We start from the raw sequence: 72,089 nt of genomic DNA on the forward strand, positions 1-72,089 counted from the left end.
AGTATATTGGTGTGAGGATGATGACTCTCACTCCAGGGTAAGTTGCACACTTTTATGTACATAGCCATTGTGTTCAATCCCCAGAATGCAATAAATGAAACATTGTATTATACCCAGGTCACAGGGAATTGCAGAATTTTGTGTTTAACTCTCTCCTTTTTTCCCCCTACCATTAGGCTAGCCAAAGAGCTGAAGACTCGACTCCGCGACTTCCCTGACATCACCTCGGGAGCTTATGTTATGGAGGTCATTGCAAAGACACCAGCTGCAATGTAAGCAATATATTATAAGTTTCCAAATACACTGGCTCTGTAGAAGCTAACTTGATTGTAACTTTATGGATCTCAGTGAAGTGCAAATGGAGGTTCTATCTGACTCTAGCTATGGGATATTGTCTTTGGCTCGTAATACAATACATCTGCACTAAATTCACACAAGACTCTCATCACTCTCCACGCAGCCCTTGCTCGCCTCTCGAAATGCAAATAGATAGTATATTTCATTTCCTTTCTTAATTTTCTTTTCCTAGTTTAACCATCAAGAGGTTGCACACATGCCCAGAGCTTCTTACATAGCTGTCCTACTAGGATGTGAATTAATGGCTCACTCTAGCATGTCTAGAGTGCTTGGCCCTCTAAAATATCCCCCTCCTCCCACAATTGCGGCCCACTCCAATCAGCCACCACCACAACTCCAGCAGAGTAGGGCGCGGGAGACGCTGAGGTCAGCTATTTCCTTCAAACCTCATGCAGGGAGGTTAGTAGCTGAACTGTGGTTTTCCTGCGCCTGCTCACCCATCCCACTATATAGTGGTCTGTCCTACAAGGTTTCATCAGTGTTTACTCATTGCTTAAATAACCCACCCTTTTGCATTATAACATTTCTGTGGTTCCTTTTATATTCTCTGTTTTGTTTTTTCTAGGCTCTGCTTTTTTCACTTTTGATCTCACTCTGTGTTATGTTGGTTTATGGACTGTTGAATCTTGATTCTTCTGTAGGGAAGGGATTGTTTCTGTGGTGACCGAGTGCACTGAAATCCCAGTTTCAGCTCCGTTAATTGATGCTGTTGCAAGTGAAGGTGTGGTGGTCTATGTTTACATGTGGCTATGATTAAGCGGTTGTTTTAAGAGTCTGCTTTTGATATCACTGCTGGTTACTGCCTCAGTCTGTGCGTGATCCCCATTTTACTAGTTTGTTTTTTACAGTGGAAGTGTGCTTTTAGTCAATGTGTTTTTATTTTTTGTTGATTTAGAGGCTCACAGACCTGGAAACAATCCTACCAATAGCTGATTATGGCTATATAAAATGAAGAGTATTTCACCTCTATTATTTCTTTCCACTGAAATCTAAAGAGGGAACTATAGTTAAATTACATAAGAAGATGTATAAATTGTCATAAAACTAAACCACTAATGTGTTAAGGCATCTACACCCATGAACATTTATTTCATTTGATCATTCAGATTACTTTAATAGCTTAATTCATTTAAAAACATCACAGATTTTCTTAAAATGTAACACAATGGAGGATGACCAAATATAAGCTTCAGTTCATATACGTGGAAATAAAGAATAACAATCAGTTCAGTGATTTGTATGGGTTTTATTAACAATAGGATAAAACCAGTGGACTGACATTTTTATTTCCTACGTTCCTATGATTTTACAGTATTTTGTGCTCTGTTAGTCAACATACAAAAAAATAGTGTATACAGTGATAGAAGGTGACATGGAACAGCTGGACTTGATAAACATCTGTACACCTCCTCAGAGGCTAAAACTGTGCCTTGATGTCATAAAACTCAACTAGAATAGCCGGGCTCAGAAAACAAAGATCATCCTATTCGCACATGTTTTTCCATTTATGAACCCCTCAATCATCCTTTCTTCTTCTGTCCTCCAGCGCTGGACTCAAAGAGCATGATGTCATCATCTCAATCAACGGCCACAGGATTTCAACAGCAACTGATGTCAGCGCCGCCATCAAGAGAGATGACACCTTAAAAGTGGTTGTGCGCCGTGGCAATGAAGACGCCATCCTCACTGTTGTTCCCATTGAAATTGACCCTTGACCCTCCAGAAATCACACCACAGTTGCTGGAGCTAGCTTTTACTTATCACCAGTGGACCTTATATCGGAGGGGTTTTTTACTGACGCACCCTCTCCCTGTGGCCAAAGGCCGGTGGTGCCTCACATCCAGGAAAATTCTGGCATTGCCTTGAAAGGAATGACTGTACGGATGCTTTAAAAGCAGTGCTGTACTTTGTTTTCCCTGTGTGTTCTCATGTTTAGACTTTAATGCTTTGATCAAAGCTACTACTGTGTGTTCTTAAACCTTAAAAAAATAGTCATTGGCATAGTGTTTTCACCTGCTTACTCGTTTTGTTGTTGTTGTTGTTTTTTTAATGTACTGTTGCTCAGTCAGGCTGACTGAAATTTGAAGCAATTTTAAGCAACTTGCTGAGCAAATCATATTTGTAAAATTGTTGTTTTCTAAACTCCCCCCCTTTTTTTTAAAGTACTGTAGAAATACTTTGTTGTTTATGTGATGTATACTGGAGAAGAAAATAAAGGTTTTCTACCTCCATTTGGTTTGACACTCTGCTTATTGCCTTTTAAAAAAATGCTCTTTCCAGCTCTCTTTCATTCAGTTTAATACACACATAAACAGTGTTGGCCAAGTTACTTGAAAAAAGTAATCAGTAACTAATTTCTCTCGTGCATATGCACACAGAAAGAGGGACATAGAGCGTGTTGGGATCTGGTTTAAATTTGCTTTTATTGCCTTCATATGGGCTTGATAGTGGTCTGGTGTGATTGTTGGGACAGGGTCTCCACAGACTGACCTCAGAGACAGGAGTGCGAGCCAAACTGAGATCCGACCCATGATGCAGTGGTCACAGATGTGGGGCTCGCATAAATACATTTAATGTTTTGGTGGAGATTTGTTTACCACATATAGTGAAGTAAACCTCATGAGAACTGCAGCTTCAAGCTATACAATACAAAGTCAAACACACCGTCTATTATGCTGCATGTATTAGAAGATAAAATTGCACTTCAACAACTTTACGAGTAAGTCTAAATGACAGTGGAACATATTTTGTCAAGCAGTGGTCGGCTTCCTAGTTTTTACTTTTAAATTGCAGACCATGTGTCCAATAGCTTGTGGAGCTTTATCTCGCCAACTGCCCAATTTTCCATTTACACAAAGCACATGGAAGCTATATTACAAAGTCATCCTTTCAAATGTCAAGTAGCCCAAAGGTGTATAACGTAATTAAACATTATTTAAATGACATAATGGACATTTTAATACATTTGATAATGACATATACTACATTTATAAGCACTAAGCAGTGTTGCTGCCATCTCATGGATTTGTCTCAGTGTTGCAGTCTGTCGTTCTAGTTTAAAAATCCAACTTTGCTGTGAACATTTTGGACAGATGTTACACTCAGCATTGAAATTCAATGTCTGCATTTCACTTGGCGATGCCACAGGTTTGTGACTCACTTGCTCCAAGACTGCAAAACATCCAGAGGTTACAGAATACATACGGTGCATTTGAATGAGCTGTAAAGTTTGCTCGTTAATGAAGTCATGACTGCCAGATTGCCAAGACCTGAGCTCAGAACCATCAGTCAAACATGGTCGTATTACCTCACCACCTCTGGGCTTTTGATGTGGACTGACTGTCTCTTTTCTGGCCCAAATACATACAAATGTTTGTATGTTTAACTGTAATTAGGTTTCATCTATCAGCCTCTTAATGATCAACCATGTTATGTTTGTCCAAATGTTACAAAAATAATCACGGGAAACAAAGTGACTAAACATTTGGCTAATTGTGGTCTATGAATCCTCCGATAAACTAAAAAATATGTCAGTGTATTATGTTGACAGTTTGTAGTTTATATCAGGAGATTAATTAGTGTGACAGCTGTTTCCCAATCACAATATTATATTAACACTATTTGTGTTATTTACTTTTTTCATTAAGTGAAATGGGTGGGATCCATCTGAAATTCAAACATTTCAGGCGGATCCTGTGGGAAATTAGTGTCTTGCTGTTTCTGAACTGAGGCCAGCCATTTCCACAAAAGATTTTCATGCTTTTAAGGAGATGTTGTGAGGTTTGTTCTGGATGAGTAATGCTCAGTTCAGTGTTGATACAGTTGGGACCACTTGGCCCTGAAGACCCAGGCTGTTGGAACGAACTATGTATTCATTTGACACCATCTGTGCCCCAGGCTAGTGCCAGCGTGGGTGATATATACATGATTTCTGTTTACAGTATGTTGGATGTGTTTAAAAATTCACTCCACTGGGTATAGAACAATCAGATTTGGCAGCATACAACAACATTTATATTGATCGTGTAAGATATTATGTTATGCTAAGAAAACAACTAGAAGAATTTAAGTAACATAACACTCTTCCATGTGTCTGATATGAAAATCAAGATAAAAATACTGTGAAAATTGGAATTCTTCCTGTTTGGATGTATTACCTTAAGTATCCTAATTTGAAGTAATTACAGAAGATTGTTTTTCCTGGATTAAAGCATTGGCTCTTTCAAATATATATTTTTTAATTTTCTCACTTAAATCTAAGTGTGTGTGTAGCCATCATGTGCCTTTTTGTTTGAGACATAATTGCAAGTGGCCCCATTAAAACACATCCTCAACACAACGAACTTTTACATTTGGGTCCAAAAAATAAAATTAAAAAGGCTCAGCAGTGCTGTGCAAAAGTCTCAAGCCACTACTCTTTTCTTCATGAGTTCTTCAGGCTATTTGAAGGTCTTTCAAACATAAAAGGGCAGGGAACAGCCAGTGTTTATCTTCATATATTAGACAATTTTGCCAAGACATAATTTTAAACTGTAACTTTGGGCATTTTGTTACGAGCAACGGGTCACAAAAACATCTTTTGTTTCCCTTTTTTTTATAGAACCTTTAAAAATTGTGAAAAATAACACAGTTCAACAGACATAAAACTGTATTTTTGAACCATAACGTTCATTTTCAAAGATCTATTTGCTGAAAACTTTGCATACCTCAACATGGTGTCAAGGGTGTCCTAAAAAATTGATAAAGCTGGATAAGTGGAGGACAAAAGAAATGGCTGGCCTAAAAACTGCCTACATTAAATGAACAGTAACTGAAAGTCATGTCCTTAAGAAATAGGAAACAATATATATGCAAAGACCAGACACAGCAACCCGGCGGTGTTAATGATCTTGTCAAAATATATCACAATATGAATGCAGACCTGCCTTGCAATACTGAAAAGCATCTATTTAATGAAAAATAACTGTTTAATTTTGCAGCATAAAAACAATCCAAACTCACTGCTAATGTAGTAAAACATACTTGCATGGAAAAACACACAAATATAATGAGAGGTGGAATTTACACAGTATTGCATGTGTAAAGGGTTTCAATAGAAGAAGATTAGATTCGGAAATTAGACCCTTTAAGCTGTTCAAAAATGTATAAATTGATTGGACCGATGCAAATATTGAGTGACCATTTTTTAATATTGCGTCTGTTCTTTCCCAAAGAAGGTCTATGGATAGACCTAATGCCGATCACGGCCGTTCATTTAGCTTCTCTTTGGCACGTCTTCAAGTTCAACCCAACTAATGTGGTCCTCTTGCGCCCCCTATTGTTTGTTTTGGTTTAATTTTTAAACCAATCGAAGTCGCGTTTGCTCACAAAGTCTCAACGCACAGGAAACCTTTCCTGTTGCTGGTTGGTCGATTGCCTTCGACCAGCCCTTTACTTGAGGGTCTTGCCAAGCATCGAGGAGGGAGGGGATATTTTAATGGCCGTCCGTAGCACTACAAAATGCAAAAAGTCCGGATTATCTACCATATATAGACTGCTACAGGCACCGATGCGTTAAGTACGCATTTATGTGTTGATAAGCATCGCTGCGTGGACATATTCGGAATAGAGATGTCTTTGTAATGGTGTTTGTACTCTGCTGAGCGGACTTTACCCGCTTGATTTGTGTGCGAGTGGGAAATCAGGCCTAGCCGGCTGGCTAAAAAACAAGCGGACGGTTAGCCTTTCGCTGGAGTTAAAAGGTAACACTGCATTATTACTCATTTGTAATTACGGACGATTTCTGCACCATAGTATTTCCATTCAGACCATTACGTCAAAAGACTAAAACTTGTTTCAAACGCAAGGTTTCTGACATTTGAGGCAGCCAGGTGAGAAATGTAAACAGACTTACGTTAGCATAGTTAGCCATGTTAAGCTAATGGCTAGTGGCTAACTTTATAGTAGTTAACTTTACAAACAGGGGCTGACTGAGCTAGAGTTAACACAGTACTTAGCTGTCCTGTAAGTATGTGCTGATAGGTAAAGAGTTTCAAATTGTATTAAAGTTGCTCTAAATCATTCAAGCTTTCTGTCGTGTTGCTCACATTTACCGATGATGGTTTGGAAAGCTATACCGCTTGAGCTAGCTATGCTAACTTTGTGCGCTACCAGCCAACAGCTGAAACATAACTTAGCCGGATTAATATAAATAACATTCCCCAAACCACTCATGACGATTACAGCCTGTTTTTGTTTTATGTTTTTTTTAAACACTCCTTTGCTAAGTCGTTCGTATCAATTTAAGTGCGCAGATTATAATGTTCTTGATGATATTTTGGTATAGTAAATGTTTTATTGTTTCTGCTGCTGTTCACAGGGAATATGTAACATAGAGCAGCCAACATGACATCCAGATTCGGCAAAACGTACAACCGCAAAGGTGGGGAGGCTAACTCGAAATTTGAGGAGGTCTTTTCCAATAAAAAGCCCACTCTGACCACCAAATGGGGGGAGACCACCTACAAGGCTCAGCTCGGAGCCAAACGGCCTTTGTTAAAACCTGACGTTTCTGAGGTCCCCAAAAGGCCCAGGCTTGAGGACAGTGATAGTGAGGAAGACCCGTTTGGCTTTGACAGTGATGAAGAGTCCAAGACTGTAACCTCCCACAACGTGTCGCAGGCAAAAGTTGCTGAAGGGGAGGTGACGAAGACCACCACAGTGCAAAGCACTGGGACAGCCGCTGTTGTGACTTATGCACAGTCCTCTGCATGTTCAACAGCCACATTCACGAGTAAGTTTTCAGTTTTTCCATGCATTTTTTTTTTAACTCCTTATCCAAATTTATTTTAACCTGCTTATTTAAGTTTTACAGTGATTTCTAACTATTATAGAAGCATAGTAGTTCCTGTCTTTTGTTTAAACAAACCTGCATTTATCTTCTCTTTTGTTCAAAGGCAAACAAAAAACAGAGGAGAAAGTAGGTAAAAATAACCAGCCGTGGTACAAAAGTGAATCGCAGAGCAGCCAGAAACCTGCATGGGGGACCTCTTTGTCAAGCACAGTCCTCTCTGATGATCAGAACTTCTCCCAGAGGTCCACCTCCTCCTCTCCTAATATAGACACATCCGTTAAACTGTTCACTGATGTGCCAGGTGGTAGCAGGGACTTCCAATCCTCATCTTCTTGTGATGGCTTGCTGTCAGATGAAATGAAAGGTGCAGAGGTGGAGCCTTCAGCGGAGGCCCCACCAGAGCCAGTGGACAACATTCCCCCTTCCCCATTTACCCTGAGGGCCTCAAATTGCAAAAAATACCAGCGGCCAGGCCGTCCTGACAAATCATCGTCTGAACTTGCAGAAAGTAACAGCAACAAGTCCACTGATGGTGAAAGTGCCCAAGATAAGCCCAACAGTGCCCTTTCTGCTGGTGCAAGTAGTACTGCTGCCAGTGCTAAAACAGCAGCCAAGCCTGTGGGAAGGGGTGGTGGGAGGGTACGGGACTACACGGTTCTCCACCCTTCCTGCCTGTCAGTGTGCAATGTCACCATCCAGGACTCAATGGAGCGGAGCATTGATGAACTGGTCAGCCTCGCTCCCCCAGCTGACCTTGGAGAAGCAGGGCAGATGAAGAAGAAATCAGATGCACCACCACCCAAACCTACTAGGTAAGGCTGATAGTTCTGTGTCTTAAAAGCCACATTGCAGGGAGAATTCTCAAAATACTATGTTCTGAATTCTTATTTAAACAATTGTAGCCCATCCACCATTGTTAATTACATGGATGGGTGACTTGAGTATATTTTCTTGTGTCATTCAAGATTTTGTTTTTGTGGTAAATATTTTCAGGTTAAATATTTATTACCGTGTATACACGATACCATAAGGCAGCCATCATGTGGTAGGTTAGTAATTTAAATATAATAATACATACTACCTTATATCTTACTTCATTGTGTGCTCATACACACTTTGCTTCATCTCTCACTAGTACTGGGTCTTATAAAAATGTCATTCATTCATATTCTGAGGAACAAAGTGCAGACGCTACTGAAGTTCAGGTTTAATAAGGATTTCATTGGCACTTAGATTATGCTTTCATGTATCGTATTGTTATACAGTATTGGCCAGACTTTTGCTCTGAAAGAATGTGCTTTACCTTGATGTGTCCCTGGCTTTAAAATTCAAAGTTTCGGGTCATACTTTGAAGTTTGATATGTTCTTGCGCTTTCATTTCATTGCTTTTGAGAGGCAGGTCAGATTGAATCACCAGTGGCAAGAGAGGCAGCAGGGAGTGAACCTTTAGTTTGTTAGATTAATGTTAAATCCCCTCTAACAAGTCAAAATGGCAGATGGTGGCAAAAATGTGCTCTGTCTGTGTCATTGTGTGTGTGATCTCATCTCATGTCAGCCATTTATACGGAATTAACTTGATAAGAATTATTTTTAAACTAAACTATTGACATCAACTATTTGGAGAAACGTGCATTAGTGTTTGTTCTATATTGTAAAGTCTACAGTTTTTTAGATGTCTCTAAACAGTAACATTTATTGACAAAAAAGCTTTCTATTCACTCAGCTAAGTAATTTTAGGCACCCACTTTGAAATCCCATTTTCTTTTCTTTGTTTCTACAAAAGAGTTTTTTCTTTGTCCTGCTTCAGTTTCTATCTCCTTTGAAAAATCCCATAAGGCAGAATACTTCAAAACAAAATAATCTAAAAAAAAATATTCTTCTTGTTTGTAGGTTCAGACCCACACAGACAAAGACCAAGAAGACCAAGACCGAGACCAAGCTAGAGTTCTTTGGCTTTGAGGACAAAGAGGACCAGGAGGGGGAGGAGGGTTCAGAAGCTGGCAAGAGTAGCTACAAGATCAAGTACTTTGGCTTTGATGACCTGAGTGAGAGTGACAGTGATGATGAGAGCTCCCAAGCCAAAGAAAAGAAGGCCAGGAAGGCAGCCGCAGCCTTAGCTGCTTTGAGCTCCAGCGTGGATAGCCCTCATACCAGTGACTCTCAAGACAGTCATGCTAGCAGTAATACAGGTAAAAGCAGTCCTTAAAAACAGATCTGGTGTTGGTGTAATTGTCATTTTATTGCATGATCCAATGTAACGACATAAACTTCAAACCTCTCTTTAAATTAGAAGCGCTTGGATGACCCACTTTGGTTAATATTCCACCTATTTACAAACTCATGCTTTTTTTCCTTTTAATCATCAACAATCTGGTTTATCCAGCAGATGCCTTTGACTTTTCCGATGACTCAAGTCCTGGTGGCACCGAGGGCCAGAAAGCACGCTCAGGGAAGCCAAGTGACAAATCCAAGGACGTTGGCAGTGGACTGAAAAAGATTTTCAGTGGACCCAAAAAGGTATTTGAGCATGTTTTAAAATTGGCCGTGTGTTTCTTGGCTCGCTTTCAACCAAATGTTTTCTTTGTCCTGTGCCATCCAGTGTCTTTGAATATTTGCCCATGAGACTTTTTTTTTTTTTAACTGCATAGATGAGGGATAGGCACAAACCTTTTAACTGCAGTCTGATCAATCTAAGTGTCTCAGTACAAGTCATCTAGCACTTTTGATGACCTTACTCCTGACCAGGGTTTAAAGCAGGTCTGACACGTCTTGGCTTATTGATGTTTAGATGACATTTACATAACAGAATGCCCAGCTTGTCTGAAAATAGCCTGAGATAACGAGAGTGAGGAGAGCATCAGAGAAAAATAGAGCAAGTGGGCGGGTAAGAGGCTCGACTGAAAACTAAATTTATATGGTTGTCATTTTATGTAATCCAATTCTGTGATTCAGCAGTGATGCAGGTTAGAACTACAGTCAGAGACTTAAGGCATTGAACTGTGATGCCCAGGGAATAACTTTTGACAGCAGTCTCATTTGAATCCCATAAATGTGCGTTCAGTAGCATGCATGGGTTTCCACTTTGAAGGGGATTTGGATATTACCTCTTCATCAGGCACATATTTTCTCATAACTCTGCTTTGATTTGTAATGCTGTGCTGTTTTGTGTAATGCCCACATTTTCTCTCTTTATCTAGATCATGTTTTGAAGTGGCTTTGGGTTATTTGTAGTCTGTCTTACTAATTCTGTGTAGTTACTCTCTCTACTTCCTCAGCAAAACTTCCTACATTGTCTTTGTACGATATAATTGAGTTTCACAATCTGTCATTTTCAGGAAATGTTTTGTGCTGCTTGGGGACTGTTGTGTTCTACACTGAGGCTGCTGTTGTCTTAGTCTATCAACATGAATTCAGCATGCAGTGTTTATGGGTTCAGTTCTGCTCATTTACAGCTAGAACGTGGTATTCTTTAGAGAATAAAATATTGGCATATAGGTTGTTGTTGTAATTTTTTTAATTTATTTTTTTTAAACTGTCATCACTGAAATGCACCAATCTGAAAGCACCATCAGTATGTTCTTATGCCAGCTGTTAGTAATCACTAAATATGTGTATCCGTTTAGTTAACTGACTAATTTTTAAGTTCTTGCTGTGTTTCAGTCTCCTGCTAAAGCTGTGTACAATGCTCGCCACTGGAACCAGCCCGAACCTGAAGAAATGCCTGTGCCTCCAGTCTCTCGATCTCAGACTGCTCCGGTAAGATACTGTATTTTTCCTGTAGACTGTAGACTGTTAGTAAAAGATGGACAGAATGTGGCATCATCTATTAGCTTCTTAAACCTGCATTTTGAAGCCATAATATTTGTGTTTTAGCTGCTGGTATGTTGACTTTGTTGATGTAGAGACCATATTTAGGCCAGTTGGTGGGGTGCTAAATCATCAGCTGATCCTAGCAAAGCACAAACACGGGTATCTGCTTATTAACAGAATTATAATACTTGAATTTCAGTCACTGAAACTGAATATCAAACTTTTCGGATGGGCTGTGCCACCTGGCAAGCCATATTACTCATCAGATAAGTACATTAAAAATGCTTCAAAAGTTAGTCCAGTTGAGTACTGAAGGTAAAGTATTGCACAAAATCCACTGTAGCTAATGTTAGCACGCCTTTCAGTTTTAAGCTATAATAAAATGTCAATGTGAGCTATTAAAAAATCAGATGTTATGGGGGAGGAAGTTGGCTATGTAGACTAAATCTGTTCTTTGTGCCAGGTGTTCTTTTCATGGCTGAAGCTAGGCATTTTAAAATACCACAAGTCAATCACACATTGATTAATTTTGGAGCCAAACTCAAATTCCTATAAGAGAAGCCACAGTTTTTTCCCTCGTCTTAATTTTTCAGCAAGGTTACTGCTTGGTTTACTTGTCAGGAACTGGAACAAAAATGTAAATCTGTCATTGTGAGTAAAGAGTGTATTTGTATGTTTAAAGTTCTCATTAGGGTGTATACATTCATTTTGCACAGAGAAGGTAAACACTATTACTGGGTTATTATGTAAAGCAAATGCTATTAACTAGCGCCATTTATTTGTGTTTGTGTTCTTAATGTCCACATATTAGGATACTGTTTACTGGTCTCTTAGTAGTCAACAATTTCTGTATTAATTGCTCTAATTAGTATTGCTGTTCAAGTGAAATTACTTTTCCAGGCAAGTGAAGTTTGCTTGTATGTTTTGTATTGAATTACCCCAATGGAAATAATGTTTGTTTAGAGACTAGCTAATCAGAGTCTGGCGACTGGGATTTAAAAGTTATTGTTAACTTTGCACTACCTCGTCTGACATCTGTTAACAGCACTTATTAAAGACTTGTGTGGTTAACAGACTGTTCAGCTGTGGTAAATCTTGTGGACATGTCATTAAACAGATTTTGTTGCTTTGGTATGAGCCCCGTTTCTCAGCTTCTTTTTTGTCCTTAGGCTATTTTATCGAGCAGCAGCAAGGACAGCAACTCCCATAAAGATGACGGCTTGTTCAAAGCTCCTCCACCGCCACCCAAAGTCATTAAGTCAGAGACCATCCCCACACGACTCAACCAGGATATTGTCACAGCACTCAAATGCAGAAAAGAAGACAAGGAGGTGAGTCCAGGTTACACAGATTTGCTGAGTAACAGCAGTTGTTAGATAAATCTTTCTGATCAGTTTTTACTTCACATTTTGTTTGCTTGCCAGTATGAATTACCCCTAGCCCCCCCTTTTCCCCCTTCCTTTTTAAACACTCAGCCAGTGAAGGGTTGGCATTCATTTGATGTGTGCCAGTGCTACTCCCATACAGCTTGTGTCATTTACAGATGGGCCTTCTGGCCCCAGATCAGGCTGTTAGCCACAGATCCCCTGAGGTTAAATGGCTTCAGCTACACTAAGCTGTCACCACACACTGATTCTGTTATAAACCCAGGTCCTCCATCCTGTGTCGTGCTGAGCCCCCTCACAGTGTGACTGCTGATATAGATATACATACAGTGTCAACTGCTGATCATACTGACCTGAAGCTTTTGCTGGCTGTGAAACCAATAGAGGAATTTAGAAATGTGAGCAATTTGCTGTGTGTGTGTGTGTGTGTGTGTGTGTGTGTGTGTGTGTGTGTGTGTGTGTGTGTGTGTGTGTGAGCAATTTGAGGGTCTGGACAGATGCAGTGCTTCTCAATTAGCTACAATTAACCCCATTTCCCTTCTACCAGCTGTATACTGTGGTGCAGCATGTGAAACACTTCAACGATGTGGTGGAGTTTGGAGAGAATCAAGAGTTCACAGATGATTTTGAGTACCTGGAGACGGGGCTCAAGAGTAGTCAGCCGCTCAACACAAGATGCCTTAGGTAAGTTTAATAACCAGCTGGGAATTTTTCTTTGTTGTGTTGTAGAGGAACATTTCTATATTTGGTCTGATTTTAATTTCTTTGTTGTGACTTGCTAAATGTTACTTAGTTTACAAAGTTCAGTGACTGGTACAAGCATATGCCAGTTAATATTTCATAAAAGTACCTAAAACCAAAATTCATAAAGTTATTATTCTTGCAACAAAGTAGTAGGAGGTAGAAAACGCAGAGTTAATACTTTAAAAACAAGCACAGATGATCAATTTTAATTGAATTGCACTCCAGCCCAGAGACTTCATGTGTAGCTAAAGTTCTCAATCATTTCTGTCCCTTTGCATTTGCTCGCCTCCCTTCCACCGTTGTGCCTCAGCCTGTTAATCACATTTTACTTCCAATTGTGATTTTTCACTTGCAGCGTTTATGAATAATAAAAAAAAATATCCAAGATTTAACTAATATTGTTCTGCGTTCATTTTCACAGCATTGCTCTCTCATTGAAACCATGAAAAAATAATTATTGATCATGTGTCACTGATTAACTAAATGTGATAACAAAATCACATTTAGTTAAAACATTGAAACTATGATGTAAATCACACTTCTTATCCAATGTTTTCATAGGATTTAAGTGATTTTATTCATAATTTAAACTAGAAATGCAGTACATGTAGTTAATGTGTGGCTATACACCACACCCAATCCTATATTTACATTATGTCTGGGCTAATATATGTAAAACATTAGCACTTCTGAAGGTGTCTCACACCTGGGACACCAACAAGTTTTCACTGTATGTTTACAATGTTGTACATCAAACTGGTCAAGTAATGACTGAAGAGCTTCAAATAACTGTCATAATGAGTTGAGATGATGATGATGATGATAAAATTATAATGAACTATAATAATAAACTAAATTAGTTTTACATTGTATTATTTTTTTTTTGTCCTATAGTCTTTTTTTGTATTTATTTGTTTTTACTTATTGCTACCTATTGAATAAATTGGACATTTTTTTTTATTTGTGATATATGAAGTTACAGAATTAGAAAGGTGATGTTTAAGTCAACACTGACATTTCCTTACACATAAAAGAATCATTCCCAGTCTCTTTCTCACACTGAGAAAAACAGCTTAATAATTTAATGCTTGCATTGGATCCATGCTGTGCATCAGCAGAAAGCCAAAGTCAGGCTGTTGTTGTTTTATACCATTAGAACATTGGATTGATGCATAGCATGGGCAACATTGAAGCCTTAGTCTTTAAATCGTTCCCTATATTTCTTTAGTTTGCCATATGTGACATTTTAATTTAAAAGTAGGCTGATTTCATTGTCATAAATCTATCTTTAACATTCCCTCTATTCTCCACTTTCCTCCCTCATTTCTCCAGTATAATCAGCCTGGCCACACGGTGTGCCATGCCCAGTTTCAGGATGCACCTGAGGGCAAGAGGAAAAGTCGCACAGGTCTTCAAAATGCTCAACGATGCTCCACAACACCCCGTCAGTCAAAGTTTTGTTTTTAATTAATTATTTTTTTGTCACCTCCTGCCACAATCTCTTTCTATCATCTCCCTTGAAGTTTTGACAGATGGTAATACAATGTTTGAATAACTTGTGCTTTCACAATTTATTTTGTGACATGAACCATTACTTTTCCATCTAAGATGAAGTGTTGAATCACGAGCCCTGTTTCTTCGGTATTAAATTATCAAAATGCAAGAAGAGTGCAAGGAGACCTCAGTAGTTATTCAAATGACGTCCCAGGGTTAGATATGCACACGTATAAATAGGTTTGTGATTTTATTTTTTGCTCAACAAGTAGGTTTTCTGTTGTTAATGTAGTGTCTTAAAATATATTAGTCTTTCCTTTAAATAAGCGAAGAGCTTGTGGTGGGTATTGTGTTTTTATGATATGGCAGTATTTGTGACCGGATGGACCTTTTTTGATGTCAGTTTGTCTTAATCTTTATTTTATTTATTTCTTTTGTGTGTATTTTCTGTTTTTCTCTTGGTGCTGTTTTTAACATATTCTTTGTATTCTGGTTGTAATCCTTGACTGAATAGCACTTTGAATCAACTCATGTTGTTTTTATATATATCTAAGTATAAATTTTGTAATTTTGAGAACTATGTAGTGAAAGTGACACACAATAAGCTTTTTCTTACTGATCCAGAGCTTTCTCCATATGATCTACACTGCCTGCACCCCTTTGTAAAACCTGATCTGTCATTTTATCAGAACCTCGCTCTGTGCACGGCTGCACTGATGTACATTTTGAGCCGGGATCGTCTTAACATGGATCTGGACAGGGCATGTCTGGAGCTAATGATCAAGCTGCTGGAACTAGACCAGGACTACTCGGGTCACCAGGATCAGCTCACAGCAAAGGAGATGGCAAAGGTCAAAGAGAAGATCAGGAAATTGTGCGAGACTGTGCACAACAAGCACCTTGACTTAGAAAACATCACGGTAGGTTGTCCATCAATAAAGAAATCATAACATCATCACATAACTGGTGAATCTTGGATTTAATCAGTAACCACAGTCTCTTGTTCATATATTTATTGAATAAGCAACACTATGTACATTTTTAAACTACTTTAATGGAAAGGTTTTTCATAAAAATATAATCTGTCAGTCTGACCTCTTTGTATGCACCCCCTTCTGCATGCAAATACACTAATCTTACTGCAGCTCAACTGTCAGTTTTGACCTGTCACAACTGATCGACAATATTTCAGTCAGAAAAGTTGCTGATTTGATAAAATGACAGCATTAATATTACATATGCTTTACTACCTAGTAATGTTTTCTTGGTGAACTGGTTTATATTTCTTCTTATCAAGCTTAATTAGGGGGAAAAATGTGTGTTTTAGTGTAGACGACGTTTACAATAGTGGGTTTGTAATACAAGCATACATAAAATTCCAGTGATGTTTTTTTTAAACATGCTTCTGTCCTCTATCCCTGCAGACAGGGCACCTTGCCATGGAGACACTTCTGTCGTTAACCTCCAAGAGAGCTGGTGATTGGTTCAAAGAGGAGCTCCGGCTACTGGGAGGCCTGGACCATATTGTTGACAAAGGTGGGTGTTGGATACTAATGTGCTCAAAGCCATGCTGTACAGTGCATATGTGTATACCTATGCAACGATTTTGTTTGTCACGGTTTGTAATTGCCACATGTCGTGTGTGTTGCATTGCCACAGTGAAAGAGTGTGTTGACAACCTGAGCCAAGAGGATGACAAGGAGAACCTTGTAGCATCTTTATGGGGGGCTGAGAGGTGTCTGAGAGTGCTTGAAAGTGTAAGTACAGTTCTGTCAAGTTGGATTCTCTCTTGCACCAAAGTCACACTAGAGTGAGCCTCAAGGACAACAGTAATTGAGTACTAAGCTGTGAATTGGCTGGTGACTTTTGTTACCCGATTAAATGCCTCTGCTTAAAGCACTGAATGTGTCTTTATCAGCTATATCTTAAAATGCCATTCAGCTTTCCGAGCTAAACATAAAGGGTCTCCCTTAATTTTCTGTTTCTTGTCTTGTTTTCAAGGTTCTTGGTGTACTTTTTCCCTCTATTGATTTCATTTCTCTTTCATCTCCTGCCAACAGGTTACAGTGCAGAACCCTGAAAATCAGAGTTACTTGATTGCCTACAAAGACTCTCAGCTTATTGTCTCCTCTGCCAGGTGAGCACCAGCTACTGCTTACAGCTATTATTGACTGTCTACAGACATACTGGGACACAGTGGCTATCGTGACAACAGGTCCTTTTCACTTTGTCTCTTTTACTTTTTGTAAGATCATTTTACTCATCACCTCGGGGCAATTCTAAAGCTTCTCATGCCCATCAAAAACAACATTAGGGCAAATAAAAATAATCCTAGGATAATAGATTTGGATAAAGGTAACCACACCGATAACCAGGTCTGTGGTTTCTAAAATTGATAGCAAAAGTTAGATCTTAGTTTTAACCATGGATTCTTCTTAGTTTGCATTCATGAACACAGTATATCGAAGATCAATTGTGCTCAAGCTCGTTGCACTTTCTGCATTTAGGATTATCTTTCCACTCTGCACTTTAATATTTTTCTTTATTTCTGTTATGTCACTTTTTACTTTCTGTCAACAATATCTTTTTCTTACTTTTATCAGAGCTTTGCGATACTGTGAGGATATGATCCAGCGGTACAGCAGGGCATTAAACAACACCTCTCTGTCTTCATCGGCTGCTGCACTGCCTCACTGCAGCTTCACAAATGTGGGAAAGGCGGTGGAGGACTGTATGAGGGCTGTTATTGGAGTGCTGCTCAACCTTACCCATGACAATGGTATTCTCATTCCTTTTTCTTTTCTTATACTATTTATGGAAAACTGCAAAAACTCAATTTACTGTAGTTTGTACTTTACTGTAGATTGTAGTTCTATAAATATACAAAGATGAAATGGCTCATTGTGTACTTCTGTACAAAATGAATATATTCGTGTTAATGTGGTCAGCTAGAATTCAGTTGTATCTTGTATGATTATAGTCTGTACCGTGAGCTATAATATTCAGGTGCTTAGCAGGGAATCATGTTGACATGTGTGAGCAGAGGTTAATAATAAGGTTATTTTTGTCTACAGAGTGGGGAAGCACTAAGACGGGTGAACAGGATCAGCTAATAGTGACTGCTCTAAATTGTGTCCTTCAAGTCCCACGCTACATCCCCCAGGAGCAGCGATTTGACGTGCGTGTGCTGGTAAGGTTTTCTTCAACAACAGAAAACATCTTCGCAACGGCACAGTTGCTGACACGCTGTTTGGTAAGTTTATGTATGTATGTGAATGTCTCATTTGTGTATTCTGTGGTGTATACCAGGGTCTGGGTCTACTAATTAACCTTGTGGAGTACAGCTCCAGAAACCGCCACTGTCTGGTGGACATGGAGTACAATGTCGACGACACCTGTCTGGAAGACAGCCTCATGCAGCCTGCTGACCCAACGCAATCTGACACATTGGCAGAGTCAGCTGAGACTCAGGCAGATACGGCTGACAAGCCCAAGTCCTGCGGTGCTTTGGCTGCCCTGGTGAAGGTAGGAACTGTGCCAGAACTCATACATCAATATTTTAGCAGTCACTGGATGTGGCTCTCTTTTGTCTTTTTGTTTAAAAAAACAAAACAAACCCCCACAAAACAATAGTTTAATACAGTTTAAAGAGCTGAATACATCTTTACTATTCTTAATTTGCAGAAACACAGTGATTGGGTGTTGTGTTGCAATTTCTTTTGTCTGTATCATAGAACTCGTGAACCACTCATTTACCTGGTAACACATCTTTCTCGGGAGTGTTAAATATCTCTTCACTGCTTTAAATGCACACCTCTGTTTGCTCACAGTATTAAGTAATAAGCAAGTGTAAGCAAATGCTTGCTTGTTTGTGGATTAAAATTTCAAAATTAGGTTTTTATTTAGGTTTTTCTTTTTTAATCAATGTCACTTCAGCCAGAGTTCTTGCAGATTTTCAAAAAGTCTGGAAACTTTTAAAGAAAAAAATGGCAATTAACCTCAAAATTACTTTTCATGCCCAAGTATTACAGGCTAGTTTCACAGTATTTGGCATGCCTATTTGCTTCCTAACTTTGCCAAGATGAAATACCTTTGCTGTCAAGCTAAACTGCCACTCTTTTATTCCCTTTGAATTATGAAAAATTTGCTGTGTTACTTGGCTCCTGTTTTTTGGCTTGTGTTTGGAGTTCACATCTGTTTATTTCCCCTGGAATCCCAGCTCTTCCTTGAGAGGGAGCGTGCTGCCATCCTGGCTGAGGCAAAGACTGACGACCTCATCAGTGAGGCCCCCAAACCGGCACTAGACCAAAGCGGAGAGTGGCAAGAGACATCAGGAGAGATCCAGTGGGTGGCATCCGAAACAAATGACAGCCAACCTGAGAAGAAAGAAGAGGAGGATGAAGAGTTGGACCTAAATAAAGGTAGATATTTTGGGGTTTGTGCATATAAGAGGAGCTGTTTGTAGCTTTGAGTAAAATTACAATCCAAATAAATGCTGACTCAGTTTAAGCATGAGTTAGTAATATCTGCAATAAGGATGAAGATACCAGTAACTGTAAAGCTTTGAAAAATATCCCTATTAAGAATTAATTAACCGAATCTCTAATAAGGATATTAAGGGAGACCACACTTGTCTTCAATAACAAAAACTTGTTTTTAAAACTAATTTATCCAACATTGCTCAGTTCTGGCTTTTCAAATGACATTCTCGCTGAATTTTACACACCAAATGATTGGGGGTAAGGGAGGGGGGAGGTAGATTCACAACATTTATCCATAATGGGAATAATTTCATTTATTAATCAATTCATCTTAAAATTCTGAGTTTTGTGTATAAGCTGTGTAAGAAATTGTGCAGACAAAGGAAGGGCAGTTTCCTTTGAGATGACATTTCCAGTTTTTCTTTTTAATGTTTCCCAAAGTTTTAAAACTTCTAGATCGACATGGAGAAAACTTTTTCTTTTTTTGAGCTCGTAGATTCCTGATCTTTAAATTACTATGGGTTAGGATGGCCAGGTCGCACCTCTATTGACGTGTGTGGGTGTGCCGAGTGGGGTTTTCCCCACCTGGCACACCCACATCCACCCAATATTTTAAAAATATGTCATTGATTATTCTCTGTCTGTGTCTTTGGTAGAATTTTATCTCGCTGCATCACTTTTTTTTCTTTTTTCTTTTTTTTTCCCAAAGAAAGGAAAATTGTTAAAGAAAAGAAAATTGACAGAGGGTGTTTTTGTTTTCTTATCTGCAAGACTATTAAAACCACAGATCAAAGTGCTGTCTTCACAAGTTAAGCTTGTTTATAAAAGCCTGAATATAACACATAATTTTCAAATTGCTTGCTCTTAGGTTTTATTTATTTATGCCATTTAAAAAAACAAAATGATTTTTATTGAAAATAACATGGGAACCCCATAAGTATAGCTGGGGGGGGGGATTGTTACAAGTCTCCACCATACTTTCTCTGGTCATTGAGTGATGTTGTGTCAGTTTGTCATGCAAGATCAACAGCTCTTGTTGTTTTGCCTTCAATGTTCTTCTCAGGCTTTGATGTAGAGTGCTGCCATGATTTTTGGCAAATTGACTTCTACACTTTAATCTGTTTAGCTTTAGCCTTGATGCTTTTCTCAACTGCGTCATTAGTTTCTGCCACAGCGCATGCTTTGCATCATAACAGGCTTTGCTAATGAATAATGAAACCTGTGTCCAGCTATAGTTTTTGCAGCTCCATTGAAGTTTAGGTTGCGAAATGCAAACCTTTGTTCTTTAGTATTTGCTAGTCCTTTGAATGTGACCTCCATGAGCACTGTAAAACAGGAGTTAATGTTACTCTTGTGAACATCATGGACTCATTGTTTTTAATGCTGTGTAGAAGTGTTGGGTGAGCTGATCAGTGAATTACAGCTAAATATATATTGGGAAACCTTGTCTTTCTCCTTTGTGGTTACTGCAGCTCTGCAGCACGCAGGCAAGCATATGGAGGACAGCATTGTTGCTTCATACACAGCCCTGCTGCTGGGCTGCCTCTGTCAGGGCAGCCAGGTAAGAACCGGTGCAGATTTATACATTTTGTTTTGTCCAGATCTTTAAAAAGATAATAAAAAAAATCTATAATATGTGTTGTTGCTCACTTCCTTTTTTTGCCATCCTCAGATTAATGTGACTACTGTGAGAGAAAATCTACCTAAAGGAGATTTCTCCATCATGACAGAAATGCTGAAGAAGTTCTTGAGCTTCATGAACCTCACTGTGAGTGTGACTATCCAGATCAGCCCTCTGTTATCAGTGTTACGTGATGATGCATGTTGAGATTGACGAAGTTTAAAATGATCTACAGTTATGCAAATAGATGATGAATTATACAGGCTCAACAAATCAAAGTGTTTTTCTTAAAAAACAAACAAACAAAAAATACTTATATTTTAGTGACAGTGTAGTGAAAATACTGACACTGAAGGTCTTCGTCCCTTTTTTTCCCCTCCTCCTAACGCCTCTGAGTGTTGATGCAATCCTTGGCTTCAGGCAAATTTAACTGAAGATACAAAAAGCCGTTTAATTGGACCCATTGAGCAAAAGCACATTTTTGTGCAGTGAAGTGGCTTGGATGAAATAAACATTCTTGAGGCCCAGTAATTCTGTACAATACCACATTTTCCCTTTTAGTTTCAAATAATTGCAGTTTTTCTATAGCTCAGTTCAGCTCCTTTCAGAACCCCCTAGAAAGTGAGTGAAATGCTGAGCCTTTATTTCTGTTTATTAATGAAATGACTTAGGAATTCAAAACATTTGAAAGATGAATAAATGAAAGCCTTTCTGATTGTTGCTCATCTTCCAAAAAATAAAAAGCTTATAGTAGCACTTGGCTTTTATGAAGTACTACTTCTTTATAATACTAAATGTATTCAACAGATTATTAACAATTCAATATTTTTTTATGTCCAAGAGGCATAATCGAAATGATAAAATTTGCAAAACATAATTTTCAAATAATTCAAGGATTCCTGTGATGCTAGCACTACCACGCCACAGATGTGTGTTTTGCAGCAGCTTTGATTGTGACACATCCTGTCAGAGCTGAAGATTGGAACCATCTGTTTCATAAACATCCCCTTTGAACAGAAGCATCCTGTTATCATCAGTGTTTGCATCGAGACCTCACAAGTAAAGTTGTTGGCATCCTCACACACTTGTTTTTGTTTTTCCTGTTCTGTCTCCACACAGTGTGCAATGGGCACCACAGGACAGAAGTCCATCTCACGGGTCATCGACTACCTGGAGCACTGTTAACAGACAGCAAACTATCGAGCTCTTACTCCGACTGCACATTAAACGGTTTCCAGGTTACTCTTGTTCTCCACTACCCATTAGAAGCCACAAGGGGCCATTGGAGTCTTAGCAGCATTCTCTTGACTTCACCTGATCAGCAGATGTTGCGATCACTCTAAACTCTGAGGAAAAAAGGCATACACTGACATGTGCGTAAACACACGCATACAGATATACACAAGTTTCACTCCCTGTCTGGAGCACAACTCGAACCAAAGCCCTGCTAGCTGACAGACATGCAGACAACTTCAGTTCCACTCGGCTAACAGCCCATTTAGAGTCAGATCCAGATTCATCCTCAGGTGAGAATCGGGCAGACGCGAGGCTACATCCCCGTAATCCGCGGAAAGTTAAACGAAGCAGACTTCTTCACACATCATCCCGAGATGTGTGACAGTAGCAGGCCACTGAGGAGGAGTCTCCCGTTTGCTGCCGGGTCTTGATTTCTGGCTGCTTAGCTGGAGTGTGAACCACTGAATCAAATTTTATGGATCATTACATTTTCTTCTGTGCGTGTCCACGTCCAAGCCAAGGGTGAAATCATAGATTAGCATGAAATCATTTTCACAGACGTTTGAATGATGTCTCTGTACGTAAAACCTGTATGGAATGATTTTTGAATGCAAAATCCCATTGACTTACACATTTGCAATTGGCTTGAATGTTTAAGGGAAATCGAATTTCTAGCTTATTTTCTAAGCTTTTCATTTTGTGCCGAGTAATTTTTGGGAGCTTGATTTTTGTAGGCTTTGGCTCATTATATTTTTAGATTTTTCTTTTTGCCTTGAGGGCATTTCTCTACCAAAATTATGAGTTACTGTTAAAGAAATCAGGACTGCGTGACATACTGACTTTTAATAGAATGTCCGTTATTTGACTGGTGACGGCACTCGGAAAATTACGAGCTTTTCTAAAAGTTAGAATTCTTCTCAGCTGTTGTCTGTTTGTTCACATTTTAGTTTGTTTAGATTATTTAAAGTTCATTTAATTCAGCCGTGTGTAATTAGAGTATGCATTTAAACTCACTGGTATAACGTGATGGATTACTCAAAATTATGATTGTTGTGCTTCCTTTATGTTTGTAATGAAGTTATTTTTAATGTATTTAATTTAATGCGTTCTCCTCTTGTGTAAAATGCAAAGCCTACGCAATGAGATCCCAGTTGTGTCCAACATCGGCTCATTATAATCCACCCCTTGTGATACAGCTGTGTGGCTGGGCACAGCACATCTATGAGTGGCTAAATTTATGCTTAAATTGTAGTTTTTAAACATCAATCACTAAAATATTATGCACATGTTGATCAACATAAGTGGGATGGGGTTAGGGGCAGAGATGGGCAGTAACGCGTTACTTGTAACACGTTACTGTAATCCGATTACTTTTTTCGAGTAACGAGTAAATAAGGGATTACTATTGCAAAAACGGTAATTAGATTACCGTTACTTTCCCGTAGGAACGCTGCGTTACTGCGTTACTAAAACCGTGATTTTTTTTTTTTAATGTCTCATGACAGTGACGTAAGCGAGTGCGACGTTCGTGACAACAGCTGTGTGCAGATCAACAATGGATCACATATCGAGTGCAGAGAGAGTATGAGCGTGCAGCGTTTAAAGCGTGGAAGTACTGACCTTACTTTGAGTTTGATTCCATAAAAAGTGACAAAAACATTAGCGTCCATTGTGCGTGGGAAGAAAACTTTTTTACAGCGAAAAAAACCCCTAAACTTCCAAGAAAGCACAGAGTAGCTACGACGTAATGAGAAACTCACAGAGAAACTGGCTGATTCTTCCACTGACCACTGCGGCACACCTGCACCAGGGTAAACCTCCGCCTATGCCACTCCTGCTTTACAGGTGAAAATAGAGCAACAGGACCGCTGAGTCTTTGACTTTATTTATTTTCTGCTGTGTTTTACTTGCATCTATTTGAAAGAGTGAGTGTAAACACAAAAAAAAATGTATTTTATGTGCTGGAATGTGCAGAAAATAGGTTTAAATATTAAACAAATTTCTTCCAGTCAGAGAATGTTGCATATAATTAAATTTTTGCTTGATGCATAAAGTTAAAAGATTAAAACTGATAAAACAAGTTTTAAAAAGAGACTTTTCCATTTGATTACATTTTGTATGATGGGTTATGTAGAAAAAGTAGAATTGGGCTGAAAGATCTATCGCTTTATCACCTATTCAGGTTGTAAATCGTGTTTTTAAAAAGTAACTAAGTAACTAAATAATTAATTACTTTTGAAAATAAGTAATCAGTAAAGTAATGAGATTACTTTTTGGGGAAGTAATCAGTAATTTGTTACTGATTACTTTTTTCAAGTAACTTGACCAACACTGGTTAGGGGAGTCTAATATTTTCCTGTGTCCAGCCACAAGCAGCTTCATGTTTTTGCTCATGATATGTTTGCATTGGATAACATGCATTAAGCTCCCATTTATTTATTCTATATTGGTGTCATTTAAGCCTTGATGATGATGTTGACCTGATCCTTGGAAAAGCCTCTGTCTTGTACTGCTCACATGTACGATCACTGATTTGAATGACAGCCATACCTGTAAAAACGTTAGTTTTATCTGCTTTGTAGGGCTGCAGTGAACAGAACTGCAACTGCATTTTACTGTTAATCACTTTGAGAAAAAAAAAAAAATCTGGTCCGAATGTAAATACTCCTGTACATACCAGTTAATGGACATTTCAGATGCTTAGACTACTTTTTTCCCCTGAAGCTGATATTTTTATTTTATACAATATTTCTGAGTTGTTTTAAAAACAAAAATTGCAGGAAGAGGAAAAAAATGTTTGTACCCCTTTCAAGGACATTGTCTTTGGTTACATGTAAATAGTTGTATCTCAAAAAAGAAAAAAAAAAAGTTGCTACTTTCAGTACACTCCCTATGTGGTTTCTTCCTTCGATTGTTTTCTTTCATTCTGAGCAAGTTAAAAAATGTTATGTATTCAGAGCTACGGGAGGTGAACACTTTACTAAACACAAGTGGTGTTTAGCTTCCTTTTTGTATTCATGTATGTGTAGCAGCTGCTGAATGCTTAACTTTGTATCCCAGTTTGTGCCTGTGTGCGTGTGGATGTGCAAAACCCCCTGGATCTCGCTCATCCCTGACAAACTGGCAGGGATAGAGTGAGAGTCCAAAGCATGGTCACTATACTTAACAGCACTCAGCGGTGACAGTTTGTGAACGTGGCCCCTCAGCTTGACTGACTGCTGCATAATGGAAACAAAAGATTCTTGTTGCAGTTGCTAGCCAAGAGTCAAACTTACAAATAGCTTGGGGAACGAGGGGAATGTAGTGATATACTATCTGACAACACTGATTTCATACAGGCGACAGCTGTGTCAACCACGATTCAACAAACGCTGCCTCGAAATGTGAAGCGTCAGGAATTGTCAAGACAGGGAAACATGTTGAGTAAACATTGCACAGATAACATGTAATTATGTCTTTATGTTTTGTTGCCCAACATGCAAATACATGATTAGATGCAGGCAGAAGAGCAGATTAAAATTCTAAAACGCATGATTGCAGACAACGGGCACCTCTGCCTTCATCCGCTTGCTGTACATTATAGCTTTCATGGCAGTTTCTCAGTAGTGGGAGGTCAGAGGCAGAGAGAGCATTCCCTCTGTGATGATCGATGTGGCAAGGAAGTGGATGAGTAAACAAAGAGGAAAAACGCAGCATTTCCAATAGCTTAACAAGATTCGTAGGATGTCCTCCGCTGTTGGTGAATGTGAGGGAGGAGAAAAATGGGGAAAAGGAGAATGCAGAGGCATGAGATTAACGTTTCCAACTTGTCAGTCCAAACCCTCTCAGTGAGGCTGCGCAGCCTACGGCGAGCAACTACAACTGTTTTTTGTTTGTTTGTTTTTTTCCCCCTTCCCAGCATTCATTCTTTCATCCCTCTCCATATCTGGCCACATTTCCTCCTGGCTTGACTCGTTTGTCTTTTCAGCATCTCCCCTTGCGCACAGGCTGCTTTAGATTTTCAGAAACCGCTGTGTTCTGGTTTCTGCGGTTTTAATTATGGGAATTACTTCGGCAAAATGCAGCTTTTTTTTTTTTTTTTTGACTCCTTGCGGCTCCATTTGATGCTTTATCTCACAGTTTGTTGTATGTGGAGGGAGTGAATAGGTGATTAGCTTGCAGGTGCAAGAATTGTTTTGTTTTTACAACTTCTTGACAAAAAGCAAAACCAAAAGGATTCAAGGCCGTAATGCCACTAGGTGGTGTGAGTACTCAGCCTCTGATCGCAGTGTCTGAATGGTTGAAGTAAAGTGCACACACCCACACGCACAAGTATCTTCTCATCAGTGGTGTTGTCTAAGGATTTTCCCCTCGAGCTGTAAGAACTCTGCTGTCTTTGGAGAGAGCAACGCGCTGGTCTCACTGATGCAGTCACGTGCATGCGCGCTTGCGCGTGCCCCGGAGGGAGGTGAAACATTTATGAAGAGGCTCTGTTGATGCTTTGCTGACCATTAGCGCCCCTGTTCACTTAAATCAAGCTGTCACATGAAGAAATCGTCGTACCACCTGTGCACCAACACGTGAAACTCAGATGGGAACGTGCAGACTCGTTCGTCTCCTCAGTCTGTGCAGCTGCAAGTGCTCCTCATGACAGTTATGTGGGTGAAGAAATGTTTTTAGAAAGACTTCTGCTTTCAGAGGTTTTATATATTTATTAATACATCGGTACAGCATTTCTAATGCGTGTTTTCACAACTTTAATTCTTCAAGGATACAAACTAACTCACCCTACCTTTGTCTGAAGATTAACTGAGGCGTTTGGGCAAAGAGGAAATACTTGAAGAAGTATTCTAATCCAAAAACAAAAGTTTTGCCTTCAAACATTTCCTTAAGAAGTAGTACAAGAGTAATGTCATTGAGATGTAATTAAAGGATAAGACTGGCAATAGATCTTTTTTTATTTTTTTTTATTTTTTTATTTAATGAGTTCATGAAAAAAAAAAAGATTCATCTTCTGAGTGCTCACCTCACAGAAAAAAGTCAGGACGTTAATAGATAACACTATGTAGCGAGTTTTACTTTAATTACCCCAAATGGGGTACTTGGTGAGGCATCTGTGACAGGCTTTCACACAGTTCCGCAGTTTTAAAGTTTTAAGTTGGAGTTTCCAAAAACTCTGAGTTTCCCAGTTGTAATTACAGCTTGGAAGCTGGTGGGAATGTTATTTAGAGCTTTGAAACTCAATATAGTATTAATGTGGCATAAGCCCCAAGACAAATGGTTCCTACTGAAGATCTACATATTTAAAAATGACTCGAGTCTTGAGTAATTTACTTAACTGGCACTGAAGTTTTTTTTCAGCAGATATTAGTCTGCAAACTAAACTGCACTGAAACAGAATTTTTATGGTAGTGTATTGCAGGTCTGGTTCTCTGGTACAGCTGGGTCCATAATTTTTTTTTGGACAAAAGCTGAAGTTTTGCACCTTCAATCAAGATGTGATTAAAGGGCAGACTGAGTTTTAATTTAAAGGGTTTTACAAATATTTTTGCATTAACTGTTACTGTTACTGTCCCCCCTTTCATGGGCTCAAAATGAACTGGACAACAAACTGAACAATGTTTTAATATTTTAAAATCATGCTGGTTTTTAAACTCGTGGTCGAAACTCTGCATTTCCTTCCCTCCCTTGAGGTGCTCTAAGTCGTTACTACAGCCACGTTCAGTTGCTGTTGGTTTTTTAAAATTCTTTCTTCATAGAGTTTTGTTTTTAATAACTGAGAAGCACTCTCTGTTGGACTTTCTTTGCCTTGAGAAACTCGAGGTTGAGAAACTTGGGTTGCTTTTGCTGTACGTTTTGGATCATTATTCATTTGCAGGGTGAAGTTTTGTCCTGTCAGTTTTTGAGTATTTGTCTCAGTCTGAACGTCAGGTCGAGCAGAGAGCAGCTGTATATGCTTATAATACTGCCTTCACCATGTTTAATAGATAATGGTGGCATGCTTTGGATCATAAGCAGTTCCTTAGTTTCCGTAGTTCCGTAGTTTTCCATCATTCTAGTACAAGTTAATCTTAGTTTCATCTGTTCAAAGATTATTTTTATTAAATTTTTAATTTAATTAAACTGTGCAGACTCCTGTAGATGTTTTCCAATCTGATCTCAGCGGGCCTTGTTTATTCAGTAGTTCACATGATGTTTCTTTGCTTTTTGAATTTTCATTTCCATGATGGCATCTCTTGGTTGTAGACCTTGACAATGATACGCCTCCCTCGTCCAGACTGTTCTTGACTTGGTAAGATGCTGTAAAAAAGTTCCTTCTTAACTTTTGAAATATTTCTGCTATCATGCACTTTAATTCTCTTCTGTTGTTTTTCAGGCCCTTTGGTGTTGCTCAGCTGGCCAGAGCTGGCCTGAGGTATATTAATTATTTTGAAGAGCGGACTGGACTGTTGATTTAAGCAAAATTTTTGTCTCTGTCTCTAACAATATTATTTTGTTTTGTTTTTTTTCAGCCCAATGATGGGCTCCCTCATGTACACGGACATGTCCCCGGGCTACATATTTGAAATTAAAATGAAAAGAATATATAAATTCAACACTTTGAATCAACTTCAGATATTATGTCTGCTTCATTTGTCATGAGGTAACAAGGGACAGACCTCACCTAGCCATAAAACTGCTTGTCAGTCAATTGTGCAATTAATTTTTGGCCTCTGAGGGTTGGTTCATAAAAATGGCTGTAATTACTAAACAGTTATTATTTTAATTTTATTTTATTGGTACGACCCCCCCCTGATTTTAAAGCTGCATGTCTGCCAATTTAAAATTCACAGTGGAGGTTCACCAAAGTACAAAAAAACTGTTTCTTTGTCCATCAAATTCTGGACCCAACTGCAACATCAATAACAACCTGAAATTGTTTTGTGCCCACATTTAATGCAATCGGACCAAATGTCCGCCCCAGTGTGTGGCTAACCGTTTTGTGCTTTTATTGTGGAGGTCTGTGTCACATTTTATGTTGGTTTACTGGATTATTCTTACGAAACATTTCAGGAGTCAGTCATTTGTTAAAGAAACAGTTACAGTCAAGTTAGATATAACATGTGTCTATAAATGCGGAAAAATAGTAGGAAGTAGAAATGGAGTGAACTGGAGTGCAAGTATGTCCGAGCTGTACTTAAGGACAGTGTTGGAGTTAATGTATTTTGTTAACTTCTGCCACTGCTGTTAAAACCAACTCCCTCTCTCTTGTGCTCTCCAATTTGTATGTCAAGACAGATTAAGTCAGAGGCTAAACACTGAAGCTGAACAGAGCGCATTATCTTGAAACTGCAGGGGAACCAAGAATCAACCCTGAGCATCACACTGTCAACTGAATGAGGAATTTTGCATTGGCCACAAAGCTGAGCCAGCACGCACTGATTTCTGTACAAGCCTGGGATTATTTAGCTTTCGCTACAAAGAATTTATTCAAACAGTTTGTCCACTAGTGCCGCCCTATTGTGCTGCCACAGCAAACTGTGCTCTACAGCCTAAATGAATGCTTTCACCGGTGTCTTGTTTACTCACACGCACATTTGAAGGTACACACACCGTCAGCCAGGCCAGGCACATGAAAGAATACACACACCCCTGCAAACACCTCGCAATATAAGCACTGAACAAAGAGCCATCACTACGGCACATGTGCTGCATAACAAATGTGTAAACACAAATACATTCGCATTTTGTCCAAACAAACGCAGCACACAGATCACTCTCTGCTCATTCATAGCCAGGTTGTTTCTCTTGTCTAATCTCACCCCTTAAATCATTGAGTGGCAGGGCAGAAAGACTCACCAGCCCATCTGTATTCCTGGGTGTGCGTGACCTGCACTCTAACGGATGGGCTTTGACCACAGGCGAGCCAGATGAGGAGCAGAGCAGAGTAGTAGTATTACTATCCCACACTGGCTCTGCCTTTTGCTATTCTCCACCTCCGGGCTCAGCCTTCTTTCTCTCTGTGCCGGCAGGGTGGAGCCTGATGAGTGTTGTGTGAGGTCGGCTGGGTTCCTGTTTGTGCATTTATGGCAGTCCATCTGTGTTAATGCGTTAGGGCAAGAAGCAGTTTGTGTGTGTATGTGTGTGGATATAAAAAGGGCATGAAGTTCTTCATCTGAAATGGCCATCACTGTAAGTTTCTTCAGGGTTTTGCATTAGCAATGGAGATTCTGCCTTTCTTTCTTTTTCGCACACATTATATAATAAGCAGACAGATATTAATTATTGATCATCATTTTTACTTTGGTTTATGTTGATTCAAATTTTTGCAAACACATTTGTCTTCAAATCCTAGGAGATTCGGAGGAGAGGCAAAGCATGTGGGTTGAGTTGCAAGAATGCTTTCTGAAGCCCAGTGTCTGTGCAACTGCATCAGATCCGAGATCATAAGGTCAGGGGAGAGGAATTTGTACAAAAATAGCAACTGGCAATTAACTTTCCCACAGTGAAAAACTGGCATCGGCCCGGCTATTTGTTTTTTATCATCACCCTATTATTACAGCTGTATTTTTGGCTTTATTTTTCAAGGCTGATGAAAGATGGGCAAAGAGGCAGAAAAGATCCCAGGGAACTCTGATTTGAATCAGGCATTGGCAATTATCAGTGTGTCTTATCTGAAATGTCATTATATTAGCAGAATCTTAGATTCCTAAATCTCCAATCTGCAGTGCTGTACTTATAATTTGTCATATGACGTACTACAGCACATTCATTTTCACTGTAGATAGTAGATAATAAGGTAGAACAGAGTTCTGTTTCCTTCAGCAGATCATGATTTGTGTCAGGTATTGCTGCAGTTTTTTAAAACCCACTCCTGTGATCCTGTTGCACTAATGTAAAGCGGAGATCTTTAAAACATGTATGCATTAAGCTCCAAAAACGCCAAGTGCAATACTTAAAAGCTGTAACCAGAGACTCAGGCATATACTATAACCAGCAGTGTCTTTATTTCAGCACTTCATCAAAAACCCAGTGCACACTTTGTACTCCCTGCCACCACCATTTTCCATTGAATACCTGCATGGCGCTCTCTCTCTTTTTCTCCTAAAAACGGCTAGCTTTATTCTTATGAACTATATATAAATGTAGTTCACCATAAGCTACATCAGTACACCTTGCATTGTATCTTGCATGGAAATAAAACGATTGTCCTGTAAAAATCAGGGCAATAAAGTAATTCTGATTAAACAGAAAAATATAAAATGTATTGTAGAGTTGATGACAACAAAAACAAAACTGTTAAAAGTGGAAATTACCCACAATAAGAAATAATAACGATTTTTATTTATATCTCTCTCTCTCTCTCTCGATAGATCGATAGATAGATCTATCTATATCATTCATTCTTTCTTTACTCTCCCCTAGTGACACCACGATGTAGCGGTTAACACAATGATGTTCCCATTTCAAGATTGGGAAGAAATACAAACCCAGCCTCAGGGAGTCACAAGCTACTGTACTCCAGTGCTGGTCCCAAACCTGGATAAATGGCAGAGTTGCATCAGGAAGGGCATCCCTCATCAAGTCTCTGCCAAATCAAACATGCAGTTCCATCTTCTGTGGCAATCCCTTGGGAAATAAACCAGTAGCTGAATGTACCTTTTGTTGTTTGCTCTGTCCTGGCATTTTATTCTCAGGAATTTTCATCAGCCAAAAAGGTTTGCAGACTTGTTAGCTTTTCTGCCAACAGGACTGTGAGTTTGTTCGAAAGATCTACGTGTACCATGTATGACTTTCTCATAGTTATTTTTGAAAATTCTATTTTCAACAATTAACTATGCTGAAACACTGTTCTGTTTCTCAAGCTGGGATTAGTCATAAAAGACTGTGTCTTGCTAGGTAGAACTATTGATGCATCTCTAGCAAAACGGTGCAATGCAGCTTGTTTTTTGCACTCAAAACTAGGGATGGGTACCGGTGTCCGGTGCCATGATGGCACCGGTTTTGACATAAACGGTAGTAACCAGACCAAAAAGCAGCGCACATTTCGGTACTTTATTTCGGTGCTTTTTTTTTCCTGAGCTGTGATACACTTCTAGCCAATCATTTTACATTTCCGAGGATAGTAGGCGGGTCTAGGTACGTACGTTCTTTTAGAGCAGAGCTACAGATTAAAAATGCCCAAGGCAAAGCGGTCAAAAGTCTGGCTGTACTTCACAGCAAAAGATGCAAACTCAGCAGCCTGCAACAAGTGCTTTAAGCTGATACTGTGATACTGTCAAAGGAGGTAACACCTCAAATCCGATGAAACACCTGGCGACGCATAGCGTTTTTTTTAAAAGCTGAGAAATGCGCCGTATTTGATAGCTTGCTGTGAGACCTCACACATCTGCTGCGGGTGTGGTGCCTGTTATCGGACCCGGAGTTAGCAACATCCCCCAAAAACCTGAAGAGTAGAGTCCTGGCCCCTAGCCCTGCCAGTGTAGCAGAAATGATGACAGATGATGATGGCAGCAGCAGCAGCCGTTCTTCTCTGCGTGAGTAGCTTAATGTTGTTCGTGTGAATTTACATTGAGTAGGCTAACCACGTTATTACATTAATGCATGTAAGGTGAACTAGCAAACATCATCATAGCTACATGCGGCTGTCTTCTTGATGGCAGATATTCCCTTCACCCTGGCCAAAAAGGCTAAAATGACCAAAGAAAAAGTGAAAAACAGTTAAACATGAGAGGTTTTTAGACAAAGTTTGTGTTTTTTCCATTGTTTAAGCACTGCTTCCAGCCAAGAGTGATGCCATAAATCCCCTATAGCTGCAGAAAAGACTAACATTGTTATCTTTTTACAAAAAAACAGCTGAACATGAGAGGTTTTTGGACCAATTTTGTGTTCTCCATTCTTTAAGCACCGGTTTAAGCACTGGCACAGTTTCAAAAGTACCGGTTTGGCACTGGTATCGGATAAAACCTAAACGATACCCATCCCTAGTGCTAACACATAGAACAGACAACCATTCACACTCTGACCTAAGGTCAATTGAGAATCACCAATAGATCCAACCCCATGCATGTCTTTGGTCTGTGGGAGGATGCCAGAGTAACTGGAGAAAACCCATTCAGACATGGGGAGAATTTGCAAACTGCACACAGAAAGGCCCCACACTGGATTCAATCCCAGGACCTTCTTGCTGTGAGGTGGTAAGAGTTTACCAAGAGTTTATGTGATTAGTTACACCTAATCTGGGGCGGCTGGGGCGATCGTGGCTCAAGAGTTGGGAGTTCGCCTTATAATTGGAAGGTTGTCGGTTTGAGCCCCGGCTTGAACAGTCTCGGCCGTTGTGTCCTTGGGCAAGACACTTCACCCTACTGGTGGTGGTCAGAGGGCCAGGTGGCACCAGTGTCCGGCAGCCTCGCCTCTGTCAGTGCGCCCCAGGGTGGCTGTGGCTACAATGTAGCTTGCCATCACCAGTGTGTGGATGACTGAAAGCACTTTGGGGTCCTTAGGGACTAGTAAAGCACTATAGAAATATAGGCCATTTACAATTTAAATTTTATATCAAGTGGATGTAGTTGTAGATGTTGTTTTCACCATTTGATATGATTGAGACACAAAGGGGAAAATCTGTCATGGAATCATTTCAACGTTCCTGCTACTGCATAGCTTGGCTTATTAACCATTCAGCTAGAGAAATATTTGACTTAGCCACAAGTCCTTGAATCTGAAGATTTGTTTTTCCCGTAAAGGTCCCTGGCCCCCTAACATTTTTGGACAAATGGACAAACTGGATGACGTGTTGATATTATAACAATCTGTGTTCAGAGATGCTGGTTTGTAGAGATCTAAATGGTGTTGTGACAACTTCAGTCGAGAGGTCAGTAAACATGCTCTCATCTTAGATGCTGTAAAGCCTGTGAAATAGTGTCTGTGATTTGCAGGGTTTTAAAGGGATTGGCTGTTGTTTTTATCTGCTAGTTCAAAGCAGGGGACTTAGTCTGAAGGTGCTTAAACAAGAAGCTGGTCCAATGCCAGCAGCGTGGTGTACGGTTTTTGTTGTTTTGAGACTCACTATGTCCTGATCTCCTTATTGAAGGCATGCTATAATGTTTGTACTAATGAAAAGTAGGTTTTTATATTGGGAAATATGTATCACAAAAACAGAAAATAAAATGTAGAAGGTCTGGCTACTTGCAATAACAATATTTACCTTTTTATTTTGTGCAGTATTTCTTTCTTTGTAGACTGTGTGTCTATTCTCAGTCATGCTCTTTCTGCTCTTTTATGTATTTCTTTCTCACTTTGCCTGGTTGGTTTTGTTGCTGAGATCTAAGTGATTAACTGCCAGTGTGAAACATTTCAGGGCATGCCAGCCCAACTAGCAGAGACCCTTGTGGCTTCAAAAAAGCAAACCGAAACATCAGCAGCACAAGGCTCTAAATGGAGCTTGAAGACCTCTTTTTTTCTTGGTCTAATGGTCCCTGTGATACTTCCCCGGAGGCTGACATTCAGCTAGGCAAAACTTTGTGCAGCGCTGAGCAGAGGCGGAGGCAGACATTTGATACACCCAGGGCTTAGAGTTTTGTTCAAAAAAGAATGACTTCATATAGGGAAAATATATATATATATCACATCTGCAGGACACCTTAAACTAGTTTTTTAATTAAGCAGCAAGGCAGAACAAAGTCGGGGCTGTATCAAGACACGAGGACTAAACCCCAATTCAACCAGACCAAGAACTGATCTGGAATTAAAACAGGACTACAACAGTTCAAAATTAGGACTACTTAGGACTTAACCAAGACAGAACCAGAATCAGAACTAGATGATAGTAGCACTAAAAATAATCATAGACCTGCACTACACTTATTTTTTATTTCTACCAAAGTACATTATTTAGATTCAGAAAAGTTTATATAATTATTTAGCCTTGTTGTGCAAACAAGCCTGCATAACTTAATAATTGTAGAATTTGAAAAATAACAAACCTAAAAAGAAACACTAGGTACGAGATACATGAGTACCTATGATACGGTGATACTTTTGGTAAACAACCATTTGACTAACATGTGTGTCTCACCTGCTCTTGGTCATCTGTTCTGTCCTCACTCTCCTCTCTCTCCCTCTTTGTGCTGACAATCAAGCCAAACACCAACATCATCAAATATACAGTTGAAACCAGATATTTACATACTCTTCAGATAAAAACACAAATACTTTTTTTAATTGTAACATCAAATCAGACTAAATGTTTATTTTTTTAGGTTGATAAATATAAAAAACATAGTTTCTCTCTTTACTCTTAAAGTTAACAAATATCTGTATTTCTTAATTGTAAATGGCACCAAATTGTATTCAAAATTGAGCCACACTTATGGAGCTCCACAGTTCTTTTCCTGGTGTTTTGGTTGACATCTCTTGATTTTCCCATTTCAAAGAAACAGGCTCTGTGTTTTGCCTTATATGCATCCACAGGTGTGCCACCTGTTTACTCACATGGACTCTGCTAACCTATCAGAAGCTTCTTCAGCTCAGAATGGAATCTTCTGGAGTTTCTTATAAATTAACAATACACTTAGTGTATATGTACTCCTAAATTTGATGAAAGTGATAAAAAATAGACAGCTCTTGTCTCTCTTTATTCTGACATTTAACTTTCAACATTTATTTATCCAAAACAAAACAAGTTTACTCTAAATTGATGTTGTACAGTAAAAAAAAATGTTCTTGTGTTTTCCATAAAGTGTATGTAAGTATCTGGTTTAAACTGTGAATATACTGCTGGGTATTGAAGTTTGTCTTGTTTTGCATAAAAATATACTAAGCAACATACAAAGCATAATATATAAAATACTACCAGAGTTTTTTCTTTGAAAGAAGCTCCTTATGTCCATTCTTGTATATCAGTGCATTACTGAAACAGATTTATTTAGCCGTGGAGGGTAACAACTGAAAATAGGAAATAAACACACATGTAAGCTAAGATTCCAAAGAAACAGCATTGTTGTTGTTCGGCTTTTCATTTCGCCATTTGTTGATTCACTCAAAGAGCAAGTAACGTAATAGGGTCAAGTGATCAGTTTGATATCAATCTTTTGTGATTCACCGTCATATTTACATTATTTGTACAGTACGAATGATTTGCTTCGGTACCTGGTCAAACTTCAGTTCTCCTCTGTCTGCCTGGCTGCATTTCTCCAACAGCGCACTGGCAGGCAGCAGCTCCCCCCGCCCCCTCATGTCTGAGCTCGGATCATACCAATATTAGGGGGATTTACGCACAGTCGTAAATGTGTTGCACTATGTGCTTCGAATATTGTGTGTAGTTTTTGTTTTATACAGTTGTCAGCCAGGCATGTAACTATGAAAAGAAATTACACTCCAAAAGACCCCGGGCTTCTGAAAAAACAACTCGGGCTTAAGCCCAGTAAGCCGCCCCCCTCCTCCCGCTCCGCCTCTGACGCTGAGAGGTGTCAAGTCAAAAAAGCTCTATCAATACTGAAGTTTTGTTTGATGACAGATTCATGGTGAGGTTTTAGTTGTATTATACATTAACAGTGGCATTATTTCCCAGATGTGATTACCCTTACACTCAGATGTTTCACCAGCACAGAGAAAAAGCTCTCTCGCCAAAGGTGCACACAAGCAGAAAGGGAAAGAAAATTGCTACATCAAACAATCCTGCTCCAAATGGCAGATTTTGGCTTTGTGTTTGTGTGTAGGAAGTAAAACAGACCTGAAAGACTCACTATTTGCATTATCTTGCGTAATCTCTGAGTAATTGGAAAGGAATTAATATTAATCCTTTCCTGTGGCACGGTGCTCCATAAAGCTGTTGTGCCTAAGGCAGAACACAGAGACAATGCAGAGAACATGCCAAGATCCTCTTCAAGTAAAACATGCAGCATCACTGGATGGGGTGGCTGAACTGTGCTTTGCAAGGGTTTGACTAAAGAGCCCTTGAATGCGTGGGCTTCATAGGGGGGAGGTAATACAGAAGAACCTCACACCAACCTTTAAATCCTGACTTGGTTGGGTTACATTCACACAACTGCCTGCTTCACAGCAGCTCAGGAAACAGTCAGAGTAAGTGTGAGTTTCCACATGACAGGGAAAGTGGTACTTGTTCACAGTGAAATGTAGACTATAAAGTTTTACTTACCACATACAGCCAATTTAACGAACATCGCACTCCTGGGACCCTTTAGCACTTTACAGTGTAGTTTGCAGAGGGAATTTGCTGAATGCAGAAATGTGTGGAGGAAATCAGAGGTTGTCAGTGTCACAAGCCCGAAGGCTCAGCACATGATGATTATTTTTTTCTTTTCTGATGCGTTCTGTTAAAATCAGCTTTTCACACACACTTTATTTTAACCTTGCCAATTAGCGCTTCATACTTCAATGTACACAGATGAGGAATTTACAAGTGTTTTTGTCAGTAATTAGAAATTCTCCTATAAACATCAAAAATCAGCAGTTAGTGGACATTCAGTCTGGGCACTCATCTCGTCTTGACCATAGACAACATATATTACAGTAACATCAACCACTGGTGAGTGAAGTCACCTTGTGAAGTCTCAAGGAGAGAGTTTTCTCCTTCATCATTTTGGTGTTAAGAAACTGGATGTGATGACGAGCGTGGTGGAACTAACTGAGGAACTAAGGGACACTGCATGCTGCACGTTACAATGTACTTTAGGCTTACCAGAACACAAAGCCTGCTTTATTGTCCTTTTTTTTTTTTTTAACTCTAATTGGGGCTGTAATTTACACAATAAATATCACGCTATATTCACACCTTATCTGAAATTATAAACCATAAATGTATAGTTCTATAGAAAAGGATGTCTTTTTGAACCCAGAGGAGTTGCTTTGGGAACCACTAATAACATTTTGGTGCTTCTGGTATAGCAAGCAGAAAGCCCAACCACAACTTCCTGTTATAATGTAAATTAAATCTGCAAGCAGCAATGATAAGGCATTTGCACCTTGGCACACTCAAGCATGCTGCAGTGTGGCTATCTAGGATTGTGATTGGCTGTTGCACAAACTAGCACTTCCTATGCACACGAGGTGTTTTTTTTTCCTCGAGCAAACGCACAGAATAATATGCCATGTTGCTGCATACCATGTGTGGAACCCACAATTAAAATTTCAGCATGATGTGTATTACCACTTGCTGATTTCCTGTTGCTACTAGATGGCGCTATAACATTGACTAAATATTCGCAATTTAGCATTGGCAAGGTTTACTATCATTAATTGCAATGTAATAGAGGGTGATATAGAACTATTCTGGAATAATCATGTTTGTGTCCCAAAAAATATGTATTTATCACCAGTCCTGATGCATATGCTAACTATAACCCAAAAAAGACAGTTAATTTGCACAAAGAACCAGAACTTCTCACAGTCAGTGCTCACACCCTATCAACTTTTTTATATGCTAAGAAGACAGGCTTTGACAAACAGGCAAAAATAGAATATTGGAAGGGAAATCTAACACAAATTCACTTATATTTTTTCAGTAAAAAAACAAAGATGTAAAAGAATATTCAGTGGTTTTGTATTAATAGAATGTATGTCTGTAAAGTGTTATCCCTTTCCTACAGATTCTGTATATCTTGTTTTGAAAATATCTGTTTATAGAGATTATAGAGATGTAACACCAACTATATCACATTTGAAACATGAGGTTTTGTGAATTTTTTTTTTTTTTGAGAAGTTTACATCTCCCCCTGAGAAACCTTTGAATTGCACAATAAATTTTAAAGAAATAAACTGCAAACAAAATCAAATGATTAAGTAAATAAATAAATAAATGAACACTATTAAGAGAATTTTCTGGAATTTACTTGATGGTTCAGGGTTTAAAGTGTTAGAAGGTTGTTTAAACATGTTTAGACTTATGTCTACAAGCAATGCGGACATGTACATGTATTTTTTAGAAAAAGTATTTCAATAGAAATGTTTCACCTCCAGGTCCAGCTGTATTATTTCTTCCAGAACTTTCGGCTACATCTCACCCTCATTAGTGGAAGAATTTTCTTTTTTTTTATATAAGACCCCAATTATCTACTGTATTTTAGCAAAAGCTGCTCTTCTGGGGTTCTCCAGAATAATTTTAAGAATGCTTCAATAACATCCGTGCGTGGATGTTATTGAAGCCGTGAGTGCTGCGACTCAACAAAGAACGACACTAATAAACCTGCCTGACACAAAGCTTCATACACCAATTTCATCCTATAAAATAACTGGTGCCATTTTAATAACTCTTCCACTAAATCACAGTTCAAAATGGGAGAGATTGATCTCTAAAAATAATCTTTATAATAATAATAATTAACAGTTTCTTGTGTAAACAAATACATTTTTTAAACATAGCATATTACATTTTGGATTTAAGTGCCATCTGTCGAAACAAAATAATAAATAGGGGGTGAACCTGTTAGTTAGCAGTTGGTGTTTTACACATCCAGCAGGTACATAGTAACATTTTATTTGTTTGGTGTCAGTTGTCCTGCCCTCTGCTTGTTGTTAAGATCATTTTCTTACTTTAAATTCTGTTCCAGTCTGTCTGCATGTTGGATGAGTTTGAGATATTTGTGCAGGTGTCTGCTGCATCTAAAAGAAATGCCAATTATGACAGCAGTGAGAAGAAATCAAAAACAGCTGGACTTTGAAAACCCCGAGCAACACGCTAGAGCTGAGTACTAATATCTAATGTGCTCTTCACAGTGACCAACGTCTTACACATGCACAAGGTGTCATGCCACTGCTCGTGGTGTATATCATAGCTGTCTGGTTACAACTACGTTTTTTTGTCATAAAGCACACTTTGTTTCCTGTGAGTAGATGTTTTTTTAAATGGAGTTTTTAAACGTTGTGAAAACTAGGTAAGCCGCCTTTGGAAAATATAGGTAACCCTATTCCCTGTTGTTGAAGGAGAGTCTTACTCCTGAGATGCATCTAGTCTGCTACCAAGATAGAAAAACAAGAAAGACGGGGGGAAAGCAAAGAACTTTAAAAACTTTTTCATAGTCAAAAAATGAAATAAAACCAGTTTCACCCCTGAGGGGAAGGAAAAGTTTGTGGTTGCGCACTTAACAAAGGAAAGCATTGATTTGGGACTGTTTTACCGCCGCGGTCGCTAAATGGAACATGCTTTGCATTTTGACTGAAATGATTCATTGCTGGACTGCTTACCATTTTCTTAACACACTAAATAGAACAAACCTGCTAACAGCATTTAAACAGTGAAACCTTTACTGTCAGAGCCTGTTTTAGATTTTGCATGTTTCCTTTTAGCAGAGGAAACTTCCATACGTGCATTTAATTCCCCGTGAGAGTGTTAACAGTTTAGTGCGAGGCAATCATTCGGGCCGGCATGTCCCAAGAGTTGCCTTTCGCTTCTCGCCTTACTGACTACAACTTCTAGCTGCGTGACAGTGCTGGAACATATATGAGTGTTTCTAACCAAGTTGCATTGTGTTATAACCTTCATCTGTTCGCATTCATCATTAAAATTCATCTATTTTTCAGATGTATAATAATGAATCCAGGGAGCAGGTGCAGTGATTTTTAAGTGAGCTCGTATTCACTGAGGTTCTTATCATAACTGTCAACACAAAGACTTTTACATAAAGTAAAAGACAGCTCTGTTCAGCAGAGTCTGAAAAGACTGAAGAGATGAAAACCCCTTTAGGCATGTTATACCACTCAGTCCAGCACTGGTACATTATGTGTCTTCAGGTAACTGATTTTCTAGTCTTCCCTGCTTGGTCAGGAGCACATTATGAGGAAATCTGAAATTCAGTATTCGCTGCAGAAAGCTTCTTCACTATCCAAATTAAAGCACAGATTCATTATAAATAAGACTGCCTCATGTTTATTTTATGACCCTGTGCAGCTGTAATTCAAATGTGTAAACATGACTGACTTTTCACAGGGATACAAATGAAACATTAAGCATTTTAAATGTGTTGTGATTTACAGTCATCAAAGGAGACACAATTATGAAATTATAAATACAGTTATTAATGCAAAATAACACTGAGACTCCTTGATGTAGATTGTAGATCTTAAGAAAATACCAAAACAAAATGGCACGAAATCTGTACTCGTAGAAAATCTTGAAATTGCTGAAATGAAACTGTTGGTCATGTGGTTACACTTTTGAGTCCTTTCTCAGTTTTAATGCGATGCAAAACATTTTGTTTGCAGCCTTTGTACTGATGACAATGACACATAATAATAGGCTTTTAGGGTTTGTACTGACATTTAGCAATCGAAATCCACAGCAGCACCTCTGATAGACCATGATGCAATTGAAAAGACATGCAGTGCTTGAGTAAAACACGTATCCTTTCTTTTAGGAAAAAAAGCTGTCACTATCTTTGTCTCATTATGCTATTGCTATACCTGTCTGTATCACTACTTCTCTCGCTGCCATAACCCACAGAGAAATTCTCCAAAGTTGTTGAAAGCAATTCCAGGAAATATGGAAAGTCTGTGTGAGGTAACTGTAGACAAGATTTTTTTTTTGAGAAAGTCAGAAGGAAAGCTATAAGTACAAAGGATCATTGGTCCTTTCTGTACATCCTACACGTAGGGGAACTAACGTACTAATGTTAGTACTACAAAAATGCTGTGAAAGTTATTTCCAGTGTGTTAACTGTTGTATATTATTATCCTTGTGATTATGTTAGACATAAATATGAAATTAAGCATTGGTACATGTGTGTTTGTTGTTATTTTAATACATCTATAAACTGTGTTAAGTTAAATGCCAAAGTCTTCCTAGGGCCAATATTTTGGTTGGAGCCCTGTTTGTGTTCTCAGTTTCACCCCTGTGCCATGTCACACAGCATCCGCCCACTATACATACTGAAACTGCTGACAGGTGAGGTGAATAAGATTGCTAATTTCCATAACAATGCAATATTTTGCTCCAAAATGTTTGGACCCAGCATTTATATGGATGGCACTCTGACACATACCACCCACCTGAATATTGCTGCAGATCAATCACACCTCCATGGCTACAGCACTCACAATATGTACTCCATCACCCTGCAAAAAACAAAACAAAAAAATCCCCCAAAAAGCATCCAGAATGGCTGGAGTAACATGACAAAGAGGCCAAAATGCCAGTCAAGTAACCATTTTAGCAAGTATTTTCCTCAAACGTTACAGATCATCATCTGCTCAGTTAAGAATCAGAAGTTTTGGATCAGTTTCATTTGCTTTGGTGTTCATGAAATTAACAACAGATGCAATAGAGAGGCAACAATAAGACAACCCACCAAAATAGGAAATCTACAGGTGAAGGCCACTGACAATTTTTTCCACCTCATCTTTTCTCTTTTGCATTTGGTTGGGGACAATTCACTGCTGGTAACATAGGAATACATGAACCCTACAGAGGTTGCACATGGCATACATGAAGATTTGCTGTGACTCATAGACTCAAGAACACAGAGGAGATTCCAGGAGACAGGTTGTTGCTCTAGGAGACCTTGTCAGGGTTGTAGAAGGTCCTTAACCCATCAGCAGTTCCGGTATTTGCTCCTTTGTGCAAGGAGTAACAGGATGAGCACTGTGAGAGTCGTGTTGTGAAGGTGTTTAACCAAACAATCAGAAACAGACTTCATGAAGGTGGCCTGAGGGCCCAACATCCTTTAGTGGGCCCTGTTCTCACTGAGTGGTACTAGTTGCGATTTGCCATAGAAAACCAGAATCCACCACTGGTGCTCTGTGCTTTTCACAGATGAGAGCAGGTTCGCCCTGAGCACATGCAACAGATTTGGAGAACATGAAGCTGCCTGTAACATCTCTGAACATGGATGGTTTGCTGGTAGGTCACTGATAGTCTGCGGAGTTATATCTATTGAGGGACACACACCTGTGGAGGCTAGGCAACGGTATGTTGAAAAGTTTTTTTCAGTATAGATATCCAGCATGATTTTTTTTTTCACCCTAATACATTTCCAACACGTTCCTTTAACTTTTTTTGTGCAGTATTTTTATATGTATGCTTTGCTTTCGATACTGAAACATCAATACATTAAAAACTGGAAATCCTGACCCAGATCACAATGTCAAGTCATGGGCTCACTTAAAATCAATAGGATTTGTCCACATGGAACATCACTGTCTGTGGAAAACTGCACAGAAATCCATCTTATGGATGTTGTGAACACGGGAACACAATAGATTGCCATAAAGCTATGCTGCTATGTTGCTTAAAATTGACTTTTTTCCCCGTTCAAAGGCAACCTTTATGCTTGTTATCCATCATGGCATCTAGAGCTGATTAATGGTTGCAGGAAACACAAATGGCCAGGTCAACTCAGAACATTTGAAAGATGAAGTGTCCACAGTGTTTTTCCATTGCATTACTGCATACAAAGAAAGAAATATGCTTGGAAAAGCAAAATGCTTCTGTGCATTCTACAAGAACAATGATGGACAACCAAACAAATGAATAAAATCTTCAATTTGTTTAATTAAGTGTTGCATTTGCCTGATAAATGTATAATAAAAACACAAGAAATGACTTAATGGTGAGCTCATATTTGCCTTACAGCAACAAATTAACAGCTTCACTGCTGCACCCTTTGATATACACATCTTTTCAACATGTTCATGTTAATGACTATGAACCGGGTTTGAACGGTAAGACCTTGAATGCTAAAGAGAATGATAAGTTTATCTACTTATCTTCCCAAATGTATCTGTGGAAAAAAAAAACACCAGAAAAGATAATTAGCCTTTGGTGAGTCAGGAGATCACTGATGTGAAACTCTGAATATGTAACTACAACTCTCATTTGTTCCTTTCAAACACTGAAAATTAGGCAGGAGGAGGTCTTTCTGTCTGCAATGGTGGGCCCGTCCATCTCCAGAGTGTTTCTATTATTGATCAACACAGAGTAACACAACGGTGCCGACACCCATTTTGCACACCTTTCTAAGAGCGGAGTTTAGCTTGCCAGCCATAAAAACATTTTAAACTGAGGTCTCTGGTGTTAAAGTGGCTTTGTTGTTCTTAATCCATGCATGACTAAAAACATTTGCATGGTAAATCCAGAACAACAATGTGTGCTTCCTTTGCTCTCCTTAAGCTTCGGCTTGTATTGACACAGCCTGGTAGACTTTCCAAAGTTCACGTAGAGTTTCTACATCACTGCTCTGATAATCCTCAGTTGTCCACTCTGAGCTACACCCAAACCACCAGAAAATTTTATCAGGAGGAAGAAAAAGATGAGAAGGGTGAGAAAGAATACATATCCATTTTTTAAGCTTAATATGTCTCCTCTGTCTTTCTTTGTGTCCTACTTCCTCCCCATTCTTATTTATTTGCACAATCAGACTGTCTGCAGTCTTCCCAATCAATTTTCTTTTATTTTGTTCTTATTCTGACAGCACAGAGATAGTAAAGGTACGGCCACAGGCTGCTGAAGCATGAATCCATATAATACACACTAGAGAGAATGAAATATATTTTTGCAAATACTCTAGCATTTTGAGTTTTGAAGAAAACATTGGATTTACTAGAACTGTTACAATGAAATGTTGCTTTAGCTTTTTTGTTCTTGCCTAAACCTAAAACACAGAGGAGACTCTGGTGTGAGAGTCACAAAAGAAAGCTGTATTTACCCTCTCACACTCATAAATATGGTTTGTCATTCCTTAAGAGGGCCAGAAATTAATTTTAGTTGTACAGAAGTGTAATTTCCAGGTGACAGGGTTATGCTATCATGCTTCTTCCACTGGTTGTATTTGTTCCTCTCATTTCATCTCTGCAGTTACAGTCCAAGTCCATTTACCATTGGTCCACCAGATGTCCTCAGATTGTCTTTCCTTCTCACATCCACGTGCCACACATTAACCCCTGACCCGCTGATCTGTCACACCCACTCACACACCTGTTTCCAATTTTCCCAGACAGGTACACTTTCTTCCTGTCAGATTGGTTCTCATGCTCGTTCTCACCACCTTGGCAGTTGCTTCTTCCTGCACCTGCCTGCTGGCATCCTTTTGTGTAATATTCCATTAAAGTCAGTTTGCTGCAACCGCCTGCCTGCTTTCCTGTTGCCTGCACACATAAATAATGTTACAGTTTATTGTTGCTGCTGTAGAGATAATATTATATATATATAATATATATATATATATATATATAATATATATATATATTTATTTATAAAAGTATGTGTGCCTGTTGATGCTGTGTTTGTCACTTGTATTTTTATATAAATGGTCTCTGTGATCAGGTGTTCATGTCTCCTTGTGTTTGTTACTGAGTATTTCATTGTTTGTTTGGCGGTATCCATGGAAGCAGTGGGCTTGTACAAGATGTCAGATGAACATCTGTGAATGTTCCTCTGACTGCTGTGTGGATGTGCTTCAACATTTACTGGGAGCTAAAGCCTTTTGTATTACCTTACATATTTCTGTAGTCGTACATATGAAAACCGAACACGTTACACAAGAGACCCAGATCAGTGTTACATCTTTCTACCACTCTTTTATCCCAGTCTCATCAAACACACAAGCACACACACAATGTCTCATGCACTATTAATGCTCTCATCTCTTTTAGTTACCCTCTCCATCATAGCTTCAGCTCAGCAATCAGGCAAGGGACTATGTGCCTCTGGGGATCCCCAGGCTTGCCCCCTTCTGGGATGCTGCATCTAATTTCCAGGCCTCCAGGACTGTTTGGTTGCAGGGGCGCTGCATCGACTGACACTGTGATGGGGGTTTAGTGACAGCAATAATGACATCAATGCTGTCTTAAAAAAATGACACCATCATATTCCAGAGGTCCTGTTATGGCATGAAGGTCAAAGACTGATCTGCATTTTCAAATGGGGCACACCTGGGGAGGATATGCATGAGTCCACAAGTGTGGCATAGCAGTCCGTTCATTAGGTTTTTCTTAATGAAACAGAAACAGAATGTACACTCCACTGCATGAAATCACTAATCAAACAGCTAATTTCATTATGGTCGCCTCAGGAACATCCTAATCATCCCTGTGAATTAGAAAATAATTATATCAGATTTACTTAACTCAAATTTGAGCTCTGGTGGGTTGATGTTAAAGATGTGAAGATCTGCGTAATTGAGCAGGGTGTTCGGAACACTTTGCAGGTTTCAATTTTTCACAAAACTAGTGGTGGCCTGCCTTAATCAATATCCTCCATTCATTCTTAACGGAGCCGGACGCATAAACACTTTCTGTAAGAGAAATGCATTTGTTTCTTAATCGTGCTTTTCACCACAATAAAATGATGCAAAAACAGGAAGTCTAAAACATATTCAGAGAAGCAAACAGATGCATCCAATTATTGTATACATTTTGCCCAAACATGCCATTATATCCTTCCTCCCCTCTACATGACTCTTTGCAACAAACCAAAACTGAAGCTGGGCTGGACAAATGGGGGGAAGGCACAACAGACACAGCACTAGTGTGTTGGGGGAAGTAGGTGTGACAAGCTGGTGGGGATCAGGTGTGGGATAGCTTAAGACTGCTGCTGAAAACAGGAAATGAAATAAAAGGGCATATAAAGGCACTGAGATACTGTGTGAGTTCAGTACTCTTATGTTATTGAAGCCACATTGTATGGCATGAATCTCAGCTGTGGGTCGCACTGATCAGCGTGTCATAACGCACTTTTATTGGCTGGTCTCATTATCAGATGGTCATCCTAAATTTCTCACACTGAGAATTTTGTCCTAGATTTTTTGGGGCACGAGTCCTTTACAACAGCCAACTTTGAACGCCTCTCACTTTGAAATGTAGGGCTATCGCTTTGAAGCCAAGAACAAAGATATCACCGCAATTCCTTTATACTGTTCATCTCAAATAACCCAGAAATTTCACATTGTATACCCAGCTTTATAAACTGATAGGAATGGGAAGCGCACACAAAAATGGCTGTTTGAAAACTGCATGTTGACAATGTAGCACAAAGGTTTCTCAAAATTAAATGCTACTTTCAGGGAAAAAAATGGTATAACCTGAATATTAGCATGCATTTCTTTCAGGTGCTGGAATTCCTTCCCCCAGTTCAAAGACTTGCCAGTTATGTTAATTGGCAAGTCTAAAATTGCCTGTAGGTGTGATTGAGAGTGTGAAAGGCTCTCTGTCTATATGTGTCAGCCATGTAATAGATAACATACGATGTGTCCAGGGGAAATGCAATCTCTCAGTGTTGGCTGTAATGACTCTAACCCCCACAGAGAAAACCTGGTAAAGATAATGGATGGATAGACAAATTGAATGATGGAAAGGAAAATCCAAATTAACACAAAATGCATTAGCCTGTTAGACATACAACACAATGCTGCACATATTATATTTTCAGATCCAGCATGAGTCTGACTTTCATATTAATGTAAGTCTCACTTTCTCTTAAAACAGCATCTGACTGTTTATTCACTAAGCTGTAGTACTGACATTTCATCACCCTGAAAAGTCAATATCATGAATATTTTAGCAAATCCACACCAAATTGTACATGCAGCTGACCTATGAAAACATTATAATTAATTTTTCTGTGTTTTTTGCTGAACAGATGACTGTACAGGTGCAGTAAGTCTCATTTTAGCTGTGCTCTGTTTAAATAAAGTAATACAAAATACACTTACTGGCCACTAGTTGTACCAGCTTGGACCCAATTTTGTTTTCAGAAATGCCCTATTTCTTCATTCTATAGAAACAAGATAGCATCACACAGCTGGTCATTTTTGTTATTCTGTGTGAACTGTAGCCTCAGTTTCCTGTTCTTAGCTGCTAGAGGTGGCACCAGGTGTGGTCTTCTGCTAAATGTAGCCCATCAGCTTCCGGGTTTGGCATGTTGTACATTCAGGTACACTCTTCTGTATTCCTTAATTGTAACAAATGGTTATTTCACTAGCTGAGACCAAATCCTCATCTAGATTTAACAACGGCAGATGGAAAATTGCGAATTGATGCTGCGGTTTGGGAACGGCCTAAGAGGGGACTGGCAGCAGCACCTGGGCTGGGTGGATCCCCATATACTATTATATAAGTGAATTAATTAAAAAGGGAGGGAGGTGGGCCACAAAACTGACAACAACAGGTTTTAGTACAGGAATAAATAGACAGACACATACATCTTCTGAAAGGGGAGCATATGAGGTGGGGCTAGTTATCTCCACTTAAGTTGCTATCAAGTTGAAGCAGTGTAGCCATTCTCCTCTGAGCTCTGATATCACAGAATATTTTCTCTTTACTGAACCTGTAAGGCTTAGAGATGGTGTGGGAAAAGCACAGTACATCAGCAATTTGAATTCAATTAGAATCCGGGAGGTTGTCTTGACCATGTCTACATGTCTAAATATACTGAGTTGGTGCCTTTTGATTGGCTGATTAGATCTTTGTGTTAACAAGCAGTTGAACAGCTGTGCCAAATGAAGTGGTTGGTGAGTGTATCTGGCTCTGTGTTTACCAATTTGCAGCTAAGTTTGCCTGTGTTGCTTGGGTTAGGTAGACATGCAGAAGGCTTTTAGAGGCTTCAACACTAAAACCAAATTAATGAGACTGAACTAAAAAAGGGAAAAAAGGGAAATATTTACACTTCATCAAGACAATAAGCTGAAAACTGCAAAACAAACAAACAAACAGAAACAACAAAAAGAAAAAGTGTAAAAGTCTGCAAAATACTTAACAATGAGTTACTTGAAAAGATTGTTAGAAGCTCAACACATTTCTAATACCCAATTTTCATGAATCAGCATGCCAAGTACTTTCTTAATTAATCCTTCCTAATAAGCTCTGAGTCAGCTGCTAAATGGCACATGACGAATAATCAATCATGACATCCTTATTAGCGATAACTTCTATTTTTGTGCCTCCTTAAATAAAGTAATACATCACGCTGTTTTTCTAAGGAATGCGCTATTACTGCCTGCCTCACTGTTACTACATATATTAACTCCCTTCAGTATGCATTGTTCTGCTAAGCCAACAAATTAGTTCCTGATTGTTTTTTCTTGCTTGTGACTGTTCTGGGTTTTGTGCACTTTATTCTTACGATGTTAACATTCCTAACAGGCTCACAATCAAGATGTATTGTTGGATTGTTATTTTTGGCTGCATGCCTTTTCTTCTCCCATGTTCATTATTTAATTTTAAACCTCTCATTAATTTTCTTTTCATCCTGCCTTCACCCTCCCTCCCCCTGTCTCTTCATGCTTTATTGGTGTTCTGTCACTCAGTATGCCTATCACAGCAGCTCTCTGTGAGTCTGGGCCTCACCTGGAGCCATCTTTTACTACGACCAAAATAGTATTCAACCTCACAGGGCCTTTGAAATATATTGTGCTCTCAGAAAACAAAGGAACTCAATGGCCATCAGGGATGGGAAGAAAATCAGCTTTCATGTTTATGCTTCAGATGCACTGATGATGATATCCACCCTGCAGTAAACTGGGATTTGACTGTGAAGAGACAGAGAGAGACACTCTGATATGTTCACTTTATGCTGGAGTGCAGAATTAGGTTCGAGAAGCTTTAGGACGTTCAATCAAAAACGCCGACTCTGATGAATCTATCATGAAATTGACCTGGATATGTGGGATACTTTGATCTTATGATAGAAGTGAATCAGAGTGTAATGAAACATAAGTACCTACCTCGGTGGTGTCTGAAGCCACCGAGATAGGCACCCCCAGCATTTCAATAGAATAATATGGAACAAAAGTGGATGAAACTTTCAATTTTTCTAAAATTTATTATAATATATTTGTATTCTAAACAAAATAAAGTACTGTCATTGTTGTTTTGGGGGTTTGTTGTTTTAGTTTAAGTTTTGTTATCCTGGATTTTCATCGTTATGCTTGAGCGCACATTTCGGTGCTTTATTTCGGTGCTTTTTTTTTCCTGAGATGACACTTTGGATTCCAGCCAATCATTGTACCTTTGCAAGCATAGTAGGCGGGTCCAGGTACGTACGTTCTTTTAGAGCAGAGCTACAGATTAAAAATGCCCAAGGTGAAGCGGTCAAAAGTCTGGCTGTACTTCACAGCACAAGATGCAAACTCAGCAGCCTGCAACAAGTGCTTTAAGGTGATACTGTGAAAAGGAGGTAAGACCTCAGAACTGATAAAACAGCTGGCGACGCAGAGCGTTTTTTTAAAAGCTGAGAAATGCACCGTATTTGATAGCTTGCTGCAAGACCTCACACCGAGCACATCTACTGCGGATGTGGTGCCTGTTATTGGACCCGGAGTTAGCAACATCCCCCAAAAACCTGAAGAGGCGAGTCCTGGCCCCTAGCCCTGCCATTGTAGCAGAAATGATGACGGATGATGATGGCAGCAGCAGCAGCCGTTCTTCTCTGGGTCAGTAGCTTAATGTTGTTCGTGTGTAATTTACGTTGAGTAGGCTAACCACGTTATTAAATTAATGCATGTAAGGTGAACTAGCAAACACCGTGTCTTAGTTACATGCGGCTGTCTTCTTGTTTGATGGCAGATACTCCCTTCACCCTGGCCAAAAAGGCTAAAATGACCAAAGAAAAAGTAGGAAACAGCAACAACAACATGAGAGGTTTTTGGACAAAGTTTGTGTTTTTTTTCCCATTGTTTAAGCACTGCTTCCAGCCAAGAGTGATGCCATAAATCCCCTATAGCTGCAGAAAAGGCTAACATTGTTATCTTTTTACAAAAAAACAGCTGAACATGAGAGGTTTTGGACAAAGTTTGTGTTCTTCATTCTTTAAGCACCGGTTTGAGCACCGTTTAAGCACCGGCACCGTTTCAAAAGTACCGGTTTGGTACTGGTATCGGATAAAACCTAAACGATACCCATCCCTACTCGCAAGTGCCTGTTTATGATAACTGTTCTAGTGTAGATCTGTCACTTTATTATCTTCAGTTTCTACTTTGTGTTCGTCATTTCTCATGTGTTTAGCTCCTTCAGTGTTTTCCTAATTGTTCCTGCCCCTGTCTCATCCTTGTGTTCTGCCTTTGTCTGCCAGCACTCCTTTGTCTCTGTCTTCATGGAAATGTGGGTCTCCTGGTCTTGGTGTTGTAGTGTTTATCTCCCCTATAGTTTTTATTTTCACTTTAACATTTTGTCCTAAATTAGATTCACTTCCTGTCTCCCCTGGCTGACTTGACTTTCTTCACCTGTGTGTGTGATTGCTTTAACCTTTGTCTTTGTAACCTCCTGCTGGTCATTCTCTAATCAGCCCTCTGCGTATAAATAGTCTTGTCATCACCTTAATCTTTATCACAGTGTTTTTCTGGTCTGCAAGTGGGGCCCAGAGAGGTGTACTATAAAGCTACTATGTAGCTTTTTTAGATGAATTGCTGAACCCTAAAAACTCAAGTCAGGGGTAATAGGTTTCACAACTCTGGTTTTCAACTTTCCTTGTTAACTCAGGCTTTCGGCATCAGGCTCTGTCCACATAAAAAGGTCATGCCTACTTTAGTCATTGATATTAGATATAAGTGAAATTTTGCACTTAGAAAAAATAGGAAATTGCACAAAATTAAAATTAATTGTGTAAATAAACAAGTTAACAAATATATTTTACTACTTAGTGCTGCAATTTATCACATTACAACTGCATATCACAGCTCTGAACCTGAATCATTTAAACATAAAAAGCAATTCACTGCATTTAGATCTGACTCTCTTGTAGCCTTGAAATTTTGAACTTTCTTTGTTCCAGATCAAAGTAAAATTCATTTTACTAATTGAATAATTTTGGTCTTAAATGTTAACAAACCAAATGGTCAACCTTTTAATCTCCATTCAGCTGCAATTCCAAATTTGACTTGGAAGCCGATTAGGATCATACATAAAATCATCCACTTTCTGCATCACCAACCGAATACACACATATTTCTCTGATGCACAGTTTATGTTCCTCTAACTGCCACATTTATAAAATGGATTTATTCAGTACAGAATCTGTATTCTATTTAAAACAGCAAAGCAAAAGTAAAATGTGTTCCTTCAGCTCATTACAAAATAAAGTTGAACATAAACTGAGGAATGTATTATGAAGGATGTACACAGGCAGGCTTGTGTTAGCTGGCTTGACAAGACCTAAACCCAGAGTCTGAGATAACAGAGATGATGATGATGATGATGATGATGATAATGATGGTTCTCAATTTTCTCTATTAAGCCAGGCTTTCTACTTCAGGATCATGCTCACATAAAAAGGGACGTTTCATGCATCATATGACTTTTCTTCCTCCCAAAAGGATCCCCCTGAGTGCTGTCAAATGATGATGAAACAGGTGATTCAAAAGTTATAAAGAACATAGAAAAACAATAAAATACAACAGTGTTGCAAATAATATGAAATTAGTGCATAAGAAATTGGTTAATCTTGGGATTTACTTCACAGCAGTAAACTAAATATTTATATTTGAGTTAATTATTTTAATGCTGAGTGCACTGTATGTACTGCTGTTTATTTCTAAGGTTACAGCATTTTTGATGTGTGTTCTGTGTTTAAGTAGTTGCAGTTCCAGTGGTACAAAAGAGACTAAGAATTATACAGTTTCTGCATCACTGAATGAATACAAATGCATATTCCAGTGACAATGTGAAGCATACTTTGCATTGCTGCACCTACAGCTGGGCAAGGTATGGTAATGTAATGTAAGTTAAAAATACAAAGATAACTTAAAAAATAAAACAGAAGATGAAATATTTAAAATATCCAGAGCTTGTGCCCAGCACAAAATCCACATAACACTTAAAACATGTTGCAAATAGAAGAATCAGTGAATGTGACCCTAAAAACTGAGTTTGCTCAACATCAGTCCTTACCCATTATTCTTGATTTGAGGTTAAGCCTTCTGTTTTTCCTCACTTTTTTTTTGATATATGTTGGCACTACTGGACTTTGTTTATGGACTTACTACAGCATTTAAGGCTTGTTTTATATTTAAGTCACTCAACACATCCTCATTAGTATATATTACAATTGAATGGCACAGTCCATTGCATCAGCTCTTCAGTTGCTCTAGGTTTAGTAAAACAAGGCTTTTTGAAAATTTTGTTCCAGATTATCATGATACACATTTTTATGTCAAAGTCTTAATTGGATTTATTCAGATCTATGCAGTTGGTATGATCACTGGGTGCAGGGCTTGACTGGGCAAAAAATCGGGCCTGGCATTTTTGGTCAGACGGAGCATCATGATTGCTCAAATTACAAAAAAATTGGCTGTGCGATACAGTGTTGGTAGTGAGAATGAAAAAATTGGGCATGCACCATCGGGTGTGCACTTTTGATCCATTGGCCTAAAAGTGCATACCCTGGGTAGTAGGTGATGGCTGAAGCAAAACCCAGGTGTGAAAGGAGTTCAGAGAGGCCATGGAAAAAACACTTTTGGACTGTTTCGAAGAGATTCCTTCGCCCTGAGTTCCTGAAGGCTTTGGATGTTGTAGGGCTTTCTTGTTCTATGGGAGGTGCTTTGGGAGTAGGGGTGTATTTTCTACCAGGAGGAGGCCCTGGGGCAGACCCAGAACATGCTGGAGAGATTTTATCTATGGCTGGCGAACACCAAGGAGGAGAAAGATAGGTCTGAGGTTCTCAGCTTAGGCTGCTGCCCCCGCAACCTGGCCCCAAATAAGCAGAAGAAAATGAATGGATTGTCCTAACAATAGTGTTATTATTAGTAGTATTATTATAGTAATAAATAATTCAAATGCACAAAAAAATGTATTCACTACTTTTTAAAACTACTAGATAACAGCATTGTTATCGGAAGTTGTGTTCAGAACAAACTCAGACAAGATTTATTTTTAAACTGAGCAGGTATTTCATGTATAAATATGGTACATAAAGGGATATATTTCACACTACAGCACTTCATTATATGCGTCTGATTTAGTTAAATGCTACATTTTAAATATTTAAAATTCAAAATTCAAAATTCATGACAAACCATTTTTTCATGATAAAATAACACTAAAAAGTTGCACTGTGTGAACTTTGTGTTTCTCATAAGTGTTCCTTCAAATTTTCTGAAAAACATAGACTTGAGCTTTGCTGAGGTTCTCTGTGATTCTTGCCTGGGAGGCAACTGAACTCCTACAACTGTTTTTCCAGACAGTCTGTTTTATTGTTTGTTTGTAGAGAGTGGTTCCATAGTGTAGTAGTTAACCTATTTGCTGTATACACAAAAGATCTCCAGTTTGAGACTGGGCGGAGACGTGGTCCTTTGGGAGGATTGCATCAGGGTAAAAAACAAATACACAGATGCAAACACAAAAACAAACAAAACAAAAACTTTAGTACACCTTGCAGTAATAGTACCAAATTGCAAAATGTACTAGTGCTGGTACCAAAGTTTTTAAAATGTGGGTAGTGATACCATGGTACTGGCTAGCAATTCAGCTCCATTTCAGCACATTTTTAATCAAGGTTAATTATCAAATTTAAAAATTAAGCATATTAAAAAAACAAGCTAACAAGCTAATATAAGCTAATTGTTTGCATCACATGAATTTTAAGTTTTTTTTAAAAAAAAACAACAAAACAAACTGAAACAGTGGTAACAAAAGAGCACAAATGTATATGTTGATTTGATATTAAAAAAAATCTATAAAGACAATATATATAAAACCACTATAAATAAAAAATGTTCAGGAGTTTTCAAGAATAAAAAAATATTTCAAAAATATAATCTATTCAAAAATAAATTAATTCTCAATGTAAAATTGCAAACTTGTTGGTAATTTCATCATCTACAGTACCATTAAAAATGTAAAGAATCTGTAAAAATCTTTGTATGTAGGGGCCAATGGCCAAAACCAAATATCTGTCAGGCAGAGCTGCAGTAAAAACAAGCACAATTCTGATGTGAAAATCACTGCAGGGTTCAGGAACAGTTCAAAAACCATTGTCAGTAAACACAGTTCTTTGTTGCATCCACAAATGCAAGGCAAACCTCCTGCAGTCTCTTGGTCTGACCATTCAAAATGTAAAAATTCTTTTGGAAACCATGTGTCCTGCTGGCAAAAGAGCAAAGGGAGCATCCTGCTTATTATCAGTGCACAGCTCAAAAGCCACCATCCGATGGCTGGGAAAAACATTTCACTTTCAAAACTACAGCAATTGGTCTCCTCAGTTTGAAAACACTTAGAGTGTTGTTGAAAGAAGAGGTGATGCAACGCAGTGGTAAACATGGCCTAACCTGACTTAAAAAAAATGTTTTGCTGTCATCAAGCATAAAATAAATGTACATTTTTCAAAAAGCAAGAAAATTAGTTTTTCAACATGTTATATGTGTTCTTTGTAGTATTTCCAATTAGAACATAGGCTTTAAATCATCTTATTTTTGTTATTCCACACAGCATCACAAGTGTTTGAGGAATAGGGGCTGTGTACTATATATGTGCTGTGACTCACGCCTTGTTTTTTATATTGCTATATTTGTGGTTTTTCCTGGGATGGGATTTATTTTCTGGCACAGAGCTGGAAAAAAAAAAGTTAGGGCTGCACCTTCAGGAGCTGTAGAGCTGGATGAACATGATTGCCGGAGAGAAGACTTTCATCATTTTAACAACTTCAAAGTTGTCGGCTTGTCTTCTCACAGAAGTACATGTGAGTGACATCTAGGGTGGGGAAATTTTGTCTGTCATAGGCAGGTGGACCCACGAGGCAATAAATGAACATTCAGTAATGAAGTTTACCGGTTTGGACAGTTTTAGAGACTAAAAACTGCACAAGTCATCTTTTCAATCAATCATGCTCTCTAAGATACTCCCAAATATTACAGTACAGTAAGGCATACAAACCCAGAATATATACATAGTAATTGTTAACAAAATGTCCCCCTGTGCCTACATAAATGTATTGTTACTGTACTATACTGTTACACTCTAGTAGTGTAATTACTTTGTATTTTGCAGACTGTAATCTAAAGTGTTACCATCATTTGTTTTCATTTGGTTCAGCCAGGTCCCCAGCTTACCTGCAAACATCCCTGTGAACTCACTTACCAGTCCTCCCATAAATCATTTGCAAGTATGATTTGGAAAGGCTTGTACTGCCGGTGCAGATTGCAAAAAGATACAAACAGACAAATACTTTTGAAAGACTTTGATTTTAGCTTCATAGTTAGAATATTCTTATAGCTATGACCGAAAGAGGGAGGATACAGTGTGCTGCTGTGTTGTGCTGCAGCTAATGTTGAATACACATCAGGGGCTTGCAAGACATAGAAGCAGCCAACCATATCCTGTGCTAAAACGTCTGTTTGTTTTACTTCTCATTCCGAGACACCGTGGTCTCGCCTCTTCACTCTCAGATCTGGGGCTCCCAAAGTGAAAGCGGCATAGCAATCTCTGGGCTCATTGACTGCGGGGCCTGAGGGGTTTTGTGGTAAAAGTCTAGGCACGTATTAGTTCTGCAGCGCTGGCTGACCCAGGCTGGTCCCTGGCCACATCAATGCTGTCTCATGCCTACTGAAAGGGCTTCTGTGTTGGAATGTGTCGGCACGGAGCCTGGCCCCTCTGGAACATCATCCATGGGCTATCCAGAGCTGGTAGGTTGACACTCAGGTATGTAGGCAAAAGGTTGCTGGAACGTGGCCTTGCTGCTATGTTGGATCATGCTTAAGATGTCTGTAAGGTTGACGTGATTGTATTCCCTCCATTATTTTCTTTTCCTCATTCCTTTTCATTGTTGCTCTTTTTAAAATCAATGTTTTTTATTCTTTGGTGCAAATCTCTATCCATGTGCAAATCTCCATGGTCTTCATCTGTCCCAATCTCCTTGTCATATCACTGACTCTTTCGATGCATGCTACATCTATGACAGCCTCAATTGTGTTATAATTAATGGATAAGTCCCCAGTCTTCCCATCATCTTGCACAGTTTTTCCTTCCCCTCTTCCCACCTCTTTCCTGCTATTTGCTTCCGCTCTCTTCATTTCCCAATCAGCCCCCTTCTCCTCACTTCCTCCTGTATCCTCTCGCTCATCCCGTCCTCTCCTCACAGTGTAGTGCTGTTTCCTTACCTAATTAGAAATGCCCTGTAGGTTTTGGTTCCAGAGCAGCATATTTACCGTGAACAGTTCAGCCATGGGTTTCTGGGTCATATAAGGGGACAGGAAGAATGATAAGCCTGAAGACTTGGGTCTAACATACCTAATTGATTACTGAAGAACACAGTGGTGTTGTTAGCTCTTCTTTATAAAATAGTAAACTAGAGAAAGCAGCTTGCATTAGATCTGGAACTTCAACTTCCATGGCACTTTCATTTTGATTCATTGACTATTTAATGTCGTTTTGAAAAACGTAATAAGCACACGCAGGCGTGAGCTGTTACCTAGCAACAGCTGCTGTAAGTGAGTGAAGATAGATCAGCACTGTGAGGACAGATGCTGGAGTTAGCAAATTTAAGAATGGCATGGGAGACTGGATGCCTCCAAATATGAAGACAGTGTCATTATTTTTGAATTGTTTTCCTAGAAATTCATGTTGTGGTGTTTGTGGTAGTTCTTCACAATAAACTTGGCTGTAATGCATACTTTACACAAATGATGCATATTTTTTTGTTTTTGTTCTTAACACTGGGAGCAATATATATTATTTATGCAGTCAGACTTATTTTGTAGCTCTTCCTTAAAAAGTATAGACTTAGTTTCATATTGATATACTGTTTATTGCAATGCTTAATCGAACATTTCCTTGTTTTTGACAAAAACTGAATAACCTCAAGGTCTGTTTCATAGATTAATTTTGCACAGTTTTGATAAAACCTCTGTTGTTTCTCAGCACTTCACTGCTTTATCATCTAGACGCACATGGTGCAAGGAAAAAGGTTTTTCTTTGATTTCTCATTACACATTAGAATATATTGTAATATATTTGTATTAATACCGTTAATTATGCAACAATGCTTTTATTTCAGGCTGTTTATTTTTTCTTTTAGATAACATACATAGCTTCAGTTCAAATTGCTTTGAAAAATGGCAAAATAAATTAAGTGAGGCAAAAATAAATAATTTCAGAAGGCACAAAAACTTGAACAGTGATTTTAATTGATGAAACTTCTATAGTATTATAAATCTATGCTTGTTATGTGGATGCATTCATGTTTTCAATTCACTCACCTGATCAAACATACATCACTGCAACACCACATTATGATGAAGTTGCTGCAAATAATTAGGAATCTTCATTGAAAACTGTTACACTCAGCAACAGTTGCCCTGACGACATTACTCATCACTTGCTGTGCTTAATCAGATGAGTGACAGGTGACGGAGGTTAAGCATGGCAAATTTGATTGACATGAATAGGAAGAAACGCTCATCTTCCCAAGGGGTTCAGAGTGTGTCATGATTGCTGTGTGATGCAATTAAAGAATTCCCAGTGAAGGATTTAACTGCTGTGCTGGAGCTACAGGAAGTGCTTCAAGAGTAGCACCTTGAAAGAAAGAGGAGATTAGAAGCAGCTCATTTTTAAGTCATGGATGTTTTGCAGAATGACTGTCATACCTGAAAATAGACCTGGTAATGTTAAAGTCAGTTATTAGACTGGTAGAGGCACTAGGAAATAACATACTTCTTGCACTTTATCAGATGGTAGGCATTTGCGATGTAGCTTTGTACCTACAAGCATTTTTCCTTTACAATTACAGTACACTGGTTATAATGACAAGCCGAATATCTCATTAAATGTCTTATTCTAAATCTGGAGGTGGGCAGCTGAGGATCAACAAATTTCAGTGAGATTTTAGTGGGTGTCACTGAAAAATAAATACACAATGAAAATTTACTTTAGCAATAAAAACGTTTTGTATTTAGTTTTAAGTTTCCTTTTTTCTGAACAGAAAACGAAATAATGACTATAAAGAGCTTCGTGAACTTTTCGAGACCAGGCTTCTGTATAATTACAAGAGTACAGTAAGGTACTAGCTGTAGTGTTTTTAAGTTAACTTTATTGGTGGCTGGTTTTGTGCATATTGATCTTACACAAATGTTGTGCTTTTTTCTACTAATTCTTTGAAGCTATGGTGAAAAGAGAAATACAGCCCACTGTATCAAACTGAAGGTAATGCCATGTGATAGTACAATTAGTTATACTTATATAGTAGGGGTGCAACGATACTTGTATCGATATTGAACCATTTGATACAGTGCTTTTGGTTCGGTACGCATATGTATCGAACAATACAAAATTTTTAATTTATTTTATCAACTTTTCTTCTGATGATGCTGTCTGTGTTGAGAGCTCAATGGATCTGCGTTCGACTACTCCGCCTAGGCTGCACTGTTGAGCCCAGATCCAGTGAGCGCAGCGCAAGCTAGCAAGGCTCGTTGCAACATGGCAAATTGAACCTCCCCCACCCTCATTCAGATCTGGCGTTTGGAACTATTTTGGTCTTCATGTGAAGCATGACCCTGAAGGTAAGCGCGTCATGGACAAAAGTAAAAGAGTATGTCGGATGTGCCACGCAATGCTCAATTACATGGGTGGGAACTACTGCGTTAGCGCAGTTTGCTCGTTAACGTGTTGACGCCGTCCAGCCCCACGCATGGGGCGATCCGCGGTAGCTCGTTAACGGAGATTTGCCGTGTTGTGGCGTTAACGTCATTTCAGATTAACGCTGACAGCACTAGTGGGAACACAATGAATATGACTGCACATTTACGCCGACATCATCCTTGTCAGGATCTGACGGCGCCCTGACCGGTCGACCTGCCAGTGTGTGTATATCCGTGTGCATGTGTATGTGTCTCTCCTATTGCCCTGTCTTCCCCTCCGGCTCCGCTGTGATGTGTTAGGAGGTAACCTAGCAACAGGCTACCTCCGACCCGGAAGTGCTGTCGCCCGGAGCTGCCGCACCTGCAGTCAATCCACCAGCTGCTGCCAATCAACTACCATCTTCAGCAGGGCTACTTAATGTTGTGGCTGAGCGACAGACAGCGCTGGAGTATTGCACTAAGCCTGGTAGTGTTTTCGAGTCGCTAACGTTATTGAAGTGCTGTCTGATATTCGTACTCATTCTGCTGTCGTGTGTGTGTGTGTGTGTGTGTGTGTGTGTGTGTGTTCACCCAGGGATTGACGGAGGATTTACGGACACTAAGCAAGCACTTGGAGGAGAGACGGGCACTCACTACCATGCACGGGCTTACACGGAAGGAGGGACGCACTATCACCATTGTTGCACATTTGAACTGTTGTCACCTTGCTGCACTGTAAATAAATGCACTGTCATTATTTCTGAGCTCCGCGTCTGAGTCCACTCTTTAACAACCGTGACAATCCTAGTGCAAAGACAAGTGGAAGCAGACAAAAACACCAAGCACGCATGCTACAAACTTTACCCGAGTCATTTAGACTGCCGTTAGCACATGATTCTCCTTATGGGGACCTGATATGTTTAATATGCTGCTGAGAATATAGCCCAGAAGAAGCGTATTGTACAGCTTTTATTTTGGAAAGAGCCATTTCTCTGTAATTAACTCTCTTTTCCAAAGATGAGTGATTTCTCCATCAGATTAATTTTTTTATTACTTTGTTGTTTCAGCAACATTAAATTTAAAAACTGTACTTTTGAGTTAAAATATATATTTATAATTTTAATAAATGACAAATTAAAAAAGCATGAACATTTTTTTGTATCAAAAAATATCGAACCGTGACACCAAACCATATCTGCACTTTTCTCTGGGTTGTTTCATTTGTATTGTTGATTCAAGGTGACTCTGCCTATTGCAGCTCAGCCACAGGTTCACGTAGATGTCACCTGGTTTGAGCTATCCAACACCTGCTGCATCTCATGTCATTGGGATTTGTAACCTCAAACCCTAAACCAAAAATATTTAATCAATAATAATAATTTTAAGGATCATAATAAATAGTAAAAAATGATAAAAAACGATTTATGCGTGATATGTCTGCTATATCTGTAGGTGTTCAGTCTTCCTTTAGAGAGAGGTAAAAAAGCTGAGGATAAAATACTGTACATTTCTTGTGTATCAAGAGAGGCCATCTGGTGAAATGTACACGCATGCGGAACTCTCAGTAAGCTACAGTAACAGCAGAGGGAAATATTTTATCTCAAGGCAACATGAAAATAACCATGAGAAAGCGTTTAAACAGATTATTGACACATTTACATGTGTATATACATATTAGCACCTAACGTAATGACAATTACGGACCCAGGAATGTATTCACTATGTTTTTTGCTCACTACTGACTGTGGCTTTAAATATATTATCTCCCCCTGCTGGTAATGCAATTTCTGCATGTGTGTCCATTTCATGTTTCGGAGAGGCAAAGCGTGAAATGGACACGTTGAATGGGTGTGTCGATTACACGTTTAGCAGCAGTGAGAGCAAGCACACTGCTTGTTTCATCGCATTAATGCATGTTAAATCATTTTCGTCACTCTCCAATAATTAAACATTATGCACGGCCAGCTTCTAGGAGACTTTTAAAAGTCATAAAATGCATCAGTTAGCGTGACAATCATGGTAAAATGTGGAAGTTGCCAGCTACGTGCCATGTTTGAATTGAGTTACTCTGACGAAATTCACGCACTCCACAACTGAGTATGGAGTGACCACAGCAAAGAGGGTCTGCATGATAATCATGTGGGAAGTTTGGTCCAAAGTTTACCAAAATAACCACTTACGGTGTAGGCTTTTAAAAAAATATTTTGCAGTGATAAATGTAGTTGTGTAGTACAAATTTAATTGGTGATTTAAGACAGATCCTGCTAATTCACATCTAAGGTATAACGGAGTTTATCAGACCGTGTTTCATCATTCAGCCCAGCAGTCAACAGGAATACTGGAGCCCTAGTTCTTACTTTGGAATACACTGGTTTGATCCTTGGCTCCCTGTGTCCACATGTTGCACTGTTTTAGAGCAATTCAATGAACCCTAAGTCACTGACTTGAATGGCAGTCCCTTTGCTATTGAACGAAGAGGCAAGAATAACAAAGCCCTTTATCTCTTATGATGGAAAGTATTTGTAGGTGCAGTCAATTTGCTGTACTAATACTAGTCTTTGTTGTTCCCTGATGCATGTACAGTATTTGTTTTCTTGTACGCAGCGTTGCAAACACGTGATTTAAAATGATGGACAAACATCTCACATCACTATTGAGAGCATAGGCATTGTGTTTGAGCTATAGTTGCACAAAGGTCCCGTGTGAGTACACACTGCTTCTCTTTCACAAAACAATTGCATTTTGTCTATACATTTAAAAATATTTTTCATCAATCACCGCATGTTTGTTATTCAGGGGTTCTCGCTTCTCAGCACAATGGGCTGTCTTGAGCGGAACACTGAAAAACAAGACTTTATTGATTTCAGTATCTATGTATTAATGCTGTGAACATTTGTGCGAGACTTGCTTTCACACATGAATACCTGCCTGTCATGCTCGTTGAGAAAACAGAGCGTGCTTTCTTTATACAACGACCAGCCAGAGCTGAGGGATAGGAGTAGGTGTATCATGTCAGATTTATACCTTGTCTGTAAGAGATGGGAGAGTGTTTTCATGCTGTTCACCAAAATCCACAGCAGACTATCTCGTGAATAATGCAGTGCCTTCGGTAGAAATACAGCCTTGGGCATTTTTATCCCTTGCAGTATGAGTATCCAGGGAATTTGCATATGAAGCAGTTCTTTTCAGGTGATTTGTGAGTATACTACAAATTGGAGTATTTAAGCATGCTTGGTTGGATTTCCTACAGTGGTAATCAATTCTCTGTATATTTATCTATATAATTAAATATTTTAATGCAGAATTAAATAATGATTACAAAGTGGGACACAATAGACAGGTTGAAGGATCCAACCAGTGGAAAAGTTTAGTCAAGAAAAGTCTGTGGAAAAGGCAGTCCTGCCTCAAATGTATCAATCAGAAGTCTCAATGAGAAACTGGATTCAAATCAAAGGACCTTGAAGTCTTCATCTTTTGTGTGCCGGCCAGCTGAATGTGGGGCTGCAAAATTTTTTTCCCCCTTCCTCATCTGATGCGATGAAGAACATGCCTTCAGCGGTTCCTCCGAATTCAGAGGAGACTTCCGCTGAGTAGCTCGACCTCACAGCCTAATCACCAGATCTAAAACTCCAGCAGAGCTCCAGGCCGCGCCGAGAGGGATAAAGCCCCCTCCTGCTGTTGCTTCCTCCGGCCCCACATGCTAGGACACAATTAATTCATACTGCTGGCAGCCTTGGACTATCCCAGTAGTACTCGCATCCCTTGTGCGTGCTTTTTTTGTCCTTATTTGCATAATATCAATTTGGTTTGTAATGGCCTATTGAGGAACACAGTCTGCAAGTTTGCATAAATAGGAATGAGAACTGCACAGATATTTACGGACTGAACACAAAGCTACATTTCTAGAGGAGTTGATAAAAGTGTGCTTATATGAGCAAAGGGCAGACTTTCACGGAACTTAGTGTACAGGAGGTTTCTGTGTGCAAATCGTTTTCTAACAGGGAGAGAGCACTAATGGCAACTCTCTGAGGAGAATCATGTGTTGGTGTGTGGAAGAAGGAGAGGGGTGCTGATGAATTTAATCACAGATAGGCAAGCTGACCGTGGGCTGAGTGAGTGGAAGAAGCTCTCTGCCTTTCTCTAGATGAATAATCATACAGTCCTGCCACACTCCTCCTCCTCTGCTGACTTTTTCTGAGGAACACGCGGCGCAGAAAGTAAGAAAGGGAGTCACAGTCAGGAATGGAGAGACAGGCAGGAATAGAGAGATGAAGAGAAATAGAGCGAGAATGATGAGATGGTTAGAAACAGTGCAACAGCAGAGAGGAGAAGATTAGGTGAGGGCAAAAACTAAATCTAGAAAGCAATCCCCAGGCAGGCACGCGCTTACAGTGGAGCCAGAATACATATTAACAAAGCTTGCAGGCATGGTAAAGACAGGATCGTAGTACATCATAAGACTAAATATAAATCAGCAGCTTTGTTCTCATGTCATTTATACCAATAGGAGACAGAGAAGAGGAAGTGTTACAAAAGGCGATTTGTTTGATTCTATCCATTTATCACCTGTTTTTTTTTCTCTTTCTTTTTTTATACCAGAAGTTGGGCATATGTGTGCAAAGTCGAAAGAGTGGAGGTGTCTACAGTGTGTGTGTGGTTTATGATGTAAGTGATCCCCCTTGGGACTTTTCCCCGCAGGCGGAATAATGAAATGAGCAGCCCATGACTGATGTGTGCTTCTATGCAGAGCACAATTACAGACAGGCTGTATTTCAGCTAATGTGTCTTGATCGCCAAAAGGGAGGCTCATTTTTCCACTTGTCCCTCCTCTGCAGGGAGGTCGGGGATCAAGATCTGCTTCATGACGATCATCCAGGAGACATTCTGCTTCTTTCTAACATACACTCGAGGAGCTTGTTGATTCATAGTACATAACACATTTTTTTAGGCTAGATATCATTTAATAAAAGCAAATCATACAATATTTACATTTCAAGCAAGACAAAGCCATCCTAAATTTGTGTGTAATCTTTGGAGGCTCGGTACTTCATTCATTATATATATATTTTTTATTTGAGACTGTCAACCAAGCATATTTTAATTCAACCAAGACGAGAAAAGTGTGTGGTTTCAATGAACTATCCATCACTACTGTCAGTCCGTTTCATCTTTTTCTGCTCATGTACTGCGTTCAGCACTCTCCCAATCCTGTCTGCATATATTCTAAATATAGTAGTAATACTAGGGCCAGTACTACATTACTAGTTTTCAAATTGTACATAATATTTGGTCAAGGAAAGTCAAGGTGAGACGGAGGTTTGTTTTAGTACTTGCATTCAGTTCCTGAACATAAGTACTACAACATATGCTCTTCAGGTGGCTGTAGCTCAGAAGGTAGAGCAGGACAACTATTAATCAGAAGGTTAGTGGTTTGATCCCAAATATCCTTGGGCAAGAAATTAGTTAGATAGAAAGCACTTAAGCATAGGAAAAAAGTTCTTGGATGAATGAGGTAAGTTGTTTAAAGCTCTTTGAGTGCTCAGGTAGAGTAGAAAAGCTCTCTATAAAAATCAGTCCTTTTGCTATTTACCAAAAAACTAATGGCTTAGCTGCCACAGATATTGTGAAACCTATTTTATTTCTTCCAGATATGAAGAGTATTAAACTGGAGCAAACAGTATTTTGCCACATTTATTAGAATGTTTTTGGCAGCTTGACAGATATATTAATCACCTATATTACCATATAATTTGAATCCTAGTATTATTTTTGCACCTCCAAATTGAGGATCTTAATGGAAATACAAGATCTCTAAGTAGCACATGACGTCATATTAAGAATAAAATAATATCTTAATGATTGGTGAATTCATTGATTGCACCATTTATGAAATCTCAAAAACTCTGAGCCAAAATAACCAAATTGGTCATTTTCCCCAAAATACCAAGATATTCAATCCTCTGTTGAAGAAAAAAAAAAGGGCAAATTCTTACATTTTAGCAGCTGTAACCTGTGAAGCTACAAATATATGCTTGGCAAAGCCCTGAAAAGATTAATCAATTATCAAATTAGTTACAAATTAATTTTATCGCAACTGTCTACTTGATTAATGCACTAATTGTCTCTGTTCTAAAAAAGAAAGCGATCATTTTAGGCTGTAAAGCATTTCTATTTGTATTTTTCCTTTGACAACTGCATAACTCCTCTGTATGATGTTCATTTTCATTATATTGCCTTATGATCCACCTTGCCTCTATATTTTGGAAGATGGTTCATTAAAATAGTGTTGTAGCTGTTTCATTAAAAAGTTGAATGACTGCAATTTTTCTTTTGAGCTGCAAAATAATCTTGGTCAAAGCCCCCTTCTGTATTTGCCAGTGCACTCCAATGTCCTAATCAAACACTGGTAGAAATGTACTCATGGATTTATAGAAAAATCTGATCAAGAGTGTGCTTACATATTCTAACAATGCAAAAGAGCACAGAGTGGCAGTGCATTTTAATATGAGAGCTTATCTGACTTTATTTAATGACTCTACAATACCAGAAATGTGCAATGGCTGAAGCTTAAAATGCCCAAAAAAATAGTTTTTCTTTTAAAAAATGTAGTTATTCATTGAAATAGATGAACATTAAAACTTATTGTTCAGATAAAATGTAGACTATACATATCATCCGTATGAGATCTGCAGTTTGTTTGGAGGATTTAGTTCATTATTCTAACTGTAGTTTTGTGTTGTGAAAACTGTAATTTTGATGAAAGCGAATTAAGCTTAAAAAACCAAGTCCTATACACGCATTAGTGAGCTGCTGCTTGTAAATCCATTTATCCTTTGAAATGTCAAATCAAAGTTAGTCTCGAGATCAGAGTGCAGAAAAAAACAAAAAATATTAAGTGATGAAGCTCAATGCATGAAAGCAGGTATGTTGGAGATGAAGATCTCAAAAAATATAAGAAGGATAATTTAAATAAGAGGCATCTATCTAAAGCAAATGTAATAGTGATGATTGTTTTATCTTTATTTATGTCATACTGACTGAAATATCTTAAGAAATACTTAATGGACTGTATCAGAATACTGTGCAGAGACGTCCAAGATGTCACACTGACTTTGTGGTCCTCGAAGTGTTCTCATGAGAGATAAATGTTTGACAATGATGCTAATTTTTTGTTTATAAGATTATTTACAAACCAAAGTTTTTCAAAAACAAAAACAAAGCATGCTAAACACCAGCATGTTATTGTCACTGAGCATGTTCACATGCTGATTTTAGCTCAAGGTACTACTATGCCTGGCAGCCTCACTAAGCTGCAAGAAGTAAAGTTTTAATCTTTGTGATCACCATAAAATATGACTTAATAAATGGCAGAGCCTCCAAATAAAATCCACTTTTTACATTGCATAAATGTAGACATCACCTCCACAGTAGCAGTGCTATTTCCAGTGGTCAGTAAGTCTCCATTCAGCTGGGCTTCTGAGACCAGTTAGCAACAAAATTATACACCGTGCTACAACAACACCAGCGGGGCCAGCTGTCATACACTTCTCCCGTCAGCAGAGCTGCTCTATGCACTGAGTGTCTGAAAGCAAGGAACCCTGTTGTAGAGCACCGTTATCTGCTGCGCACATACAGTACACACATACTATACGCACTTTGAGCAGTTTTCTAACCCTTCACTGTTTTGTTTGCAGATGTTTGTCCACAGGCGCCTCTTTTGTCAAATGCTCTTGCTGTGGTGTTGCTTTTGAAGACCTCGCTTCTGACCAGGAGTTATGATAATGTTGAAAATAATCTCATGTAGTGTTATCATAACCCTGAATACAATACTTGAGGCCACAGCCTCCCTCTCCTCCTGTCCTATTTATGTAGTGTTTTTAAGCAATTTGCGACTGGGATTCGGCAGGGCAGCACATGAGAGAAGACAGGCGACAAAATGGGCATAATGACTGGCCTTCGGGGGGGGGGATAAAGAGCACTGAAACTGTTGACAGTTTTAAACTCGTCAACAGCAAGGGCACATCTGAGGGCGGGGAGGTGACTTACAGACTGATTAAAAGATAAAGGTTACTAAACAGCTTCTGTAATCCCAGTGCACTCAGCAGACTTCACAGAAAATATGGCTTAACAGTGATAAGGAGAGTCTGAAATACAGCAGCTGTCTTAAACACTATATACACACCCACACACCTTGGTGTACTGCACCGTCATGCCCTTTCCTGGTAAACAACTAATTGTGTTTTATTGCTCTGACACACGGAAGCACTTTATACGCAGTTTGATTCCCTACATGCTGCAGTATGCATATGTTTAACATAAACACCACAAGGCTGAAAAATACATTGGGACTTTTTTAATGATTTTTTTTTTTTTTTTAAGGTTACTGAAACATGTACCCACCCACTCACACACCCCCAGTCCTGTGATGTTAATATGGCTTTCTATATTTATGGAGACTTACTTTCTTTCCTTCCCTTTTACTTAAAACTAAATTTTACTCCTCACTGGAATTTTTTCATGAATCTCATCAGAAACAGACGATCTTTGGAGCTAACTGAATTCTGACCTGTTTCTCCTAAGACTTGAATTTGATTCTTTAGAACATTTCTGATATTTATATAAGGCAATAAGCTTTCTGTCAGATCTTACTGTTATCTCCAAAACTGATTATCTCAGACAAATATCAGTGCCGTGACAGAGTTTTAAACGGGCCACTTTAGGAACTTAAACTGGGACCAGCCTCAGTGTAGAGGAAGGCTGTTTCTCAGGAGATGAATGTGAGAGGTGTACCGATGTTAAAATTAGCACAGTTATGTCTTATAGAAATAGGAAGGACAAAGAAGAGATCCTTTTCTTTTTTTAAATCTTCCTTTCCACTTGATCATTTCAAATGCATTATTTTCTACCTAAAAACAACACAGCCAACCCTGACTTCAGTATTTCTGTGTAACTATTGAATACAGTGCCTGAAGCAAATCCTAATCAAATTTTATTGAGTTTCAAATGTAACCAAGAAAGCCCTAAGTAATCCAAAGCTAATTCTATTCCTACTTTTAATTTTATTCATTTCAAGTTGGGTTTTTTCTTTTTTTGTGGATAACTGTTTGCCCTACAAACAGAAGTATAAGAACACACACATATACACACTAGAGAAACACAGGGACACCTACCATATAAGTCCAAGTAAATCTTTTTTATCGTGCAGTTAATCTCCTCTGCCTTTTGCACCTTCCAGGTCATTTGGGAAATCTAAATGACCCCATAAAACCCATACCACATTTTCAAGCATCCTAAACAGAACATTATATGTTGTATATGCAGATAAAAGGTTATATAAATACAACTGCTTCCTGGTAATAAGCTTTGGAAGTGGGAGAGAATTGCTGTAATTTTTCTCTACAATTTCACTTGAACTAAAATTAAGGTAAACGTACACCGAGTGCACTGAAGTGCCCATTATTTCGGTTTTAACTGCAAGTGATATTTTTAACACATACGTTTAAATAATTACATCCAAAAAAAGGTCCATACAAGAACATGCACTTGAGCTCATTTTGTGCATGAATAAATGTGCATAAAAAAAGATACATAAGGTCAAAAAAACATAAAGATGTGCTCAGGTAAATAGAAAACACACATGCACAGACTATGTATTGAGTATATGCATTCATTAATGCAAGAACATGCCCCATGTGCAAACAAACACATTTGAAATGGAGATAAGCTGTGACAGTATGGCTCCATATTGAAAACATCAGCTTAAAAGGCCAGTGGCAGCAGTGTGCAGCGATGCCTGGGAGGAACAGGGCAGCAGACGCACACCTATAGTATTCATCTCACAGTTAGAGCTGCATTTTCAATGTCACTCACCTGTTTGCTTGAGTAAACAACCAACAGCAATGTAGGGTTATTCCTACTTGATATGGGCATCCATATGAAAACTAAATCTAAACACAATTTTCCAGTCGAACGTAACTATAGGAATAACGTATGAATCAAGTATACTGGGTTTTTGTATAAGTAAAAATCCAAAAGGAGGAAAATCATAGCATGCATACTGTTGGGGTTAAAAATAGAAGAGGTCTGGGCAAAACTGCTACATAAATCAAAAGGATTAAGCATCTGTGCTGTGGGGTAGTTTTTGGACAGCTTGTCAAGGTTCAGCTCCAGTGATCACAAATTACTCAGCTGAGCTGTAAACTGTTGAAACATAAACCTGCGGTTGGTATGTTTAAAGTGTTTTTGTTGGTTTTTCTTTTTTGGTCACTTTGTTAAACAAAGTGGACAGTGCACCCGTTTTATACATGAAATCTCAGCCTGTGAAACAGTCTGTTTTTTCTTAAGTCTTAAATCTGAAATGAACATAGAAATGTTTGTTTGCATGAGAAGCAACAAAAAGATAACCTGTTACAACACAGTCACAAATCCCCAAGAAATAGTGCTGTGCATTTATTTGTTTCACTGTTGGTTCTACGATGTTGTTACCAAAAGAGTTTTTTTTTGGAAAGTTTAAGCAGGCATGAAGGCTCAAATGAAAGAATATATTATTGCAACTAAAGTGTCGTGCAATTTTGATGTAGTTCACTAACAATTAATTTAAAAACAAGACAAACAGCATATCTCTTGCAACTCTTTTAACAAATTAGTAGGCATTATGTTCCCAAAAAGTGGAATCGTAAATATTGGCCTATTATAACCCCCATTTAAAAAAAACAAGAGATCCCCAAAGACATAAATGCAGAACGATTACAAAGAAACCTTCAGCATAGCATAATAAAGTTTCATTAGATAACGCAATATATTATTGGAACATTGTAGTGTTAGTAGCTCAAATCAAAAATGACTCAACATTACTGATTAATTAAACTTTACTTAAAATTAAAAGGAAAGACATTTCCAAATATTCCTAAACTTTTGCACCATAGTGTACATTACTTTGAGAACGCTGTTTTAAAAAAATGTGCTGACATTAAATTACTCTCACATAACCATTGTGGCCAAGTCCTGTAGAATTTACCATTAGAACAGAACAGTTGGGAATATCTAATGGGTTTCTCTGGTTGGATAAAGGGAAAGGAGGATGAAGGTTAATGTCTCTATCACCTTTCTTTTGTTTAGTACTCATAGATATAATTTAAACTCAATAACTCTGTCTGACCTCCAGGGAGACAATGTTTTAGCTAAAGACTGCTTAAGGCTCTATCTTGCACAGGAAAAGGCATGTGCATAGTCTGGCACTCATTATTAGACACCTCTGTACTCGGTTCCCTGTGGCAGTGTGCATCTGGCATATTTGTATATGTGTATGTGTGTGTTACAGAAATTATTTTCATGACAGCAATGTGTCAAATGACAATATGAAAAGCACTGTTGTGATTAAACAACAAAAAATAATTACAGGAATCTTCAGCTCCCCTTGGTTTTACAGCGTTTTGTAGCATTACAGCTCACTCTTTAGTGGTACAATTTACTGTTCAGTATCTACAAAGCAGCGAACAGCAGGCAGACACAGTTAGTGTTTAGCTGGTGAATATAGTGGAGCATTTAGCAGCTAAACAGCCAGATATTTCCCCCGGGAGCTGCTACAGATCAAAAACAGAACTAACAAGGAGTATTCCACATTAATTTGGCAGGTTAAAAAAATGTAATAAATAAAATGACTGACTCTGTGTCTGTCAGACTGGTAAATAAGCAGCTGTTTAACTTTTTGCCACAAAAATCACTTGTTGACTAAATCGAACCACAAGTGGTACTCAGAATGTGAACCTCGGTCTGTGGTTTTGGCACGTGAACACAATCCAGGCTATAATTGTTTTCTTTTATTTGTGACTGGCAAAACCATGGAGTGGTATAAACGTAACTCCTAGAACAGGCTGTGAAATGTGATATAGCTTTGATTACTCAGTTATATAGGTTGCTTTAAACATTTAGGTTAAACCCTTTGGTGTTCAGTACATGCAGCTGTGACACTTCCTATCACTAGGACTGCATTTCAACTACACTGTATTAGAACTGATAAAGAATCACCTCAACCCCACACCCCTCTTACCAACATCTCTTCTAAGGTGAGGGTCTTGGATAAGCTGTAGTATCTATTGCAGTGCAGGTTGAAGCCTTTTTCACGAAGGAATATTGGTGTAATTCTTCTTTATATGACTTTGTGAGACAACCATAATTACAAGCAATACAAACAATAAGATTTTTTTTTATTTCTAAATAATTCAAAAACTTTTACAGACAAGATATGTTAAGATATGATTTAGAGTGGTCTATTTATAATACCCCGAGAACTGCCAGGCAGTAGTTAGCTTTGGTATTTTTAAACTTTTGTTCAGGCATTAAAGGGGATCAGAGGTGATTGGGCGACTGAGAAAGGCTCTAACTAAAAATAGATCCGTTTGAGAATTTCTCTTTCCGTCTTTTCTATTAGGTCTTTTCAAGCAATCAATGGTTCTTGAAGAAAAATTAAGAAAAGGTTTAAAGCTCATGTTAATTAAAGAAAGAATCTTTTCTTAAAATATCATTTATGTGTTGTCAGTAACCTGGTTTACCTGCTTTATTATTCTGGCCTCTGTTGATTGTTCAGCTTCTCTTCTGTCGATGGGAGTTTCAGTGTCGTTCTTCTGGAACAGGTTGCGCTTGTTTCCTCAGAGCATTCTTTTCCTTCACAGATGGAAGGGGATGGTG

The 72,089-nt window shown here is 38.7% G+C and overlaps 2 protein-coding genes and 1 long non-coding RNA gene across 4 annotated transcripts in view; all 3 read left to right on the forward strand.

The window, feature by feature from the left end:
- LOC102289482 (serine protease HTRA1A) overlaps positions 1–2,590 on the forward strand; it is a 30,737-nt gene extending 28,147 nt beyond the window's left edge. The window contains exons 7-9 of the mRNA XM_005947320.3: positions 1–37; positions 177–272; positions 1,904–2,590. The exon at positions 1–37 is cut by the window's left edge and continues 27 nt beyond it. Coding sequence (XP_005947382.1) covers positions 1–37; positions 177–272; positions 1,904–2,072 — 302 coding nt within the window. The 3' untranslated portion in view covers positions 2,073–2,590. The remainder of the gene's footprint in view (positions 38–176; positions 273–1,903) is intronic.
- A 3,140-nt stretch (positions 2,591–5,730) lies between these two features.
- wapla (WAPL cohesin release factor a) lies at positions 5,731–21,966 on the forward strand. 2 transcript variants are annotated; one of them, XM_005947319.3, is made up of 20 exons: positions 5,731–6,098; positions 6,716–7,129; positions 7,293–8,001; positions 9,080–9,378; positions 9,573–9,706; positions 10,850–10,945; positions 12,169–12,330; positions 12,932–13,068; positions 14,461–14,572; positions 15,312–15,542; positions 16,047–16,158; positions 16,282–16,379; positions 16,683–16,759; positions 17,226–17,401; positions 17,697–17,812; positions 17,932–18,147; positions 18,842–19,043; positions 20,576–20,664; positions 20,776–20,871; positions 21,844–21,966. In XM_005947319.3, exons 2-20 carry the CDS (start codon positions 6,742–6,744, stop codon positions 21,907–21,909), a joined length of 3,516 nt encoding a protein of 1,171 aa, XP_005947381.1. In that variant the 5' UTR covers positions 5,731–6,098; positions 6,716–6,741; the 3' UTR covers positions 21,910–21,966. The 2 variants fall into 2 exon arrangements, with proteins under 2 accessions (XP_005947381.1, XP_014184715.1); XM_014329229.2 differs by having other exon boundaries at positions 9,576–9,706.
- A 37,594-nt stretch (positions 21,967–59,560) lies between these two features.
- On the forward strand, positions 59,561–60,166 carry LOC102288534. Its single transcript, XR_317355.2, has 2 exons — positions 59,561–59,889; positions 59,998–60,166. It is a non-coding gene; the product is annotated as an uncharacterized LOC102288534 (long non-coding RNA).
- The last annotated feature ends 11,923 nt before the right edge of the window (positions 60,167–72,089 follow it).

The sequence above is a fragment of the Haplochromis burtoni genome, unplaced genomic scaffold (genome assembly GCF_018398535.1).
Source record: "Haplochromis burtoni strain Fernald_Lab_line unplaced genomic scaffold, NCSU_Asbu1 Contig_46, whole genome shotgun sequence".
Lineage (NCBI taxonomy): Eukaryota > Metazoa > Chordata > Actinopteri > Cichliformes > Cichlidae > Haplochromis > Haplochromis burtoni.

What these genes read in the sequence shown, in the direction of transcription:
- wapla (XM_005947319.3), top strand. Translation starts at nt 6,742, where the DNA reads ATGACATCCAGATTCGGCAAAACGTACAACCGCAAAGGTGGGGAGGCT. An exon ending in TTCAACAGCCACATTCACGA is followed by an intron (nt 7,130 to 7,292) that starts GTAAGTTTTCAG and finishes TTTTGTTCAAAG; the next exon opens with GCAAACAAAAAACAGAGGAG. An exon ending in TCATGCTAGCAGTAATACAG is followed by an intron (nt 9,379 to 9,572) that starts GTAAAAGCAGTC and finishes TGGTTTATCCAG; the next exon opens with CAGATGCCTTTGACTTTTCC.